Here is a 72,089-nt window from a genome sequence, read left to right as displayed (position 1 = left end):
TTCATGAAGGTGCTTACGAATAAGGAAAGATGAAGGAAGACTAGAACTGGAGCCACCAGTCGAAAAAGGGGAACACAGTTCGGTGGCGACTGACACAGGATCCGCCTCAATAGAATCATGGAAGTGAAGGACTGGTGAGACATCTGGAACAAACTTACCCGCAATCTTACGGGTTTTCTTCCAGATCTGGGGCAGAGGAATATCAGACGTAATGGTGGAGACAAAAGATTTCCAACTCTCAAGTTTAACCGTACGGCAGTCACCTTATAAAACAAAAGAAAACAGCCGTCTGTCTGCATCTGTCTTTCTTCCAGGCTGCACTCTTACAGAGGACAGTCGAAACACCCAGCATTCCACCTGGGAACGCACTTCCGCATGCCCCTGGAGGTAGAGCAAGGAATAGAGTGGACGGCAGCGTCTAATATGGTGTGATGAAAAAGGAGTAGGGCTCGACGGTGAGGCAGATAGGAGAGGTCAGAAAGAGTAGCATGTAGAGTGAATAGATTCCAGTCAGCCTTGGCAAACTGCCACCTAGGGAAGGAGAGAGAAGGGTGAAAAGAGAAAAAGGTGATAAGGATGGGGAAATGGTCACTGTTATGGAGTCACGAAGAATCCACCATGTGAAATCTAAATAAAGACAAGACGAAAAAGAGGGAGGTGGTGATGAAGAACAGGAACTACAGGAGGGGTAAAAGTCAAAGCATGACAAGAGGCGAGAGGAAGGATGTTGCAAGGACCGTGCAAGATATCAAAGACAGTGGCGATCACGGTGATCCTGGAAAGATAGGAAGGCAGTATCAACATACAAGCTGAGGGTGGGAATCGAACGAAAGGCACCAGAGCTGAGGCGCAACCCAGTACGGTGCAAAGCATCACAACGACGAAGAGTAGAAGGAGACGAGTAAGCAGGGCAACCATAATCGAGTTTAGACAGGACGAGAGACGAATGTAAAGAGAGGAGTGTGCGGCTATCAGCTCCCCAAGAAGTATGGGACAAAACCTTAAGGATGGTAAGGGTCTTGGAGCATTCAACTCGGAGGTAAGAGATATGAGGCGACCAAGACAAACGAGTGTCAAAGATTAACCCCAAAAGCTTAGCGGACTCCCTGAACACAAGGAGATGACCATAAAGTGAAAGAGGGACAAAAAACGACATGCTTCTGAGTAAAAGTCATAGCACAAGTCTTAGACATAGAGAACTTGAAGCCATGTTAAGTGGCCCAAGATGACATGGCATCAATCGCAAGTTGAAGCCACCGTTGAAGGAAAGGTGAATCATCATCCCGACAGCAAAGGGTAAGATCGTCGACATAGAGAGCGAAGAAAACGCCTGAAGGGAGGAAATAAGACCATTGAGTGCAACTAGAAAAAGAGTAGTACTCAGAACACTACCTTGGGGTACACCCTCATATTACCTAAAAGGGGCAGAGAGAGTGGCACTAAGCCTAACTCGAAAGAAACGAGAGATAAAGCTTTGGAGGAAGAGAGGGAGATTACCACGAAGGCAAGATGAATGAAGTTGTGACAGAATATGATATCTCCAGGTGGTGTCGTAAGCCTTTTCCAGGTCAAAGAAGACGGCAACAACAGAGGTCTTCGCAGTAAAAGCAGTACAAATATAGACCTCTAAGTTTGCCAGGACATCTGTTGTGCTGCGGCACTTGCGAAAACCAAATTAAGAAGGGGAGAGGTGGTGAGTGTTCTAAAAACCACATCAGACAAACGTTAACCATACGTTCAAAAGAGTTTGCAGACAACTCATGAGGGCAATAGGGTGGAAGTCCTTAGGGAATGTCCCGAGAGACCCTGGAAACATAACAGGGAGGACGGGGAGGACAACGGCATCAAGCCAGTCCTCAGGTACTGAAGACAACTCTTAGACCCGATTATACAGACTCAGTAAATACCGAGACATGCACAGATGGAGATGGTGAAGCATCTCATAATGAATGCCATCGGAACCCACTGCCATAGAACCACAGAGGGACCGGGCAGACTTAAGTTCAGAGAAGGGATCGTTATAGGGAAGGCTGAGATGAGTGCAGAAATCTAAAGGACGAGATTTAAGAACAGGCTTACGAAGAAGGAAAGATTAAGGAAGATGAGAACCAGAGCTAACAGACGAAAAGTGGGAACCCAGTTCGGTCGCAACGTGCAACGGGTCCACCACAAGAGTACAAGGAGGTGGAGGACCGGCGAGACATCAGAAGCAAACTTACCCACTATCTTGCGGATACCCCTCCAGATCTGCGGCAGAGTATTTTCGGACGTAATGGTGGAAACATAAAACCTCCAACACTCACGTTTACCTGTACAGATGGTCCTACGGACCACTGAACTCGCCTTCCGAAACAAAAGACAAAAATCAGCCATCTGCCGGCGGCGGTGTCTCTTCCAGGCTGCACACTTATAGCAGACAGCCCAAGCACAGTCCACATTCCACCAGGGAACGCACTTCCATGTTTCCTGAGAGGTAGAGCGAGGAAAAGAGTGGAGGGCAGCATTGAAGACGGTGTCATGAAAAAGGACGAGGGAGCGAGGGAGAAGCAAAATGGAGAGGTCGGAGAGAGTAGCACAGAGGGTAAATTGATGCCAGTCAGCCTCGGCAAACTGCCACCTAGAGAAGGAGAGGGCAGGGTGAAAAGAAAAAAGGTAACAAGGATGGGGAAATGGTCACTGCCATGGAAGTCATCAAGAACCTGCCATGTGAAATTCATGTAAAGAGACAACAAGCAAAGAAAAAATCAAGACAGGAAAGGGTGCAGTCCAAGAGTCCAAATGAGTGGGCTCATCAGAATTCCTTAGACACAGGGAAGAAGAGAGGATGAGCGGTTCAAGAAGGCGACCCCGGGTGCTTGTCAGAAAATCACCCCAGAGGGTATGTCGACAACTGAAATCACCCAGCAGGAGCACAGACTCTGGCAAGGAGTCCACGAGGTGTTTAAGATTGGGAAGAGAAAGGGGCACATTTGGGGGGAGATAAATGGAACAAACTGTGTACCATTTACGCACAAAGACACGGGCAACAGAACATTGGAGAGGTGATGGAAAAAGTAAGGGGATGAAGGGAACATCAGAACGAATCAAAAGTAGAAAAGTTATTGGCCCCAGCAAAATCTGAAGGGGGGGGGGGCCAGGGGGAGAGAAAGGAATAATCACGGAAACGACCAGGATGAGCACCAAGCATCGGCTCCTGGAGACGGACACAAAGGAGCGAAAACTGTGAAATCAAAAGTTGGAATTCATGGAAATTGGCGTAATATCCATGAATATTCCATTGAAGAATAAACATCGACAAAAAGAGAAAGGACAGGAACAGAGAACAATGAAGAAACAAAGGTTAAAAAGGAACACAGCATGTCAAAGAAGTGCAGGAACAGGATCAGGGTCAGCGAAGTCAGGGATAGTGGGCATGGGTAAACTGAGTAAAGATGGAGGGAAGGGAGTGGGAGGACAGACCACAGGCAGATGAGCAGGGTCCAGAGGAGGAGGCAACCGAGAGGGACTGTCAAGGATAGCAGGAGGGGCAGAAACCGGGGAGCACACCTCAGCAAGGGCTGGAACTGAGAGGGTAGCGGGGGCCAAAGAAACCTCCAAAGCAGGAACAGGGGGCTCGACCACCGAAATGGGAGGGGTGGAGCGATAGAGTCAGAGGTAGGGGGCGAGGATGAAAGTGAAGCTTTCTTACCAGCCGGGGAGGAGGAAGGAGATAAGCCAGGCTTTTGCTTCTGACTCAGAGAGACAGGTGTTCCAGCAGCAACGTACTGGGCAACAGACTCAAATGTCTAAACAGAAGAAGAACGAAAACGAACAACACGATGATCGCTAGAAAGATGGATATCAGCTCGCACAGACAGGCAGCGTGGAGAGCTAAGAGACAGAGGAGAAGGATGGGAAGGAGGATCAAAGGGAGATGAGAAAGAAGACACAGGAGAAATGGCAAACTGGGTAGAAAGAAGGGGAACCCCAGACAGAGAACCAGGAGGGAGGACCTTCGGGTCAGAATGTAAAGGAACGGGGGAGCAGGCGGTGGGCGTATCTGGGTCTAAGGCCTGGAAACTGTTGAGACTGAGGAAGGTGGGAAGGACGAGGAGAGGAAGAGCGCAACATGTGAGCGTAAGAAACCCCAGCGAAAGGGGGAGGAGGGGGATGGTGAACTTGGCGCCTCGCCTCAGGAATGACAAACGTTCCCAGTGCTTCATGTTGAGGACGGCTGCCTCAAGTTTGTAATGGATACACGCGCGAGAGAAGGTAGGGTGGGCATCACCGCAATTGAGAAGTGAAGTGCCTGGGGAGAAGTGCACTCCGACTTAGAGTGACCTTCGTTCCCACACATAGGGCAGAGAGAGAGAGAGAATACTGGAGCATTTGAGGCCATCATGTGCGAACTTCCAGCACTTATTACAAAGCCGAGAAGAGGGTATGTACTCCTGAATGGAGCATCTGGCACCAGCAAGAATAACAGAGGGCGGAAGTGTCCAACCATCAAAGGTAATTTTCACAAGCCGAAGGGACAGATGGCGACAGACACGAGGGGGTCGGGTACGTGTAAACCTGGAGAACAGAATGGCCTTGGGCCTCGAGGACATGTTTAATATCCTCGTGGCAGTCCTTGAGGTTCCTAATACCGGTTGCAACATGGTGTGGGAGGAGAACAGTGCCAACACTGGCACTTAAGTGAGCATTCTTGGAGACCCCAACAGGGGGGGTCACCTCAATGCACGACAAAGTCGCCAAGTGGACAGCTGCATCTCGAGAAGAAGCAGCAACAACATGCATACCGAGAAGGGTGGGGTTAAAAGTAACAGAGGCATCTACTGAAGCAACAAGGTCCCTATGGAGGGAGAAATTGTCAGCAGTAGAATCTAAATGATGGAGGTCAAAGTACTTCAAGGAAGTAAGTCAAAGTATCAAGGGACCTAGAATGTGGAATGACCTTCCCAACCATGTTAAAGACTACCTCTCTCAACCAGTTTAAGATAAAAACGAAGCTATACCTAATAAATTCCCTGTAACCTACCTTACCCCTCTATTGTCAACCAATGTTTTTTTTTTTAAATGACGCTGTTTGTCGACCGAATTGTATTTGTGCTGCTTTTTCAGCCATGTTCCCCCTTTTTATCTCTTTTTTTTTTATTTGTTCTCAACTCATTTTATTCTTTATGCTCAATTAGTATTAAGCTTTAATCATTTAAGTTTTTCATGCCCGAAACGCTTTGCGTAATAGTTGCTTTAGGCATTCTATGTACTAGCCCTATCTATAAATCCATCACTCTTTGTAAAATCTCTTGTATGTGTGTATCTTACCTAAATAAACATTTGATTTGATTTAATTTTGACTTTGTCCAAGTAGCAAGATCAAACAAGGCATGGTACGAATTGGTATGGGAAGGAAGCATGCGAGAGCAGCCATGGCGGGAACGGTGGTGAGAACCCCCTAGAGAGAGAGAGAGAGGGGGGTCATAAGGTGCAGTAGTCACAATGAGAGATGGAGTCGTACTAGGGGACGAGGTAGTCACCACAGGGGGCTTGGGGCTCGACCCAACCACAGAAGAGGAAAGGGAGCGGGGGAGTAGTCCAGTCTGGGCTCAATGTAGCGGGGGCTACAGAGCCCGGCTTTCCATCACAGTCCGACTCAGGGGCCAGGTCTCCCACCCCACATTTGAGAAGTTAAAAGTAAGTGTCAGATATCAGCATGTAAATGAACAGGTAATCATTTCATCAACAAACAAGCCCCTATACCCACCATGGCGCCACAATTAGAGGATAGGACACCCGATAAGACGTGCCCCCCCCCCCCAGGGGTGCATCGTTGATATATGCCCTGCAATCACCACTTTAAGAACCATCAGTCCATCAAGATTGGGCTCAGCAACGAAGAAAATGAGTGACAATAAAAGTGTCCCTTTGCTCAACAATTTCGGGTACCACAGTTTTACTTGCGAGAGACTGTGCCTCACCTAACACCCAGTGTCAAAACAGAAGATGACATCTAAAAGAATGATCAAGAATAGCAAAAAGTCGCTTGGAAATAGCAATTAAAAAGGAGAATTGGGAAGGAAAAATTAAACTTAGTAGGAAAAAGCATTCAGCACAATTAGTGAAGAAGGCAGCAGGAGCATAAGGCTTCAAAAGGACAGAGGACACTGTCCCATGGAGCATCACACTCTAGCATCCGCCAACCAAGCCCCCTCACGATGGCAACGAACTGGAAAGGGAGGGAGAGATGAAAAAGACGAGAGGGTGAAGAATACTGCCCGGTGAGACACCAGTGTTAATGGGTAGAGTGGGAAAATTGGAATCATTCACAGAGACATACTGGAGCCTGTCACTGCATGAGGTAAGATTGTAGGTATTGGAGGGAGTGACCTCTTACTCCGTAATGTTGCAATTTAAGAAAGTTAATGTGTTTACAGTGTCAAAAGTCTTATGTAGGTCAACAAATAAATGAACAAGTTTTCCAAGGGCTGCATAAATGAAATTAATCATACTAACTGGGCATGATTGGTCCTTTTTTGGGCCTGAAGCCATTACGGGAAGAATTAAGTATAAATAGGAGTAAGGCTGCGTGTAAATTAACTTTAAAATAATTTAGACAAAATCGGCAGAATTGATATTGGTCTATAATTGTTGACTTCAGTGAGATTGCTGCTTTTATGGACTAAGGTTACTCTTGCTTTTTTTCTCAAATTATCAGGAAAGGTTTAGAGTTCAAATAATTTGTTGTAGAGCAATGCAATGGTTGGAGCTAAAAATCTAGGGGCTTTTTTTGTAAATTAGGGGTGGTATCTCAACATACAGTATCTATGCATGAGGTTCATTCATCCACTACAAACTACCTCAAGCCCATCATCACCCAACGAAAATCTGCTATCATAACAATGAAACTGTCTTCAAACAACACCCAACCTCTCTGTTTAAAATCCCTGAACATGCTACATATACACTCGCTCTACACATTCTCTTGTGCTATTTACAAGTACAAAACCTTGTTCCTAAATGCTAACCCTGATCTGAAACTCTCCATTGATAGACGTAATAGAACCCACAAGCAACACAACATAAATATCTCTGATATAATTTTTTTTATATAAATTGACAGTCAGAATAATATAATTGCCAATCAGACTAATATAACTTTGAATCAGGCTTTTTTACCCACAGGGTTATTGATCAATGGAACTGCCGACCCACCAAAGCCATAACTGCCAAAACTGTGCTGAATTTCAAAATATACCTGGAAAAAATCATGAAGGCAAACTGGGATGGGGAAGGGAACCTTCAACAAGCCGACGACTTCCAGTTCTCATTGAGGCCACTCGGGTTAGTGGCCCTCTGGTAAATCAGGTAAAATATTATTCCCAGACAATTACAGCATAACTGATAAAGTTAGGCTAGAGTAATAAATTTCTGGTAAATTTAGAGTGATAAATTTCTAGAGTAATATAAATTTAAATTTCATATTAACTTGACTGACAGCTATAAATGCCAATCAGGCTTCAATATACTCTTCAATGAAATATTTAAATCAAGAGTAGAACTCATAAATAGGCCTAAACAAAAAATAAAAAATGGACATCAGTTTGCATATGAATCTATTGAGAAAATTCCTTGATTAATATTCATTTCCTTACCAATCAAATGGTCTCACCTTAAGTACGTCTCAGATTGTCTTCTTCACCAACTCTAATGCTAAATAATATTACAACAAAAATGTTTATAACTTAGCTACAGAGTATATTACATTTTAAATAAATTTCCACAGAAAGCTAAAAAAGGAAGCACATTATTTACATAAATATGAAGAAAAACATAAAGCTTTGTTTTACCTTTGCTAAATTAGAGATATTTCTATACTTATAAGCAATTTTGAGTTTTCCTAGTGACAGCTTCTCTAGTTCTTGCTTGATCATCTAACTTTCATATAAGAACAATATAATAAAATATCTTCAGATCTTTACCTTTTCATTGTGAAGTGTATTTCTCAAAGAAAATATAATTACCTCTGAAGAAGATCCAACTGACATTGTGATAGCACACTGTTAGATTAAAGGTAAGTTAATATACTATTATGTGCCTCATTATCCTTCAACATTCTCTTAATTATCTTTCACGCTCAAAGTGTTTAGCATATTATCTGCATGTATCATCTTGTGCTTCTTCATTTGTCCAAGACGACTGAATCTCTTCCTACACTCTGGACACTCATGTGCTTTGTCCCTTGAATGCACTAACATATGAGTCTTCATAGTTCCACGCTCTCTGAATCTCTTCCCACACTCTGGACACTCGTGAGGTTTATCACCTGAATGCACTAACATGTGCTTTATTATAGCTCCACGTTCTCTAAATTTTTTGCCACACTCGTCACATCGAAAAGGTCTCTCATTTGCATGCACCATCCTGTGAGTATTCATATGTCCACGCTGAGTGAATCTCTTCCCACATTCTGGACACTCATGAGGTTTATCACCTGAATGTACTAACATGTGAGTTTTCATACCTCCATGCTGACTGAATCTCTTCCCACACTCTGGACACTCGTGACGTTTGTCACCTGTATGCACTAACATGTGAGCCTTCATACTTCCATGCTGACTGAATCTCTTCCCACACTCTAGACATTCATGCGGTTTGTCACCTGAATGCAAAAACATGTGCTTTATTATAGTTCCACGTTCTCTAAATTTTTTGCCACACTCTGCACATTGAAAAGGTCTCTCATCCGCATGCACCATCCTGTGAGTCTTCAAATGTACAAGCTGATTGAATCTCTTCCCACACTCTGGACATTCATGAGGTCTGTCACCTGAATGCACTAACATGTGACGCTTCACATGTCCAGGACGGGTGAATACCTTCGGACACTGTGGACACTGGTGAGTCTTCATCTTCTTTATGACAGGTGCAGTTTAAATAAATAAATAAATAAATAAATTTTTATTTAGGTAAGGTACATACATACAAAAGATTTTACAAAGAATGATGGGTTTATAGATAGGGCTAGTACATACAATGCCTAAAGCCACTATTACGCAAAGCGTTTCGGGCATGAAAAACTTAAATGACTAAAGCTTAATACTAATTGAGCAAAAAGAATAATAAGTGTTGAGAACAAATAAAAAAAGTTGATAAAAAAGGTGGGGAGGAACATAGCTGAAAAAGCAGCACAAATACAATTAGGTCGACAAACAGCATTGTTATAAAAAAAAGCAGACATGGGTTGACAATAGAGGGATAAGGTAGGTTACAGGGAATTTATTAGGTATAGCTTCATTTTTATCCTAAACTGGTTGAGAGAGGTACAGTCTTTAACATGGTTGGGAAGGTCATTCCACATTCTGGGTCCCTTGATTTGTAGAGCATTTCTAGATTGATTCAATCGTACTCTTGGAATATCAAAACTGTATTTATTTCTGGTGTGGTGCTCATGGGTTCTGCTACAACCTTCTATGAAGCTTTTGAGGTCAGGATTGGCATTACAGTTCAGCATTTTATATATGTATAATACACACGAGAGAATGTGCAGTGACTTCATATCTAACATATTCAGAGATTTGAGTAGGGGTACCGAGTGATGTCTGGGGCCAGAGTTGGATATTGTCCTAATAGCAGCTTTGTGTTGAGTAATTGGAGGACGTAAATGATTTTGGGTAGTAGAACCCCAAGCACAAATACCATAGTTGAGATATGGATAGATGAGGGAGTAATAGTCACCAGAGCAGGGCGGGGTACATAATATCTGATCTTAGAAAGAATGCCAACAGTTTTTGAAACTATTTTGATATATTTAGAATGTGTCCCTGGAAATTCAGCTTGTGGTCAATGAGAACGCCAAGGAATATTCCATCTAATTTGTTACAAATTTGGGTATTGTTTATTTTGAGATTTATTTGATTAGAGGATTTATTGCCAAACAGAATATAGAAGGTTTTGTCAATGTTAAGGGTGAGTTTGTTGGCAGTTAGCCAAAGATGGACTTTATTTAGCTCAGTATTTACTGTGGCATTTAGAGCAAGGGGGTCAGGACTGGAGTAAATGAAGGATGTATCGTCAGCAAATAGAATTGGTTTGAAGTGTTGGGAGGCATTTGGAAAGTCATTAATGTAGATGAGAAAGAGGAGGGGGCCAAGTATGCTGCCCAGAGGAACACCAATGTTGACGAGTAGGGTGGGAGAAATTGAATTATTCACAGAAACATACTGGAGCCTGTCAGTAAGGTAAGATTTGAGGTATTGCAGGGAGTGTCCTCTGACTCCATAATGATGCAATTTAAGAAGAAGGTTTTGGTGGTTGACAGTGTCAAAAGCCTTACGCAGGTCCACAAATAACCCAACAGGGAACTCATTTTTATCAAGAGCTGCATGAATCAAGTTAATCATACTAATAAGTGTATCGTTAGTGCTTTTTTGGGTCTGAAGCCACATTGGCAAGAGCTAAGTATATTGTGTTTGGCTAGATAAGAGTAAAGCTGCTTGTAGATTAGTTTTTCAAAAATTTTTGACAAGTTAGGCAGGATTGATATAGGTCTGTAGTTGTTAACATCTGAGAGATCACCACATTCGTGTACAGGGGTTACTCTCGCTTTTTTTAGAATATCTGGAAAGGTTTGGAGTTCAAGTGACTTGTTGAAGAGCAATGCAATAGCAGGGGCTAAAGATCTGGAGGCTTTTTTGTAAATTAAAGTTGGTATCTCCTCAAGGGCACCAGACTTGATTTTAAGGGAAAGGATTATCTCATTAACGTCAGTGGAATTAATAGGCTTTAGGTACAGAGACTGTGGATAGTTACCTGTAAGAAAGTCCTTAAAATCAGTACTGGAAGATGGAATATCATTTGCAAGGGATGACCCAATGGAAGGGAAGAACCTATTGAACTCAATAGCAGAATCAGAGGCTGAAAGCTGACCATCGTTATTGGACAGGAGTGTTGGTTTGTTATTTAAAATCTTCTTTGATCCCAATATTGAGAAATTGTGCTCCAAGTTTGTTTAATGTTGCTCTTTATTTAGGTAAATTTATCTTCGTAGTATTTAGTTTTGGCTCGTCTAATTATCTTGGAAAGCAATAACGAGTAATTCTTTGAGAATTCTTTGGAGACAATTCCTAACCTATACTTCTTCTCAAGGTCATGTTTTTTATTAATGGATTTAAGTATTCCCTTTGTAAGCCAGGGATTGTTAAGTCTTTTGCTTGTGACTTGTTTTGTAAGCATAGGACAGTGGGTGTTATACAGGCTAAGAGTTTTTTGAAGAAAAGATTGCACTGCTAGGTTGATGTCCCCTATGTTACCTAACTCGGACTCCCAGTTGACATTGTCAGCAGCAGTTATAAAATTGTCTATAGCAGTTTCATTGTGCAGCCTAAAACTTAACTCCCTTGACTCTAGAGGAGGTTTGCTAATATTAGTTAAGAGAAATGTGGGATAATGGTCTGTTGTGCTATCGGTGATTATACCTGAAGTAAGCGGAGAGGTTATGTTGGTCCAGATGTGATCTAGAGTCGTGGCAGTACTGTCAGTGATTCTAGTAGGTCTAGTGATTATGGGTATGAGGAAGCAGGAATTCATACAGTTGAGGAAGCTAACAGCAGTAGGGTGTTCAGGCTCGCAGAGGTCAATATTAAAGTCACCTGCGATAATTAGATGGTTTTTGTTCAGTCTGTATTAGATTTCTAAGGTTTGAGTTGAATTCGGACACATCAGTGTTGGGAATTCTATAGACTGTACCCACAGACAGGACAGACTCGGCATCCTTGACTCTGAAGCTGGCGAAGATATACTCCCCACAGCAGTCTCTAGTTCTAATTACTTTTAAGCATATTAGTTCTTGGTGGTAGTAAAGAGCAGTACCACCACCTCTCTGAATTTGACGACAGTTGTGAATTGCCGAGTAGTTAGGCATGTTAAAGAATTGAGTAGTATCCTCTTTCAACCACGTTTCAGTAAGTATAATAAAAGTGAATTTGTTAATAGTTTCAATCAAGGCACTAACATCATCGAAGTGTTTACCTAGGGATCTAACGTTCAAGTTGATTACAGAGATATTGTGATTATGTGTTAATACATTGTTTACATCATGTGCTGTAAAATATCTGCAATTTAGATCATTAAAGTGATGATTGTCATAGATAGTGGATAAGAGGTTTAGTTCTGGGTCTATACTTGTCTGCATAAAAAGGCTGTTTGCAGGAAAACAAGGCAAGAATGGCAAATTACAAAATAGAAAACAAAGAAAAAAGTAGAATAAAAATTCTAAAGTAATATAAACTTAATGGTAATTTAAATAAAAAAAACTTAATGGGAACTAGGAATGTAAAAAATGAACTAGAGTAATTAGTAACAATAGATGACCAAAAAAGTCAAAAAGCAATTATAACTATAAAATGAAAAGCTTGCTTACTAAACTAAGTACACTATAGTTGAATACTAAAGTTACACTAAAAACAAACTGAGGTAGTTTAAATAGTGATACACTCAGGAACACTGGATAATGAAGTTACTGTAATACTAGAGGACATAGGCAAAGCCAGTGTACTATGGAACATGGGAGTAAAATGAAAAAAGAAAATAATAAAGATGACTTTTTTTTTTTAACTAAAGTTAAAACCTTTTGAAAGGAAAGGCAGAGCTAAAGTACACAATGGTAGTTAAATGTGATTATAATTTGAATTCAGGCTATACAGCAGCTATCCCACAGTCACTGAGGAAAGAATTAAGGTGAGCTTCAGTGGTTATTGAATAGGTTTTTCCAGTGTCAGTCCTCCTAGCTATAATTTTACCATCTCGCACAAAACAGTGTTTAATTGCAGGGGAATTTTTGCAGAAACCATGCAGTTTAAAAAAGAGATTTTGCCTGAACCTGGTCAGACATTCATTCACATAAACAGTGGATTTACTAGCGACTGCAGATGAGATAAGATCAGACTTGCGGAAGGTTATCTTGTTATCTTGAGTTAATTTCGGGGCATTTTTTTGTGTCCCTGCGGCCCGGTCCTCGACCAGGCCTCCACCCCCAGGAAGCAGCCTGTGACAGCTGACTAACACCCAGGTACCTATTTACTGCTAGGTAACAGGGGCATAGGGTGAAAGAAACTCTGCCCATTGTTTCTCGCCGGCGCCCGGGATCGAACCCGAGACCACAGGATCACAAGTCCAGTGTGCTGTCCGCTCGGCCGACCGGCACCTATCTATTAATTAGTAAAATGTACGGTTTGTGAAACTTACAGAACTTGGAGAAAATTTAGACAAAACCTCTGGAATGTTCATCAAATAATTAAAATAACATTGAATGGTGTCACATTTTTCTTACTTTTTCAATATCTACCTCCCTTTCATTTGCATTAAAGGCTGTGGAATACATTGGAAATCTGCTGTAATTATACTACATTAACTACTCTAATTACCTAATAAAAATATACTGTACTTACCTCCTGAAATTTATACTGTACTTGCCTCCTGAAATTATACTGTGTTGGTGCATATACAAATGATCACTGATGCTAATGGAGCACAAGTAAATTTTTTGTAAATATATGCTCATTAAGTCCCTCTTTCCCACTATGCTATCCTCACACAAATTGGCAGGGAAAATAGTCCAGGATATGGAATGGACATAGGGTAGTCGGAGTTGGCTTAAGTTAAATGATTTAAAAACTATTAGCAATTAGCGACATCCCCCCAGGCAATTTCTATGGAGTCAGGTGTGAAATATAATAACTTTCACTTGAAAGTTAACGTCAAGGATCTGTCAAGGTATAACGTCAAGGATCAAGGAACGTCAAGGAGAGAAAGTTAAAGTCAAGTTATTAACTTGAAAGTTAATAACTTTCATTCTACTCATTATGCTCAATTAGTATTAAGCTTGTCATTTAAGTTTATCATGCCCGAAACGCTTTGCGTAATAGTGGCTTTAGGCATTGTATGTACTAGCTATACCTATAAGTTAAACAATCCTTGTAATTACTTATTGTATGTATGTACTTTACCTAAATAAAATTGTATTGTATTGTATATATGGTGTGATTCCATGGAGCCCTAAGTGACAGTACTAATACTCTTATCTAAGAGATCTACACAGTTGTTTCGGTGCTTCTTAATAATAAATTTTCCGAGAAAAGGGAAAAGCCAAGGGTGGGGGGGACGATGAGGGTAGGTAGGAAGAAGAGGGAAAGAGGGTGGGGAAGGGTTAGAGACTCGAGTGCAGTCAGGTACCCTTCAATATAAAGGGAAATATCTATCTGTTTGAGGTTGGGTGAGATGGGGAGAACAAGGAAAATGAGGAGCAGGAAACAAGGAAAATGGAGCAGCTATCTAGTTTTATACGTATCCTGTTATTAGTACCAGATGATTTGGTACCCACTCTATAAGCTGATTTGATGTCATTTTTTTGGATTGAATACCTTAACTTATCCTGCAATACCTTGATCACGATGGCAGCACAGTCTTCTCCAGCAGTTTCTTGGGGAAAATCACGTGAAGAGATAATTACGGACTCAAGTAGTTTATGTTGGTCTGTCTTGTCTTGAGTAACAGTGTGTTGCTGTTGTGGGTTGTTCAGATGGTTCTCAAACTGTTGCAATATTTCTTCCTGTTTTTTAGTGGTTTCATCTGGATTAAAGTTAGTAACCGAGTTCTTGAGAAGGTTTAATTCTTGTTCGAGGTGGACGACTTTGGTAGATAGATCTTGATTGTTCTTGAGTAAGGCTCCAGCTTTATTCTGCAAAGATAATAATGAGCCTTGCAGGTTCATTATTAAGGCCGACTGCTCTTTGAATACTTTCATTTGATCTTCATGTACTTGAGTTAATAACTTGAGCCAAGGGTTATCAGCAAGACGCTTGAAGTCAGAACAAGGGGCAGCAGCTCGTTTAAGTTGGTCCATATGGCTACATAATACTTGCATGGCCCGAGTCGGAGACGGCGCTGCGCCCAGCTGGGATTGTTTGTTATTGTTGACGGGGGGAGAGTCGGTACCCCCCACGGCGGCCACCGAGGGGGAGATAGCTGAACTAATCATGTTGTTAGCCTGGCTAGTAGGGTTATTCTTGTTAGGTGTGCTATCTTTCTTAAGGGTCTTACTGGTCTTACTTTGCATGATAGCAGGATAAATGTAGGCAGGAACAAATAGGGAAGACTCGTTGATAGGCAGCAGTGAACGTCGGGTACAGCTTCCTAGCTCCAGGGAGCAACACTAGCGAGGTTGAAAAGAGAGAATTACGGGTTGGTCTTGTTGGTTTTTCAATCACATTTGGGTCACTGTGTACTTAGCTGCCTTCGGGTGATGCTACATCATTTGTTTGTAGCCGAGAGCTCCAGAATCAGCTGATAAAAGAGGAGGGAGGGCAGGGCCGACAGGTGTTGTTGACGTTCGTTCGTGAAGTTTGTGTGAAGGTTTTCTCTCTCGGATGTTGGGAGAAGCGTCAAGGCTTGAGTGTTGTTTCTTAGAGTTAGACTTGATGTGAGCACTTGGCGGTCAGTGGTGGTGCTTCTTCTTTATGATAGGTGCAGTTTGTGTCAAGGTTTTCCCTTAATGCTCGTGCTGGACATCCCCGGCTGTGGCACTGCTAAAATGGCGGCGGTTGTTTACCCTCTCATCACCTGAGCGTTCCAATGTTTTGGTCTGGTTCACCATATCATTTTTCCAACCTCTCATTTTTGTTTATATCTAGTCATTTAAAATTAACACTTGTATTTATATCATGTTTTTGAATCAAAGAATGTACTTGGAATTGTTTCTTTAAACATAATGCCACACTATTATACTTTTTGAAGGAAACAGCTCTCCCATAGTGGATGTGTTCTGAACTGCCTTTATCTACAAATCATTCTCTCGCCTTGGTTATCCTTTGCATTTCATCAACTGTGCCCACTCTCAAGCTAAACGAAATTTCTTTCATCCTAAACCTGCTTCCAACACTAGTAGCACTGTACTATGCCTTCCCTTCATATCTGAACTCAAAACTTTTACCAATACCTTTCGTCCTCTTGACATTAAACTCGCCTTTCGACAAACTAACACACTTCGTAGCAATCTAGTTCACACTGCTCCTCCTGCTTCTAATGCTGCTGGTGTCTACTCTATTTCCTGTTCATCTTGTCCTCTCCAATACTTTGGCGAAACTGGCCGTACACTGAATGACAGACTTAAGGAACACAAGAGAAGTGTTAAGTCTGCTGACACTAACAATGCTCTCTTCTGCCATGTGAGGGATTCTAATCATCCCATTGATTGGTCTTCCTCCAAAATAATCTTTCCTGCCTCTACTCTACACAGACGCCGTCTTGTAGAATCGGCTCTTATTAACAATGTACCCAACATGAACTTGAGTCCTGGCTTTGTTGCTGTGGACTCTTCCCTTTCACAGTATATACTCAAATGCTCTAATCTTTCTAACAAACGTGACTTAACATAAGCTTTCCCCCTTCCATTTCTTTCTTTCTCTCTTCTCCCTTTTTCTGTTCATTGTCTTCTACGCTCCCTTGCTATCCTCTTCTTATTCCTATTACTTTCTCCTTCGGTGGTTATAATAGGAGCTGCCTCGTATGGGCCAATAGGCCTGCTGCAGTTCTCATTACTACTATCCCCTACACCTGACTTTCCTCCTCAGCTCTCTCTTGCCTATTTAATGCCTGTCCCTACCTGTCCTCATCAGACCATCTGGTCACCATTTGGTCCGGGAGACATCTCCCGTCACGCAGGGTGCAGTCGCACCTCCACAGATCTCCAGTATCATCTATTGATACTGGTGATGGCTCAAAAGGGCCACCACTTACGAGCTATTCATGCCTGTGCCACCTTTTGGGTGGCTTCATCTTCATCTTAAACACATTCACAAGGGAGACATCTCCCGTCATGCAGGGTGCATTCGCACCTCCACAGATCTCCAGTATCAGCTCTTGATACTGGTAATGGCTTAAAATGGCCACCACTTACGGGCTATTTATGCCCGTGCCACCTTTTGGGTTGCTTCTTCTTCATCTTAACACATTCATAAGGGAGACATCTCCCGTCATGCAGGGTGCATTCGCACCTCCACAGATCTCCAGTATCAGCTCTTGATTCTGGTAATGGCTTGAAAGGGCCACCACTTACGGGCTATTCATGCCCGTGCCACCTTTTGGGTGGCTTAATCTTCATCAATCAATCAATCTTGATCAGTCACCACCACACACTTGGTCCGGGAGACATCTCCCGTCACGCAGGGTGCAGTTGCACCTCCACAGATCTCCAGTATCAGCTCTTGATACTGGTGATGGCTCGAAAGGGCCACCACTTACGAGCTATTCATGCCCGTGCCATCTTTTGGGTGGCTTCATCTTCATCTGTTTAAAACACGGGAAACATTTCCCGTCACGCTGGGTGCAGACGCACCTCCACAGATCTCCAGTATCATCTATTGATACTGGTGATGGCTCAAAAGGGCCACCACTTACCAATTCATGCCCGTGCCACCTATTGGGTGGCTTCATCTTAACACATTCACAAGGGAAACATCTCCCATCATGCACGGTGCATTCGCACCTCCACAGATCTCCAGTATCAGCTCTTGATACTGGTAATGGCTTAAAATGGCCACCACTTACGGGCTATTCATGCCCGTGCCACCTTTTGGTGGCTTAATCTTCATCATCATCATCATGTCCTCATCACAATCGACTTGAGAATGGTCCAGGACGGACCGAAACGTCGTCGTCCCTTCAATTTCTAGTGTGTGGTCTGGTCAAAATACTTCAGCCACGTTATTGTGACTCATCGCCTGCATGTGTTCTGGACCTTAATGGAATCTGACCCATGTATCAATCGGGTCAACCCTTGTGTGGCGTTTCCAAAATGGTTGCCCATGTTGAAAACAGGATCTGTATGTCAAAACATTTCCAGGACAATATTTAAAGTAAACCCGAAGTTATTTGTCAAAAGGGTCGCCCATGTTAGAATCGGTGAACGCCCTAGTAATATTGTTGAAAACATCTTAATAACTTATTAAACCAAAGGTCTTTTTATGTCAGAAGAACGGCAGAAACTGGATCTATATATGAAAACTCTTTCAGGACAAAATGTAAAGTAAAACTAAAGATATTTGTAGTTGTATAAAAGTTGCATTTTTCATCGGTCGTAGAGAACATAAGAACAAAGGCAACTGCAGAAGGTCTATTGGCCCATACGAGGTTTTTAGTTTAGTTCATTTATTATGCACCCCATACCCATCTTGTGGGCGGTAGTGGAAAGGGTTACAGAGGCACATAATGGGCTCAGGGACTGAACCCCACAATTCATTTAGCTAAGCAAGTTACAATCTTGATGAGCTAGTTACAAAACTCAATATAAGTCATCACATCAACAATGGGTTCGAGATCGACCTCAAGTACAGGTTCTAAATTAAGCAACTGACATATGTGGAGAGCTAGTGTCACAAGTTATATGTTTGTCCTGCACATCGCCCCCCATCCAGTGGGAAGCGGTGGATAGGTTACAATCACTTAGTTACTACCTACAGTTAGCAAACTGGGGATATTTGGCTAAAATTTCTGGTAGCAGATCATTTTGAATGAAATATTGACACATCGCTGGAACATTGGTTATAGAATTGTCTCTAAATTCACGTATCTTTTCGCACTCCATCACATAGTGACGGAGGGTGTGCGAATAATTTTGTTGACACAGTTTACATTTGGTCAGCAGCTCCTATTTATAACCACCCAATCCCACTCCAATATACATGTCCAACCCATGCTTGAAACAATCGAGGGACCCCACCTCCACAATGTTACGCGGCAATTGGTTCCACAAATCAACAACCCTGTTACTGAACCAGTATTTACCCAAGTCTTTCCTAAATCTAAACTTATCCAATTTATACCCATTGTGTCGTGTTCTGTCTTGTGTTGATACTTTTAATACCCTATTAATGGATGAATGTAGATAATGGAGAACTATTAGCTGAATATCAAATAAATGGATTTAAACTATTTCACACAGATAGATATATTAGACGAGGAGGTGGAGTAGCCATATATGTTAGGGACAATTTGAAATGTAGTCTCAAAGAGGGAATCAAAACTGAGCGACACACAGAAACTATTTGGATAGAATTAAACGAAAAAGCTAATAATATTATAATAGGAGTTATATATAGGCCACCAAATTTAGTCAGAATGGAAGCAAAGCACCTATGGGATGAATTATCTAGAGCATCTAGATCTAACAGTATTTATGTCATGGGTGACTTTAATTTTAGCGGAATAAACTGGTTGAACAAAACAGAGAATAGTGAAGCAGAAGATTTTCTAGAATTAATTGACGATTGCTTTCTTACGCAACACATTAAGGAACCAACACGGGAAAATAATATTTTAGATTTAGTGTTAACTAACAGGGAAACACAAATTAATGACATCGAAATAGGGAGTGAGCTAGGGAACAGTGATCACAAAGAAATCAGATTTAGCCTAGAATGGAATAGACCAGTAGGAGAAAATTCTGTTAAAGTGCCAGATTTTCGAAAAGCTGATTTTAATAGCCTAAGAAACTTTTGGGTCAAATTGATTAGAAAGTCTTGGGTATGGGGTGTGGGATGGTCTCGGAGGGAGACATGAACCAAGCGATAGGTGACTTAAATGGGGATTTCGATGTGGATTCAATATATAACTTATTTAAGAATATTCTAAACAAAGCACAGGAACGTAGTATACCATACAAATTGAATAGATCGAATACTAATGACCCAAAGTGGATAACAAAGAATTTGAAGAACCTTATAGGTAAAAAGAGAGCTTGGTACAAAAGGATTAAAAATGGGGAGGTCACTTTAGAACAGGAATTCGTACAACTGGTTAGAAATGTTAAAAAAGAGATAAGGAAAGCAAAAAGAAACTATGAAGTTCGCATAGCAGGGCAAGCAGAGACAAATCCTATAGGGTTTTTTCAGTTATATCGTACTAAGACTAGGGAAAGGATAGGTCCATTAAAAACTGAGACAGGTCAAATAACAGATAGTGATGAAGAGATGAGTAGTATTTTTAATAAATACTTTGTATCTGTATTTACTAAAGAGGAACTTAACAATATGCCTTCAGCCGAACAAGTCTATGTGGGTGGGGACGAGGACAGGTTGACGAGTTTAGCAGTTACCAGGGAGGATGTTCTTAAACAAATAGTAAAACTCAAACCAAACAAATCCCCAGGGCCGGATGAAGTGTTTGCTAGGGTGCTTAAAGAATGCAAAGAGGAGCTTTGTGACCCACTGTCAACCATATTTAATAAATCAATAGAGTCAGGCAGAGTGCCAGAGTTTTGGAAAGTTGCTAATGTGATACTAGTTTTTAAGAAAGGAGATAGATCACTTGCGTCTAACTATCGACCAATTAGCCTAACGTCTATTGTGGGAAAGTTACATAAGAACATAAGAACAAAGGTAACTGCAGAAGGCCTATTGGCCCATACGAGGCAGCTCCTATTCTATAACCACCCAATCCCACTCATATACTTGTCCAACCCGTGCTTGAAACAATCGAGGGACCCCACCTCCACAATGTTACGCGGCAATTGGTTCCACAAATCAACAACCCTGTTACTGAACCAGTATTTACCCAAGTCTTTCCTAAATCTAAACTTATCCAATTTATATCCATTGTTTCGTGTTCTGTCCTGTGTTGATACTTTTAATACCCTATTAATATCCCCCCGGTTATGTCCATTCATCCACTTGTAAACCTCTATCATGTCACCCCTAACTCTTCGCCTTTCCAGTGAATGCAACTTAAGCTTTGTTAATCTTTCTTCATATGAAAGATTTCTAATTTGGGGAATTAACTTAGTCATCCTACGCTGGACACGTTCAAGTGAATTTATATCCATTCTATAATATGGCGACCAAAACTGAACTGCATAATCTAAATGGGGCCTAACTAGAGCAAGATATAGCTTGAGAACCACACCAGGTGTCTTGTTACTAACGCTGCGATTAATAAATCCAAGTGTCCGATTTGCCTTATTACGAACATTTATGCATTGATCCTTTTGTTTTAAATTCTTACTAATCATAACTCCCAGATCCCTTTCGCAATCCGACTTCGCAATCACAACACCATCTAGCTCGTATCTTGTAACTCTATCATCATTACCTAACCTCAGAACTTTACATTTATCAGCATTAAACTGCATCTGCCATTCCTTTGACCATTTCAAAACCCTATCTAGATCAACTTGAAGTGATAGTGAGTCCTCCTCCGAATTAATTTCCCTACCGATTTTCGTATCATCGGCAAATTTGCAAATGTTGCTACTCAAACCTGAATCTAAATCATTTATATATATTATAAACAACAGAGGTCCCAGGACAGAGCCTTGAGGCACTCCACTTACAACATTTTCCCACTCTGACTTGATTCCATTTATACTAACTCTCTGTTTCCTTTGGTATAGCCATGCCCTAATCCAGCTTAATATAGCACCCCCAATACCATGAGACTCTATTTTTTTAACCAGCCTTTCATGTGGCACTGTATCAAAAGCTTTGCTAAAGTCAAGGTATACAACATCGCAATCCTTACCACTATCAACTGCCTCAACAATGCTAGAATAAAAAGATAACAAATTTGTTAAACATGAACGGCCATTTATAAAACCATGTTGCGACTCAATTATTAATTTATGTTTTTCAAGATGAAGACGAATTTTATTTGCTATTATAGATTCGAGTAACTTTCCCACAATAGACGTTAGGCTAATTGGTCGATAGTTAGACGCAAGTGATCTATCTCCTTTCTTAAAAACTGGTATCACATTAGCAACTTTCCAAAACTCTGGCACTCTGCCTGACTCTATTGATTTATTAAATATGGTTGACAGTGGGTCACAAAGCTCCTCTTTGCATTCTTTAAGCACCCTAGCAAACACTTCATCCGGCCCTGGGGATTTGTTTGGTTTGAGTTTTACTATTTGTTTAAGAACATCCTCCCTGGTAACTGCTAAACTCGTCAACCTGTCCTCGTTCCCACCCACATAGACTTGTTCGGCTGAAGGCATATTGTTAAGTTCCTCTTTAGTAAATACAGATACAAAATATTTATTAAAAATACTACTCATCTCTTCATCACTATCTGTTATTTGACCTGTCTCAGTTTTTAATGGACCTATCCTTTCCCTAGTCTTAGTACGATATAACTGAAAAAACCCTTTAGGATTTGTCTTTGCTTGCCCTGCTATGCGAACTTCATAGTTCCTTTTTGCTTTCCTTATCTCTTTTTTAACATTTCTAACCAGTTGTACGAATTCCTGTTCTAAAGTGACCTCCCCATTTTTAATCCTTTTGTACCAAGCTCTCTTTTTACCTATAAGGTTCTTCAAATTCTTTGTTATCCACTTTGGGTCATTAGTATACGATCTATTCAATTTGTATGGTATACTACGTTCCTGTGCTCTGTTTAGAATATTCTTAAATAAGTTATATATTGAATCCACACGCGAAATCCCCATTTAAGTCACCTATCGCTGGGTTCATGTCTCGCTCCAAGACCGGCCCACACCCCATACCCAAGCCTTTCCAATCAATTTGACCCAAAAAATTTCTTAGGCTATTAAAATCAGCTTTTCGAAAATCTGGCACTTTAACAGAATTTTCTCCTACTGGTCTATTCCATTCTATGCTAAATCTGATTTCTTTGTGATCACTGCTCCCTAGCTCACTCCCTATTTCGATGTCATTAATTTGCGTTTCCCTGTTAGTTAACACTAAATCTAAAATATTATTTTCCCGTGTTGGTTCCTTAATGTGTTGCGTAAGAAAGCAATCGTCAATTAATTCTAGAAAATCTTCTGCTTCACTATTCTCTGTTTTGTTCAACCAGTTTATTCCGCTAAAATTAAAGTCACCTATGACATAAATACTGTTAGATCTAGATGCTCTAGATATTTCATCCCATAGATGCTTTGCTTCCATTCTGTCTAAATTTGGTGGCCTATATATTACTCCTATTATAATATTATTAGCTTTTTCGTTTAATTCAATCCAAATAGTTTCTGTGTGTGGCTCTGTTTTGATTCCCTCTTTGAGACTACATTTCAAATTGTCCCTAACATATATGGCTACTCCACCTCCTCGTCTAATATATCTATCTGTGTGAAATAGTTTAAATCCATATATTTGATATTCAGCTAATAGTTCTCTATTTTCTACATTCATCCACGTTTCTGTAAGTGCAATAATATCTATTTTTTCTGTGCAGACAAGAGCATTTAATTCGTTAATTTTATTTCTTAGACTTCTACTGTTAGTGTAATATACCCTAAGTGAATTGTTATTTTGCGGACCTTCTCTTTCCCTGATCGTTTTGCCATTTCCTTTCTCCCACAAACACATACTTTTATTACCTCCTTCCTCCAAATCAATTCCCATACCTCTATCTACTAACAGTTTAAACCCAAACAAACACCTCTAACCACTTCTTCTAGCGAGTTCGCAACAGCAACAACCCCAGCTCTCGATAGATGCACCCCATCACGAGCATACATTTCATTTCTTCCATAGAAGTGTTCCCAGTTGTCTATGAAAGATATTGCATTTGATTTGCAATATCTTTCCAGCCGGCAATTGACACCAAGTGCCCTCGATATCCATTCATTTCCCACTCCCTTTCTTGGAAGAATGCCACATATGATCGGGATTCCTCCCTTGCTCCTAACTAACTCTATGGCTGTTTTTTACCTCTGAATCAGTTCCTCACTCCTGACTCGACCAACATCATTTCCTCCCACGCTAATGCAAATAATGGGATTGTTCCCATTACCAGCCATAATATCATTCATGTTGTTTATAATATCACCAATGCCAGCTCCGGGATAGCAAACCCTTAACCTGTTCCCCCTATCTCTAGCACAAAACGTTCTATCCAAATACCTTATCTGGGAATCTCCCACAACTAATGTTTGCTTAGGTACTTCCTTTACTTTCTGAGGGGCCTGCGCTTCCTTTCTCTTCGTTGCTTTCCCTTTTGCGCGATCCACAGTCTCTCCACAGCACTCGTCCTCCAAAACGTCAAATGAATTTGAAGTTGCTATGGCGTTTGAAGGCGGTTTTATCAAAGTCTTCTTAAGGCCCCTGTCTTTCGCAACTCTCCAAGACGAGGTCCCTTTACTGCTGGTCTCCTCCTTCGTTACTTCTCGTTGTTTTTTAAGCTGACGCACCTCCTCCCGCAGAGAGTCCAACTCCGTCCTCAGGGCTCCCACTAGAGTCACCAGGTCCTTCACTACAACTTCCATATTGCTATGATAATGAACTTAAGTTACTCGAATCTATAATAGCAAATAAAATTCGTCTTCATCTTGAAAAACATAAATTACTAATTGAGTCGCAACATGGTTTTATAAATGGCCGTTCATGTTTAACAAATTTGTTATCATTTTATTCTAGCATAGTTGAGGCAGTTGATAGTGGTAAGGATTGTGATGTTGTGTACCTTGACTTTAGCAAAGCTTTTGATACAGTGCCACATGAAAGACTGATTAAAAAGATAGGGTCTCATGGTATTGGGGGTGCTATATTAAGCTGGATTAGGGCATGGCTATACCAAAGGAAACAGAGAGTTAGTATAAATGGAATCAAGTCAGAGTGGGAAAATGTTGTAAGTGGAGTGCCTCAAGGCTCTGTCCTGGGACCTCTGTTGTTTATAATATATATAAATGATTTAGATTCAGGTTTGAGTAGCAACATTTGCAAATTTGCCGATGATACGAAAATCGGTAGGGAAATTAATTCGGAGGAGGATTCACTATCACTTCAAGTTGATCTAGATAGGGTTTTGAAATGGTCAAAGGATTGGCAGATGCAGTTTAATGCTGATAAATGTAAAGTTCTGAGGTTAGGTAATGATGATAGAGTTACAAGATACGAGCTAGATGGTGTTGAGATTGCGAAAGGGATCTGGGAGTTATGATTAGTAAGAATTTAAAACAAAAGGATCAATGCATAAATGTTCGTAATAAGGCAAATCGGACACTTGGATTTATTAATCGCAGCGTTAGTGACAAGACACCTGGTGTGGTTCTCAAGCTATATCTTGCTCTAGTTAGGCCCCATTTAGATTATGCAGTTCAGTTTTGGTCGCCATATTATAGAATGGATATAAATTCACTTGAACGTGTCCAGCGTAGGATGACTAAGTTAATTCCCCAAATTAGAAATCTTTCATATGAAGAAAGATTAACAAAGCTTAAGTTGCATTCACTGGAAAGGCGAAGAGTTAGGGGTGACATGATAGAGGTTTACAAGTGGGTGAATGGACATAACAAAGGGGATATTAATAGGGTATTAAAAGTTTCAACACAAGACAGAACACGAAACAATGGGTATGAATTGGATAAGTTTAGATTTAGGAAAGACTTGGGTAAATACTGGTTCAGTAACAGGGTTGTTGATTTGTGGAACCAATTACCGCGTAACGTGGTGGAGGTGGGGTCCCTCGATTGTTTCAAGCGCGGGTTGGATAAGTATATGAGTGGGATTGGGTGGTTATAAATAGGAGCTGCCTCGTATGGGCCAATACAATACAATACAATACAATTTTATTTAGGTAAGGTACATACATACAATAAATTTTTACAAGGATTTGTTGACTTATAGGTAGAGCTAGTACATACAATGCCTAAAGCCACTATTACGCAAAGCGTTTCGGGCATGATAAACTTAAATGACAAGCTTAATACTAATTGAGCATAATGAGTAGAATGAAAACAAGAAATGAAAACATAGATGAAAAAGCAGCACAAATACAATTATGTCGACAAACAGCGCTCTTTAAAGAAAAAAACAGTTTATTTTTGTCAAATAGGCCTTCTGCAGTAGCCTTTGTTCTTATGTTCTTAATATCCCCTTTGTTATGTCCATTGCCAATTTCCCTTTCTTTCCTTGTTTTTCCTGCAATCAGCTTTTTTTATGCAGACAAGTATAGACCCAGAACTTAACCTCTTATTCACTATATATGACAATAATCACTTTAATGATCTAAATTGCAGATATTTTGCAGCACATGATGTAAACAATGTATTAATTCATAATCACAATATCTCTGTAATCAATTTGAATGTTAGATCCCTAGGTAAACACTTCGATGATGTTAGTGCCTTGATTGAAGCTATTGACAACAAATTCTCTTTTATTATACTTACTGAAACATGGTTGAAAGAGGATACTACTCAACTCTTTAACATGCCTAACTACTCAGCAATTCACAACTGTCGTCAACTTCAGAGAGGTGGTGGCACTGCTCTTTACTACCACCAAGAACTAACATGCTTAAAAGGAATTAGAACTAGAGACTGCTATGGGGAGTATATCTTCATACTGTTCTGTGCCAAGTCTGTCCTGTCTGTGGGTGCAGTTTATAGAATTCCTAACACTGATGTGTCCGAATTCAACTCAAACCTTAGAAATCTAATACTTGATAACAGACTGAACAAAAACCACCTAATTATCGCAGGAGACTTTAATATTGACCTCTGCGAGCCAGAACACCCTACTGCTGTTAGCTTCCTCAACTGTATGAATTCCTGCTTCCTCATACCCTTAATCACTAGACCTACTAGAATCACTGATAGCACTGCCACGACTCTACATCACATCTGGACAAACATAACCTCTCCGCTTACTTCAGGTATAATCACCGATAGCACTACAGACCATTACCCCACATTTCTCTTAACTAACGTTAGCAAACCACCTCTTGAGTCAAGAGAGATACGTTTTAGACTACACAATGAAACTGCTATAGACAATTTTATAACTGCTGCTGATAATGTCAACTGGGAGTCCGATATAGGTAACATAGAGGACATGAACCTAGCAGTGCAATCTTTTCTTCAAAAAACTCTTAGCCTTTATAATACCCACTGTCCTATGCTTACAAAACAAGTCACAACCAAAAGGCTTAACAATCCCTAGCTTACAAAGGGAATACTTAAATCTGTTAATAAAAAACATGACCTTGAGAAGAAGTATAGGTTAGGAATTGTCTCCAAAGAATTACTCATTATTGCTATCTAAGATAATTAGACGAGCCAAAACTAAATACTACGAAGATAAATTTACCCAAATAAAGAGCAACATTAAACAAACTTGGAGAACAATTTCACAAATATTGGGATCAAAGAAGTCTTTAAATAACAAACCAACTCTCCTGTCTAATAACGATGGTCAGCTTTCAGCCTCTGATTCTGCTATTGAGTTCAATAGGTTCTTCTCTTCCATTGGTTCATCCCTTGCTAATGATATTCCATCTTCCAGTACTGACATTAAGGACTATCTTACAGGTAACTATCCACAGTCTCTGTACCTAAAGCCTATTAATTCCACTGACGTCAATGAGATAATCCTTTCCCTTAAAACCAAGTCTGGTGCCTTTGAGGAGATACCAACTTTAATCTACAAAAAAGCCTCCAGATCTTTAGCCCCTGCTATTGCTTTGCTCTTCAACAAGTCACTTGAACTCCAAACCTTTCCAGATATTCTAAAAAAAGCGAGAGTAACGCCTGTCCACAAATGTGGTGATCTCACAGATGTTAACAACTACAGACCTATATCAATCCTGCCAAATTTGTCCAAAATTTTTGAAAAACTAATCTATAAGCAGCTTTACTCATATCTAGCCAAACTCAATATACTTAGCCCTTGCCAATATGGCTTCAGACCCAAAAAAAGCACTAACGATGCACTTATTAGTAAGCTTAACTCGATTCATACAGCTCTTGATAAAAATGAGTTCCCTGTTGGGTTATTTGTGGACCTGCGTAAAGCTTTCGATATTGTCAACCACCAAAACCTTCTTCTTAAATTACATCATTATGGACACTCCCTACAATACCTCAAATCCTACCTTACTGACAGGCTCCAATGTGTTTCTGTGAATAATACAATTTCTCCCACCCTACCCATCAACATTGGTGTTCCCCAGGGCAGCATACTTGGCCCTCTCCTCTTTCTCATCTACATTAATGACCTTCCAAATGCCTCCCAACACCTCAAACCAATTCTATTTGCTGACGACACAACCTTCATTTACTCCAGTCCTGATCCCCTTGCTCTAAATGCCACAGTAAATACTGAGCTAAATAAAGTCCATCTGTGGCTAACTGCCAACAAACTCACCCTTAACATTGACAAAACTTTCTATATTCTATTTGGCAATAAATCCTCTAATCAAATAAATCTCAATATAAACAATACCCAAATTTGTAACAAATTAGATGGCAAATTCCTTGGCATTCTCATTGACCACAAGCTGAATTTCCAGGGACACATTCTAAACATATCAAAAAAAGTTTCAAAAACTGTGGGCATTCTTTCTAAGATCAGATATTATGTACCATGCCCTGCCCTGGTGACTCTCTATTACTCCCTAATCTATCCATATCTCAACTATGGTAATTGTGCTTGGGGCTCTACTACCCAAAATCACTTACGTCCGCTAATTACTCAACACAAAGCTGCTATTAGGACAATATCCAATTCTGGCCCCAGACATCACTCGGTACCCCTACTCAAATCTCTGAATATGTTAGACATTAAGTCACTGCACATTCTCTCATGTGTATTATACATATATAAAACGCTAAACTATAATGCCAATCCTGATCTCAAAAGCTTCATAGAAGGTTGTAACAGAACCCATGAGCACCACACCAGAAATAAATACAGTTTTGATATTCCTAGAGTACGACTTAATCAAACCAGAAATGCTCTACAAATCAAGGGGCCCAGAATGTGGAATGACCTTCCCAACCATGTTAAAGACTGTACCTCTCTCAACCAGTTTAAGTTAAAAACGAAGCTATACCTAATAAATTCCCTGTAACCTACCTTACCCCTCTGTTGTCAACCCATGTATGTTTTTTTTTTCAAATCAACGCTGTTTGAATGTAATTTTCTGTAATAATTTGTAATTGTATTTGTGCGGCTTTTTCAACAATGTTCCCCCCTCTTTTACCTCTATTTTTATTTGTTCTCAACACATTTTATTCTTTTTACTCAATAGTTTTAAGCTTTAGTCATTAATGTTTTTCCTGCCCGAAACGCTTTGCGTAATAGTGGCTTTAGGCATTGTATGTACTAGCTCTATCTATAAAGCCAACAAACTTTGTAAAATCTCTTTATGTATGTACCTTACCTAATTAAAAATTATTAATTATTATTATTATTATTATTATTATTATCATAAACAACAGAGGTCCCAGGACAGAGCCTTGAGGCACTCCACTTACAACATTTTCCCACTCTGACTTGATTCCATTTATACTAACTCTCTGCTTCCTTTGGTATAGCCATGCCCTAATCCAGCTTAATATAGCACCCCCAATACCATGAGACTATCTTTTTAATCAGTCTTTCATGTGGCACTGTATCAAAAGCTTTGCTAAAGTCAAGGTACACAACATCACAATCCTTACCACTATCAACTGCCTCAACTATGCTAGAATAAAAAGATAACAAATTTGTTAAACATGAACGGCCATTTATAAAACCATGTTGCGACTCAATTATTAATTTATGTTTTTCAAGATGAAGACGAATTTTATTTGCTATTATAGATTCGAGTAAAAAGACCCCTGTCTTTCACAACTTCTCAAGACGAGGTCTTCTTAATACTGGTCCCGTCAGTCCTTCTTAATGAGGTCCCGTCAACACTGGCCTCCTCCTTCGTTTCCTCCCGAAGACTCAGCCGTCGTACCTCCTCCCGCAGGGAATCCATCTCTGCTCTCAGAGCTCCAACCAGATTCACCAAATCCTTCACTAATATAGAACCTGGGAGCCAACAAGGGAGTGGGGAGTATCTTCGGCCGCTGCCGAAGATACAAAATTAGCGGCAATGGGCAAAGGGGGAAACTTCAGCAGTAAGGGAAGTGCGACTGCAAAACAAATTATGCTCAAAATAATGCTGGAATATAACTCTTTAGAGAAAACGGGATTAATGTATGAAGCTGAAATAAATTACAATCAAATACAATAAACTGAAAGGAGTGCTAATAGGCACAACGTCAGCTGGAACGCTTCTGCTGGAACTTCGGGAACTGGCGCGTCGGCAGCTGGACCCTTGGGAGCGGGAACGTAGTAGGATGGGCATTATCAGTTGGGACCGCGGAACATCAGGAACAACTTCAGCCGTAGCATGGGCGCTGGTCCAACAACCGCTGGAACGTCAGCAGCTGGACCATGTTCCACCTGAACAGCAGCAAGCTGGGACAGCAACAGCTGCACCCACAGCAGCTAGAACACCGACTGCCGGGAATGTCAGCAGCCAGAACACCAACAGCTGCAGCAGCTGGACACCAAAATTGAGCAACAACATAGGAAGAGAGCGGCGGCTCGAGCACTAGGGCAGACGGCTGGACCTGCTGCAAAAGACCCAACCGAGCATCAGCCGTTAGAACACAGCGACACATCGCGGGCCCATAGTAGGGCCCGCGATGTAAAGAACATGTAAAGGATTTGGGAATAATAATGTCTGACGACCTAACGTTTAAGGAGCATAACCAAGCAAATATTGCGACAGCCAGAAAAATGATAAGATGGATTACGAGAACTTTCAAATCCAGGGATCCTATCACAATGGTTGTACTCTTCAAGTCACGTGTGTTGTCCCGTCTTGAGTACTGCTCAGTACTCACTCACCCCTTCAGAGCAGGAGAGATTGCTGAAATAGAGGGAATACAGAGAACATATACGGCACGCATAGACGCAATAAAGCACCTAAATTATTGGGATCGTCTCAAAGCCCTCCAAATGTACTCACTAGAAAGAAGACGAGAGAGATATCAAATAATATACACCTGGAAGATACTGAAGGGCCAAGTACCAAATCTACACAGTAAAATAACAACGTACTGGAGTGAACGATATGGAAGAAAATGCAGAATAGAACCAATGAAGAGTAGAGGTGCCATAGGTACAATCAGAGAACACTGTATAAATAAAAATAAATAAATGTTTATTTAGGTAAGGTATATACATACAAGAAATCAAACAAGTATAAACATCAGAGGTCCGCGGTTGTTCAACGCCCTCCCAGCAAGCATAAGAAATATTGCCGGAACAACCGTGGACATCTTCAAGAGGAAACTAGATTTATTCCTCCAAGGAGTGCCGGACCAACCGGGCTGTGGTGGGTATGTGGGCCTGCGGGCCGCTCCAAGCAACAGCCTAGTTGACCAAGCTCTCACAAGTCAAGCCTGGCCTCGGGCCGGGCTTGGGGAGTAGAAGAACTCCCAGAACCCCATCAACCAGGGAAGAACGTCGGCTGGACATCGACCCCTGAACGAAGGCAGCTAAGACATCAGTGGCTGTGAAAACCTTCCGGGCTACACCGGGCAGACAACACATCTGGATAAACCAGCGGCCTGGGAGGCCGCAGTATCTTCCGGGCTACACCGGGCAGACAAAACGTCTGGATAAACCAGCGGCCTGGGAGGCCGCATATTTATAAGACCAATATAAATATAATATCTGAATAACATCGCCGGCTTAACTCATCACAGGAAGAACGTCGGCTGGACATCGACCCCTGAACGCAGGCAGCGAAGACGGCAGCGGCTATGACAACCTTCCTGGCTACATTGGGCAGACAAAACGTCTGGATAAACCAGCGGCCTTTGAGGCCACAGCTAGTGACATCCGTGCTACACCGGGCAGACAACATGTCTGGATAACCAGCAGCCTGGGAGGCCACAGTGACATTCGTGCTACACCGGGCAGACAACATGTCTGGATAACCAGCAGCCTGGGAGGCCACAGTGACATCCGTGCTACACCGGGCAGACAACATGTCTGGATAACCAGCAGCCTGGGAGGCCACAGTGACATCCGTGCTACACCGGGCAGACAACATGTCTGGATAACCAGCAGCCTGGGAGGCCACAGTGACATCCGTGCTACACCGGGCAGACAACATGTCTGGATAACCAGCAGCCTGGGAGGCCACAGCTAGTGACATCCGTGCTACACCGGGCAGACAACATGTCTGGATAACTAGCAGCCTGGGAGGCCACAGCTAGTGACATCCGTGCTACACCGGGCAGACAACATGTCTGGATAACCAGCAGCCAGGGAGGCCACAGCTAGTGACATCCGTGCTACACCGGGCAGACAACATGTCTGGATAACCAGCGGCCTGGGAGGCCACAGTGACATCCGTGCTACACCGGGCAGACAATATGTCTGGATAAACCAGCAGCCGGGAGGCTGCAGATTCTTTTGGGCTACACCGGGCAGACAAAACGACTGGAAACGCTTACTGGTACTGGTAAACAAAACTGGTACTGTCTAGCTGTCAGTACTTAATAACTTAATGACAAAGTCAAGAAAACAAGTATAAAGGTAAAACGGTAAGCAAAATAACATGCACTTAGGCAATGCATAATTAGCAATAAATTGCTGAAGGAACTAATCATAATACGAGTCCAAGATAACTTAAAGGGAGAGGCATGAGGCCCGAAGACAGCGTCTAGGACATCCTAGCTGACTTTACTTAACTTAAAGGTGAAGCATAAGTTAAACAAACATAATTGTAAACCAGTAAAGTAAAAACATGCAGCAAGGGCGATGTAAAATGCAGGAAATTTGCTGAGGAAACTAAACGTAAATGCAGGGCCAGAATAAACTTAAAGCAAGAGGCAAGGGCCCGATCCCTACAACTATCACATCCTAGCTGACTTTACATAATAACTTAAAGGCAATAAGCAAAAGTTAAACATACATAAATGTAAAACCAGCAAAAGAAAACATGCAGCTTGACACTGCATAAAATTCATTAATAAATTAAGGAAACTTATGGAAAATACAAGTCCATGAAAACTTAAAGCTAGAGTTTAGGTGCAGGTGCAGTCACAGTGAGAGGTTGTGTTAGCTGAAGCTCCGATTGTAGTAACATTATTATTGCAATAATGGAAGGATTAGTGAAGGATTTGGTGAGTCTGGTTGGAGCTCTGAGAGCAGAGATGGATTCCCTGCGGGAGGAAATACGACGGCTGAGACTTCGGGAGGAAACGAAGGAGGAGACCAGTGTTGACGGGACCTCATCGTGGAGAGTCGTGAAGGACAGGGGTCATAAGAAGACCTTGACAAGGCCGCCTACAGACGCCCTAAGGACAGCAAATTCATTTGCGTGTTGGAGGACGAGTGCTGTGGTGAGCCTGCAGTTCACTCGGAACAGAAATCAGCAAGGAGCGGCGGAGCGCAGGCCCCTCAGGCTGCTCAGAAAGTTAAGGAGGTACCGAAGCGAATTTTGGTTGTGGGAGATTCCCAGGTGAGGTATTTAAGAACATAAGAACAAAGGCAACTGCAGAAGGCCTATTGGCCCATACGAGGCAGCTCCTATTTATAACCACCCAATCCCACTCATATACTTGTCCAACCCGCGCTTGAAACAATCGAGGGACCCCACCTCCAGCACGTTACGCGGTAATTGGTTCCACAAATCAACAACCCTGTTACTGAACCAGTATTTACCCAAGTCTTTCCTAAATCTAAACTTATCCAATTTATACCCATTGTTTTGTGTTCTGTCTTGTGTTGATACTTTTAATACCCTATTAATATACCTTTTGTTATGTCCATACACCCACTTGTAAACCTCTATCATGTCACCCCTAACTCTTCGCCTTTCCAGTGAATGCAACTTAAGCTTTGTTAATCTTTCTTCATATGAAAGATTTCTAATTTGGGGAATTAACTTAGTCATCCTATGCTGGACACGTTCAAGTGAATTTATATCCATTCTATAATATGGCGACCAAAACTGAACTGCATAATCTAAATGGGGCCTAACTAGAGCAAGATATAGCTTGAGAACCACACCAGGTGTCTTGTTACTAACGCTGCGATTAATAAATCCAAGTGTCCGATATGCCTTATTACGAACATTTATGCATTGATCCTTTTGTTTTAAATTCTTACTAATCATAACTCCCAGATCCCTTTCGCAATCCGACTTCGCAATCTCAACACCATCCAGCTCGTATCTTGTAACTCTATCATCATTACCTAACCTCAGAACTTTACATTTATCAGCATTAAACTGCATCTGCCAATCCTTTGACCATTTCAAAACCCTATCTAGATCAACTTGAAGTGATAGTGAGTCCTCCTCCGAATTAATTTCCCTACCGATTTTCGTATCATCGGCAAATTTGCAAATGTTGCTACTCAAACCTGAATCCAAATCATTTATATATATTATAAACAACAAAGGTTCCTGGACAGAGCCTTGAGGTATTTAGACAGAACGTTTTGTGCCAGAGATAGGGGGAACAGATTAAGAGTTTGCTATCCGAGAGCTGGAATTGGTGATATTGTTGGAAACATGAATGATATTATGACGGGAAATGGGAACAAACCCATTATTTGTATTAGTGCAGGGGGTAATGATGTTGGGCGAATTAGGAGTGAGGAACTAATACAGAGATTCAGGACAGCCATTGAATTAGTTAGGAGCAAGGGAGGAATCCCGATCATATGTGGCATTCTTCCAAGAAAGGGAGTGGGAAATGAATGGATGTCGAGGGCACTTGGTGTCAATTGGCGGCTAGAAAGATATTGCAAATCAAATGCAATATCTTTCATAGACAACTGGGAACACTTCTATGGAAGAAATGAAATGTATGCTCGTGATGGGGTGCATCTATCGAGGGCTGGGGTTGTTGCTGTTGCAAACTCGTTGGAACCAGTGGTTAGAGGTGTTTGTTTGGGTTTAAACTGTTAGTAGATAGTGGTATGGGAATTGATTTGGAGGAAGGAGGTAATAAAAGTATGTGTTCGTAGGAGAAAAGAATTGGCAAAATGATCAGGGAAAGAAAAGGGCCTCAAAATAACAGTTCACTTAGGGTATATTACACTAACAGTAGAAGTCTAAGAAATAAAATTAACGAATTAAATGCTCTTGTCTGCACAGAAAAAATAGATATTATTGCACTTACCGAAACGTGGATGAATGTAGAAAATAGAGAACTATTAGCTGAATATCAAATAAATAAATTTAAACTATTTCACACAGATAGATATATTAGACGAGGAGGGGGAGTAGCCATATATGGTAGGGACAATTTGAAATGTAGTCTCAAAGAGGGAATCAAAACTGAGCCACACACAGAAACTATTTGGATAGAATTAAACGAAAAAACAAATAATATTATAATAGGCGTTATATATAGGCCACAAAATTTAGACAGAATGGAAGCAAAGCATCTATGGGATGAAATATCTAGAGCATCTAGATCTAACAGTATTTATGTCATGGATGACTTTAATTTTAGTGGAATAAACTGGTTGAACAAAACAAGGAACAGTGAAGCAGAAGATTTTCTAGAATTAATTGACGATTGCTTTCTTACGCAACACATTAAGGAACCAACGCGGGGAAAATAATATTTTAGATTTAGTGTTAACTAACAGGGAAACACAAATTAATGACATCGAAATAGGGTGTGAGCTAGGGAACAGTGATCACAAAGTAATCAGATTTAGCATAAAATGGAATAGACCTGTAGGAGAAAATTCTGTTAAAGTGCCAGATTTTCGAAAAGCTGATTTTAATAGCCTAAGAAACTTTTTGGTCAAATAGATTGGAAAGTCTTGAGTATGGGGTGTGGGCCGGTCTTAGAGCGAGACATGAACCCATGAACGACATTCCTGCTGTCGTCATCTTCAGAGAGGTGGTGGCACTGCTCTTTACTACCACCAAGAACTAACATGCTTAAAAGAAATTAGAACTAGAGACTGCTATGGGGAGTATATCTTCGCCAGCTTCAGAGTCAAGGGTGCCGAGTCTGTCCTGTCTGTGGGTGCAGTTTATAGAATTCCTAACACTGATGTGTCCGAATTCAACTCAAACCTTAGAAATCTAATACTTGATAACAGACTGAACAAAAACCACCTAATTATCGCAGGGGACTTTAATATTGACCTCTGCGAGCCAGAACACCCCACTGCTGTTAGCTTCCTCAACTGTATGAATTCCTGCTTCCTCATATCCTTAATCACTAGACCAACTAGAATCACTGATAGTACTGCTACGACTCTAGATCACATCTGGACCAACATAACCTCTCCGCTTACTTCAGGTATAATCACCGATAGCACTACAGACCATTACCCCACATTTCTCTTAACTAACATTAGCAAACCACCTCTAGAGACAAGGGAGTTAAGCTTTAGGCTGCACAATGAAACTGCTATAAACAATTTTATAACTGCTGCTGATAATGTCAACTGGGAGTCCGAGTTAGGTAACATAGGGGACATCAACCTAGCAGTGAAATCTTTTCTACAAACAACTCTTAGCCTTTATAACACCCACTGTCCTATGCTTACAAAACAAGTCACAAGCAAAAGACTTAACAATCCTTGGCTTACAAAGGGAATACTTAAATCCATTAACAAAAAACACGACCTTGAGAAGAAGTATAGGCTAGGAACAGTCTCCAAAGAATTCTCAAAGAATTACTCATTATTGCTATCTAAGATAATTAGACGAGCCAAAACTAAATACTACGAAGATAAATATACCCAAATAAAGAGCAACATTAAACAAACTTGGAGAACAATTTCACAAATATTGGGATCAAAGAAGTCTTTAAATAACAAACCGACTCTCCTGTCTAATAACGATGGTCAGCTTTCAGCCTCTGATTCTGCTATTGAGTTCAATAGGTTCTTCTCTTCCATTGGTTCATCCCTTGCAAATGACATTCCATCTTCCAGTACTGACATTAAGGACTATCTTACAGGTAACTATCCACAGTCTCTGTACCTAAAGCCTATTAATTCCACTGACGTCAATGAAATAATCCTTTCCCTTAAAACCAAGTCTGGTGCCTTTGAGGAGATACCAACTTTAATTTACAAAAAAGCCTCCAGATCTTTAGCCCCTGCTATTGCTTTGCTCTTCAACAAGTCACTTGAACTCCAAACCTTTCCAGATATTCTAAAAAAATCGAGAGTAACGCCTGTCCACAAATGTGGTGATCTCACAGATGTTAACAACTACAGACCTATATCAATCCTGCCTAACTTGTCAACAATTTTTGAAAAACTAATCTATAAGCAGCTTTACTCATATCTAGCCAAACTCAATATACTTAGCCCTTGCCAATATGGCTTCAGACCCAAAAAAAGCACTAACGATGCACTTATTAGTATGCTTAACTCGATTCATACAGCTCTTGATAAAAATGAGTTCCCTGTTGGGTTATTTGTGGACCTGCGTAAAGCTTTTGATACTGTCAACCACCAAAACCTTCTTCTTAAATTACATCATTATGGAGTCAGAGGACACTCCCTACAATACCTCAAATCCTACCTTACTGACAGGCTCCAATATGTTTCTGTGAATAATACAATTTCTCCCACCCTACCCATCAACATTGGTGTTCCCCAGGGCAGCATACTTGGCCCTCTCCTCTTTCTCATCTACATTAATGACCTTCCAAATGCCTCCCAACACCTCAAACCAATTCTATTTGCTGACGACACAACCTTCATTTACTCCAGTCCTGATCCCCTTGCTCTAAATGCCACAGTAAATACTGAGCTAAATAAAGTCCATCTGTGGCTAACTGCCAACAAACTCACCCTTAACATTGACAAAACTTTCTATATTCTGTTTGGCAATAAGTCCTCTAATCAAATAAATCTCAAAACAAACAATACCCAAATTTGTAACAAATTAGATAGCAAATTCCTTGGCATTCTCATTGACCATAAGCTGAATTTCCAGGGACACATTCTAAACATATCAAAAAAAGTTTCAAAAACTGTGGGCATTCTTTCTAAGATCAGATATTATGTACCACGCCCTGCCCTGGTGACTCTCTATTACTCCCTTATCTATCCATATCTCAACTATGGTATTTGTGCTTGGGGCTCTACTACCCAAAATCACTTACGTCCTCTAATTACTCAACACAAAGCTGCTATTAGGACAATATCCAATTCTGGCCCCAGACATCACTCGGTACCCCTACTCAAATCTCTGAATATGTTAGACATTAAGTCACTGCACATTCTCTCATGTGTATTATACATATATAAAACGCTAAACTATAATGCCAATCCTGATCTCAAAAGCTTCATAGAAGGTTGTAACAGAACCCATGAGCACCACACCAGAAATAAATAGTTTTGATATTCCTAGAGTACGACTTAATCAAACTAGAAATGCTCTACAAATCAAGGGGCCCAGAATGTGGAATGACCTTCCCAACCATGTTAAAGACTGTACCTCTCTCAACCAGTTTAAGTTAATAACGAAGCTATACCTAATAAATTCCCTGTAACCTACCTTACCCTTCTATTGTCAACCAATGTCTGTTTTTCTTTAAAGAGCGCTGTTTGTCGACATAATTGTATTTGTGCTGCTTTTTCATCTATGTTTTCATTTCTTGTTTTCATTTTACTCATTATGCTCAATTAGTATTTTTTTTTTTTTTTTTTTTTTTTTTTTTTTTTTTTTTTTTTTTTTTTTTTTGAGATATATACAAGAGTTGTTACATTCTTGTACAGCCACTAGTACGCGTAGCGTTTCGGGCAAGTCCTTAATCCTATGGTCCCTGGAATACGATCCCCTGCCGCGAAGAATCGTTTTTTCATCCAAGTACACATTTTACTGTTGCGTTAAACAGAGGCTACAGTTAAGGAATTGCGCCCAGTAAATCCTCCCCGGCCAGGATACGAACCCATGACATAGCGCTCGCGGAACGCCAGGCGAGTGTCTTACCACTACACCACGGAGACTGCTAAGCTTGTCATATAAGTTTATCATGCCCGAAACGCTTTGCGTAATAGTGGCTTTAGGCATTGTATGTACTAGCTCTACCTATAAGTCAACCAATCTTTGTAAAAATTCATTGTATGTATGTACCTTACCTAAATAAACATTTTATTTTATTTTATTTTATTTTATTTTTATTTTTACATAAACACACAACTGAGTATTCCAAGAGTGAAGTTTTCTAAGACAGTGTGAAGGCTACACTGATCTGCTTCATCTTTTTTATAAAGTCAGTTTATCCTTTCAAATCCAATCATTCAGTTCATCCAATCATTTAGGATTGGTTTGAGACATGTGAAATATAGCTTATTGGAGGGATCAGCGTACATTGAAAATAGTTGCCTTGCAACATATTTATCACAAGAGGAAAAAGCTATTTGGAAATAAGTTGTTAAAGAATCCCTCTAATCTAACAGCCGCTTTACACTACCGCTCCTTGCCAACCATCGTCTTCCTGACAAAGGTATTAACGGGTCCGTCTAATTACCACAAGCTACACAAGCTTCACAAAGCTTCAGAAAGCTTCCTGGCAATACGTTAGTAATGAATAAATATGATATGTTAGGTTACGCTGACCTAACCTAAACTAACCTAACCTAACTTAAACAAACATAATAAACAAACATAATCTGCCCGAAACGCTTTGCGTAATAGTGGCTTTAGGCATTGTATGTACTAGCTCTATCTATAAAGCCAACAAACTTTGTAAAATCTCTTTATGTATGTACCTTTACCTAAATAAAAATTATTATAAATAAAAAAAAAAACCTAACCAAACCTAACCGACGCTTGGATCGTCGACTTTATTTGGCGTCACCAGCTCTTTATTTTCGTCTAATTTCTTAATAAAAATATACTTTTTCAGATTAAAATTATGTTTTCTCATGTTGTACATTCAGCACCAACATTATAATGAGTAAATATATCATATTTATTCATTACTAACATAAGCTTTCTGAAGCTTTGTGAAGCTTGTGTAGCTTGTGGTAATTAGACGGACTGGTATTAACTGTAAGGGATCTTTCCCATCATTTATCAATCTGTAAATTTCTAGATAACCTTCTCCCCTTAATGAAGATCTGTGGAACCAGGTGTAGCTTTTGGGATGAAGTATTAATAACAATTAAGGTTGGGAAATCTATGGCCCGTGGGGAGGATTACCTTGCCTTGCAGTTACTTTTTCTTTCGAAGGTTCCTAGGATCAATATCCCCAGGGGGCCGGACTGGGACCAGTCGGGTAAGTCAATCAGGCTGTTGGACGCGGCTGTGATTTGTACACATTATATTATTAAAGCATAAATAATCATCATTGAGAGTCTTAATATTAATAGTCCAAAGTAGCCCAACTTGCTTTTATACTAGCCCAAAAACTCTCAAGTAGCGAAATGAAAATTATGGAAGCGCGGGGCTCTCAAAAGTAGCCCAATTCGCTACTTGTAGCCCAATCTGGCAACCCTGCGGCCAATACACTTGCCATATACTCTCACTAAACCATTACTAATCTTCTTTTAATGTTTAATCTTCATCTCATCCTCCGCAAAACTTAAGACCTACACAGTGGTATTCTAACCATAATTAATAATAATAATATACTTATCAAGGGGATTAAAGCTTAAATGAGTTTGTCCAAATACAATTGGGCACTCGACGCCAGTGGGATCGTGACGTCATTACCCTCATGGCCAATTCTTGGCCCTAGTAACCCACTAAATGGGTTTATAGACTAAAATGTTAATCTAAACACAGTACCCCTCGTGTATGCTAATTTGACCCTCAAGTATGGTGATTTGACCCCCACGCGTAGGTTGAATTAGGTTTCTCGACTTATACCTATAGTTTTTTTTAAGTTTAGTTCATTTATTATGCACCCCATACCCTTCTTGTGGGCGGTAGTGGAAAGGGTTACAGAGGCACATAATGGGATAAAGACTGATGAAGATTAAGCCACCCAAGAGGTGGCACGGGCATGAATAGCCCGTAACTATGGAAAAGTGATTGATTGATGAAGATTAAGCCACCTAAAAGGTGGCACGAGCATGAATAACCCGTAAGTGGTGGCCCTTTTGAGCCATTACCAGTATCAACTCTTGATACTGGAGATCTGTGGAGGATAGAGAAGTGTGGTCTAGTTCTTTATATCCCCGTCTACTAGCATTGTTGAGTTGCTGTACTCGTTGCGTGTAATGATGTCGCACAACGTGACCCTTGTTGTGACCCAAATTTTAGATGTGAATAATTTCTCAGAGTACGATTGATTGATTGATTGATAAAGATTAAGCCACCCAAGAGGTGGCACGGGCATGAATAGCCCGTAAGTGGTACAATTTTTTTTTTTCCCAGTGTTCTGAGGTTGCATTTAACCATCAAGCTGTTATCGTGGGGGAGGATACTGCTTCACAGTCTTTATGAGGGTGTCCAGCTGCTGGACACCTTTGTTGACCAGGAGAGTGGCTGTGTTGATGGCTTCAGGGTGGCCACTGCATGATTCAGGAACTCTTAAAGCTCTTCTAAGGTCATTGGTTGCTTCACATTCCAGAAGATAGTGAAGTAATGGCTTTTCTGTGACAGTTTGGCAGAAGATGCACTCTCTCTGTCGGGGTTCACCAATCTCCCAGTTGCATCTGTAACCTAGACGTAGTCTATATAGCCTAACTGCTATTTCCCTGTGGATTCCTTTTGGGATATTTAACCTTTCTAATTTGGTTGCCTAAAGATACCATATTGCAGATGGCGAACCTTCAGCTATTCTCTGGTGTAGGTAGGCTTTGTTGAGATGTGAGAGTTTTTTGGTGATGATGTTTTTTATGTTCTCTAGGCTGGGTTGAATTGTTTTATGTATCACTGGATGACGAGTTGCCAATTTAGCAATTTCATCAGCTTTTTCATTTAATGGGATTCCAATATGGGATGGGATCCAGTTTAAAGTTATGTTGAGGCCTTTGCCTTTAGCGACTGCTCCTTGATACAAAATGGTGGTAATTATTTCCACATTATCTTTCCACTGTTTTTGTCCTAGTATTTGAAGTGCAGCTTTTGAGTCTGTGTGTATGATTGCATTTTGAGTGTTTTGTGCAATCACATATGCGAATGCCTGTTGTATGGCAAACAGCTCAGTTTGGGTTGATGATACTAGTCCTCCCAGTCTCCAATATGCCTGAACGCTGGTCGTGCAAAGAGCAGCGCCAGCACTCTCATTTTCTGTGTCCACCGATCCGTCTGTGAAGATGTGGGTGGCTCCTGCTACTGCTATGCTATACATTTGCTCTTCTATTATGCGCCTTAGGATTGTCGGATCATAGGCAGCCTTTTTCATTGGGAGACTTTCTATTACTATTTTGAAAGTAGGCTCTTCCCACGGCGCGGAAGGAGTGTAATTTGGGTGTGGATGATCACCCTCTCTATCAAGAATCATGTTTTTTAAATGTAGTCTGTTTAGGACTTTTCCTGCTCTTGCAACCCAAGAGTTTCCATTGTTTTGGCCTAGTCCAACCACCAAAGCCTGCCGTACTGGGATTGGATCAGAAGAAATAATTATCTTACTGATAATTGTAGCTGTCCTTTGTGATATTCTTTCTTGTAGAGAGGGCAAACCCGTCTCCAGTCTAAGAGTTTCAAGCCTGGTCCACATGGGGGCTCCCAGTGCAGCTCTCATAGCATTGTTTTGGGCAACTTCAAGCTTTTTCCACTGTTGGTGTGATAGATTTGTGAGTGCAGGTGCGGCATAATCGATCACTGATCTGACTGCCTGTACATAGTATGTGCGAAGGACTTGCAGATTGGCTCCTCCAGAAAGGGAGGTTAGCGACCTGAGGATTGCCGTCCGGGCCGCAGTTCGCTCTCTCAAGTATGTGACCTCAACATTAAAATTCATGTGTGTGTCCAGGATGATTCCTAGATACTGATAGGTGTCGACCCATTCTATTGGTTGACCCTGTACTGTGAGTTGGATGTTGGGCTTCGCTATTTTTATGGGCATGGCCTTTGACTTTGAGGGGTTGAGTTTGATCCCAATCTGTTTTGCCTCTTTACTGATGCAGTCTAAGCATTTGGGTGCAAGGCGCGCCGCATCCCTTCCTTTTATGATGATGACAAAGTCGTCCGCGTAGTTTAGCAGCCTGCAGTGATGTGGGAGTTTCAACCTCATTATTCTTTCCATTAAACAGTTGAAGAGAAGAGGGCTAAGAATACCTCCTTGCGGTGTACCATTTTCATGTCTTTTGTACTCAGAGACTGTGCCATGAAGTTTTACTCTTGCTTCTCTGTTTATGAGACAGTTTTTGGTCCAGGAGAGCAGGTTGCCTCTGACCTCTTTGTCAATGAGGCAGCAGAGAATAGCTGGGGCGCTAGCCAGTTCAAAGGCTTTTTCGAGGTCCAGGAATATCAGCATTCCTGGTCTATCATTCAAGTGGGCTAACAGAGTTGTAATACATTCCACTGTGCCAACCCCTCTTCTATAGGCATACATATCATGGTGCAGTTTAGGCATTTTCCACTCCAGTCTGTTGAGTGCCATTCTGTCAGCCGTCTTGGCTGCACAGCTTTGGAGAGAGATGGGCCTGGGATTAGCTGGATCTTTGGGTTTTGGGATCGGCACTATGTCTGCTCTATTCCAAGCAGAAGGTCTAGTTTGAGAAGTCCAGGCTAAATTAATTAACCTTAGGTATGCAGCGTCTCCCTCTGGGCCGAGGTTTCTAATCATTTTATAGGTTATTTTGTCGGCTCCAGGGGATGTATCCTTGGAGTTTTTCTTAGCCCGATTGAGCTCATCCAGTGTGAAGGGGGCATTAGTGTCAGAGACTTCTTCACATGCTGTAAGGACTCTGTGCCACCTTTCTTCCTCTAGTCCGGTCTGTACTGCTAATACATCTGGTGGAAGTTGATTGCTGGCTGCTCTCTCTGCAAACCTGGTTGCCAGTACTTCGGCTTCCTGTTGAGGATCTTTGGGGTGTGGAGCTTTAGGTGTTTTATTCCCTTTGGCCCGGTGAATTTGCTGCCACATCTCCCCGAGAGAGGTGTGTTCATTCAGGTGTGAACACCATTCTAGCCACTTTTGTTCTTTTATTTGTCTGGTCTCTCGATGTACATGTTCCTTGACCTCACAAAGTAAGATCCGGTTGCGGTCACTTGGCTGCTTTTTGTATAGCTTTCTTGTTCTATTGAGTCTATGGTTGAGTTCTTTGACACGTTCGCAATAGTACCAATGATCTTTATGGTGTCCGGTGGACTGTTTTTTCAATGGGATTGAGTGGTTGGCTGCACTTTGAATCGCTTTGACAAATTCTTGTTCTGCCTGATTAATGTCTTCGGGAAGATCATAGTTTCTTTGCCACTCTGAAATGAGGTTTTGAAATCGGTCCCAGTTTGCTAAAGCAAAGTTCCAGGCTTCAGATGGAGGCGGAGGTGGGGTGGGTAGGTCTAACTGAAGATCAATTTGGACCCCATAGTGGTCGCTTGTGAGTGTGGGCTCAACTGACCATGTTGCTGCATCTCTTAGGGAGGCTGAAACGAAGGTTAGGTCTAATCTGCCTCCTTGGATGTGGGTAGGTTCATTCTTGTTTAGGATTTGTATTTCTGGAAGCTGGTCCAGTAGATGTGTAATGTGTATGCCGGCTTCATTTGTTTTGTTCGAGCCCAGTGCCAATCGATGATGGGCATTAAAATCTCCACAAATGATTGTGTTTGTTGTTGTCGCGTGTCCAAATAACACAGAGAGATCCATTTCGGCTTGTGGAGACCTGTACACATTGAACACTTCAAGTTTGTCGTGTCTTAGCTCAATGGTGACTCCCATTACCTCTGTCCCTGCTCCACAATTGGGTGGGCTGGTTATGGATTTGGAGATCAGGTCACATTTTACATAGATTGCACATCCCCTGGATTGCCCATTGATCCATGGAAGGAAGAAGCCTCGATAGCCTGAGATTTTAGGTTCTAATCCGGCTCGAAGCAAGCTCTCCTGTAGTATCAGGATGTCTATGCCTTTGGTTGCTGCTATGCATTGCAAGTGTTGCAATTTAGTGCGCAGTCCTTGCGCATTCCATTGCAGGATCTTTAGAATTCTAGGTTCTTGGAATGTGCTGATAATTCTGTGGTATCCATGGAGTCTGATGAACACGCCATGGAAGTTGCAATTGGGGTATAGGTTCTTAGTGGTCCTGAAATTGCCTCATCAATGTCGCTTTCCGACGACCTGGACTCTATCTGCTTTTTATGGGGGTGTCTCCTGCCCTGCTGTCTTGACGGTGTGGATATTACATCTTCGAATTTTTTGAGCTTGTGCTCAATTGTCTTCCGAGTCTCTGTGGTTTGCTTGATTCCATGTGAAGACAGCAGACTTTCGATTAACTCAGTGACCAAAGTTTTGAGCATTGGCCAGAGAGCGTTCAGTTCAGTGGGAGCACTATTTAATGTTGTGCAGGTTAAGGGCCTAGTGGCTTTTAGACCCTTCTCGGTGGTAACTTTGGCACTGGAATTGCTACTCCTATTGGCCCCTATTTTGTTGCGAGTACACAGCAACAAAATGTGTACATACTTCCAGCTAAGAGTATAAAGTTAATGTTGTCAACCCCTCTTGCACCAATGAATGCGGAGCAAGAAAATGACAATTATCATTTTCCAGAGCCTACGTCCTAGACACATTGCAATAACTCTCATACTAGAGAGCTCTATCTCGAGAACGGGTCCATGTGAAAAAATTGTACATTTCCACTTTAATAGAATTTCACTACTATATTTCTAGTTTTCAACATTTAGGTTTTCCAAAATTACATTCCTAGGTATTCAGAGATCTTAATTTTTTCAGAAATTGAATACAATAACAAAATAGAGCAAACATAACATTTTAACATTATTACACAACAAATGTTAAAAAAAAAAAAATCTGTTAGACCAGTGACGTGTAGTTGATTGTAGTTTCGACGACCACCAATTTTAGAATGTGGAGAATCCTCGTCCTCTTGTACACCATTCCGGTTTCTGCTGAAGAATGATAGAACTATCCGACCAGATAGCACGACCGACAGGTGACAGTCTGTGGCTGGCTGCAGCCTGCTGGGTGAACCTTGCTAAAGAGACACGGCTCAATTTTCAACTCGAGGTCACAAAACAGTAATGATGGATGAGACTGAAACAACAGGTGACCACAGTAGAACAGGACGTAGATGTACAACGGTCTCTCCCTCTCTCTCGGGACGGGAGCGGCTTCAGTGTCGTTGAGTTTATTGGAATAAGTGCACCTTAATCAAGCACCACAATTAGATGGTGAGGAATTATTACTTGACATCTTCCAGGCACCTGTAGGGTATTTCCTGGTAGGATGTGACATCCCACGGACACTTTAATGAATTTTACAAAATGTGGTGGGCAACTTTTGCTTGGTCAGTGCATACATCCCACATGACCTCTTATTAGTGTCTGGAAGAGACATGAAAAGCAATTTTGGGTAATTTACGCTATACTTCTGCTTCCTTTTAATTAAAGCCACTAATGGAGGATGGTCGACCATTTCAACATAAAAAATCTTTCCCAGCTACAATCTGCAGTTCCTCGCAACTTTTGTGCAGACTAGGAGTAATCAAATCTTTTCAAGAAATCCATACCGATTAAAATGTCTCTAGAAAACTTACTTATGTCAAAGTTATCTTGTCCCAAGATGTCTATCTTTTGCCCATTAAATTTTTGCCCAGTCAAATTATTTCCACAACTCCTAAGGTAAAATGTCTCAACTTGTTGAAGGCTGAATTTTTCGTGAAATTTCCTTTACTGCCAGTGTTCACAAATGCCGTCCATTTCGCACCTTCCCCCTTCGCTTCAAAAGTAGATCTACTGTTATGGGGGGTCTCATGGCTGCTCTTTGAGGGGTAATTAATAATAAAGGGGAATATATTAATCGAACCTACATCCAAGAGTATCCCAGACGTAGGGATCTGAGTGTCTATCACTCTAGCAGTTCCCACCTACCACTCTTGTGGTGTCTACCACCCTTCTCTAAGGAACAGAGAAGTATGCCTCCGCAGACAGAGACATGCACAAACACACATAATGGGAAAATAAAACTAAGTAAGAAGTATTTGAAGGTCGGTTTCTTGGACAAATCAAGACAACATGAGATATATATTTTTGTACAAATTATAAAAGATAATTTTCATCCAAAGCAATCAAACTTGTTTATTAATATAAAATTTGATTGAGAAACATTTAACTGGTTTGGCTCACATTCTCTACTGATTCACGACAACTAGATTAAAGTTTAAATTGGATTTGTCCTTACACTCATAATTTTTAGGATTTTTTTTGGGAGGATATGAGGCTTTTTGTGAGGTGCCTCTCACATGTGTGTAACTTTTACTGGTTTGCCAGTTTGACCTCTCTCAAACTGCACTGCCATATCCGCTGCATTTTTGGTCTTATATTCTATTAATGCTGTTCCTTTTCTATTTTTCTGCACCATAACCAGAGCATTGATGTCTCCCCACTTATAGAAGAGTTGGTTAATTTCCTGCTGGGAATACCCTGGCCAATCGTCTGTTGACATCCACTTAACTTTAACTTTGTGACCCCGTGTGTCCATAGCTGGAGGTTCACTGCTTTTGGAGACTTTAGATGAACCCCGAAAAAGCTCTGCCCCTACCTCCCTATTTACTCGATCCAGTTCCTCCAAAATAAGTTGCTCGCCCTCCTTGTCCAATCTTTTCAATTCACGTCGAAACTGTTCTTCTTCTGACATATCTTGCTGTTCCCTACTGCGTTGAACACGTCGTTCCCGTTCCTCCAAATCTGACCTTAGTTTCTGTGATCTGGTAACATGTTCACGGGCTCTGGCAGCTGCTGCTTTACGACTCTTGAGGGTCTTGTCATATGCTTTACGTGTTCCTGGATCTAACAAAATCTCAAGAATTTTCTTAAGTTTGTCAAATTCATCAGCAGCGAATGGGTTATCTGGATTCTTATCCGGATGACATTTAAGAGCTCTTTGTCTGTACGATTTCTTAATCTCCTTTTCCTCGGCATCAATAGTTATCCCCAGAATTTGATAGAAGTCCAGTTTCGATAGTTTCGTATTATGTTCCTGCGACATAATGTCCTCAATGCGTCACTACCACTTTCACAAGAGCTAATATTTTCGACAGCTGCTTCTTATGTTTTATTACGCGTTTCTGGAGCGAATGATCTCTGTCCTCAGCTTGCTGTCAACAGTCATATGTAAAGACGTCAAATGTTAGTTAATTTATATCCTACGTACATCTCACTGGGAGGAGACATGTAGCATCTCTCTCAATGTAAAAACATAGTCCTGGAACCTCTGTTAATCATAATATATATAAATTATTTAGATTCAGGTTTGAACATAGGATCATAAGAATAAAGCTCTGGTTAGCCTCATTTAGATTATGCAGTTCAGTTTTGGTCGCCGTACTATAGAATGGTTATAATTTCACTTGAACGTGTCCAACGTAGGATGACTAACTTAATTAAGAACATAAGAACAAAGGTAACTGCAGAAGGCCTATTGGCCCATACGAGGCAGCTCCTATTCTATAACCACCTAATCCAACTCATATACTTGTCCAACCCGCGCTTGAAACAATCGAGGGACACCACCTCCTCCACGTTACGCGACAATTGGTTCCACGAATCAACAACCCTGTTTGTTGTATTTACCCAAGTCTTTCCTAAATCTAAACTTATCCAATTTATACCCATTGTTCCGTGTTCTGTCTTGTGTTGATATTTTTAATACCCTATTAATATCCCCCCTGTTATGTCCATTCATCCACTTGTAAACCTCTATCATGTCACCCCTAACTCTTCGCCTTTCCAGTGAATGCAACTTAAGCTTTGTTAATCTTTCTTCATATGAAAAATTTCTAATTTGGGGAATTAACTTAGTCATCCTACGCTGGACACGTTCAAGTGAATTTATATCCATTCTATAATATGGCGACCAAAACTGAACTGCATAATCTAAATGGGGCCTAACTAGAGCAAAATATAGCTTGAGAACCACACCAGGTGTCTTGTTACTAACGCTGCGATTAATAAATCCAAGTGTCCGATTTGCCTTATTACGAACATTTATGCATTGATCCTTTTGTTTTAAATTCTTACTAATCATAACTCCCAGATCCCTTTCGCAATCCGACTTCGCAATCACAACACCATCTAGCTCGTATCTTGTAACTCTATCATCATTACCTAACCTCAGAACTTTACATTTATCAGCATTAAACTGCATCTGCCAATCCTTTGACCATTTCAAAACCCTATCTAGATCAGCTTGAAGTGATAGTGAGTCCTCCTCCGAATTAATTTCCCTACCGATTTTCGTATCATCGGCAAATTTGCAAATGTTGCTACTCAAACCTGAATCTAAATCATTTATATATATTATAAACAACAGAGGTCCCAGGACAGAGCCTTGAGGCACTCCACTTACAACATTTTCCCACTCTGACTTGATTCCATTTATACTAACTCTCTGTTTCCTTTGGTATAGCCATGCCCTAATCCAGCTTAATATAGCACCCCCAATACCATGAGACTCTATTTTTTTAATCAGTCTTTCATGTGGCACTGTATCAAAAGCTTTGCTAAAGTCAAGGTACACAACATCACAATCCTTACCACTATCAACTGCCTCAACTATGCTGGAATAAAAAGTTAGCAAATTTGTTAAACATGAACGGCCATTTGTAAAACCATGTTGCGGCTCATAAGAACATAAGAACATAAGAACAAAGGTAACTGCAGAAGGCCTATTGGCCCATGCGAGGCAGCTCCTATTCTATAACCACCCAATCCCACTCATATACTTGTCCAACCCGTGCTTGAAACAATCGAGGGACCCCACCTCCACAATGTTACGCGGCAATTGGTTCCACAAATCAACAACCCTGTTACTGAACCAGTATTTACCCAAGTCTTTCCTAAATCTAAACTTATCCAATTTATACCCATTGTTTCGTGTTCTGTCCTGTGTTGATACTTTTAATACCCTATTAATATCCCCCCGGTTATGTCCATTCATCCACTTGTAAACCTCTATCATGTCACCCCTAACTCTTCGCCTTTCCAGTGAATGCAACTTAAGCTTTGTTAATCTTTCTTCATATGAAAGATTTCTAATTTGGGGAATTAACTTAGTCATCCTACGCTGGACACGTTCAAGTGAATTTATATCCATTCTATAATATGGCGACCAAAACTGAACTGCATAATCTAAATGGGGCCTAACTAGAGCAAGATATAGCTTGAGAACCACACCAGGTGTCTTGTTACTAACGCTGCGATTAATAAATCCAAGTGTCCGATTTGCCTTATTACGAACATTTATGCATTGATCCTTTTGTTTTAAATTCTTACTAATCATAACTCCCAGATCCCTTTCGCAATCCGACTTCGCAATCACAACACCATCTAGCTCGTATCTTGTAACTCTATCATCATTACCTAACCTCAGAACTTTACATTTATCAGCATTAAACTGCATCTGCCAATCCTTTGACCATTTCAAAACCCTATCTAGATCAACTTGAAGTGATAGTGAGTCCTCCTCCGAATTAATTTCCCTACCGATTTTCGTATCATCGGCAAATTTGCAAATGTTGCTACTCAAACCTGAATCTAAATCATTTATATATATTATAAACAACAACAGGCTCATTTATTAATTTGTTTTTCAAGATGGAGACGAATTGTATTTGCAATTATTGATTCAAGTAACTTTCCCACAATAGACGTTAGGCTAATTGGCCGATAGTTTGACGCAAGTGATCTATCTCCTTTCTTAACTAACTAAGGGAAACGCAAATTAATGACATCGAAATAGGGAGTGAGCTAGGGAGCAGTGATCACAAAGAAATCAGATTTAGCATAGAATGGAATAGACCAGTAGGAGAAAATTCTGTTAAAGTGCCAGATTTTCGAAAAGCTGATTTTAATAGCCTAAGAAATTTTTTGGGTCAAATTGATTGGAAAGTCTTGGGTATGGGGTGTGGGCCGGTCTTGGAGCGAGACATGAACCCAGCGATAGGTGACTTAAATGGGGATTTCGATGTGGATTCAATATATAACTTATTTAAGAATATTCTAAACAAAGCACAGGAACGTAGTATACCATACAAATTGAATAGATCGTATACTAATGACCCAAAGTGGATAACAAAGAATTTGAAGAACCTTATAGGTAAAAAGAGAGCTTGGTACAAAAGGATTAAAAATGGGGAGGTCACTTTAGAACAGGAATTCGTACAACTGGTTAGAAATGTTAAAAAAGAGATAAGGAAAGCAAAAAGAAACTATGAAGTTCGCATAGCAGGGCAAGCAAAGACAAATCCTAAAGGTTTTTTTCAGTTATATCGTACTAAGACTAGGGAAAGGATAGGTCCATTAAAAACTGAGACAGGTCAAATAACAGATAGTGATGAAGAGATGAGTAGTATTTTTAATAAATATTTTGTATCTGTATTTACTAAAGAGGAACTTAACAATATGCCTTCAGCCGAACAAGTCTATGTGGGTGGGGACGAGGACAGGTTGACGAGTTTAGCAGTTACCAGGGAGGATGTTCTTAAACAAATAGTAAAACTCAAACCAAACAAATCCCCAGGGCCGGATGAAGTGTTTGCTAGGGTGCTTAAAGAATGCAAAGAGGAGCTTTGTGACCCACTGTCAACCATATTTAATAAATCAATAGAGTCAGGCAGAGTGCCAGAGTTTTGGAAAGTTGCTAATGTGATACCAGTTTTTAAGAAAGGAGATAGATCACTTGCGTCTAACTATCGACCAATTAGCCTAACGTCTATTGTGGGAAAGTTACTCGAATCTATAATAGCAAATAAAATTCGTCTTCATCTTGAAAAACATAAATTAATAATTGAGTCGCAACATGGTTTTATAAATGGCCGTTCATGTTTAACAAATTTGTTATCTTTTTATTCTAGCATTGTTGAGGCAGTTGATAGTGGTAAGGATTGCGATGTTGTATACCTTGACTTTAGCAAAGCTTTTGATACAGTGCCACATGAAAGACTGATTAAAAAAATAGTCTCATGGTATTGGGGGTGCTATATTAAGCTGGATTAGGGCATGGCTATACCAAAGGAAACAGAGAGTTAGTATAAATGGAATCAAGTCAGAGTGGGAAAATGTTGTAAGTGGAGTGCCTCAAGGCTCTGTCCTGGGACCTCTGTTGTTTATAATATATATAAATGATTTAGATTCAGGTTTGAGTAGCAACATTTGCAAATTTGCCGATGATACGAAAATCGGTAGGGAAATTAATTCGGAGGAGGACTCACTATCACTTCAAGTTGATCTAGATAGGGTTTTGAAATGGTCAAAGGATTGGCAGATGCAGTTTAATGCTGATAAATGTAAAGTTCTGAGGTTAGGTAATGATGATAGAGTTACAAGATACGAGCTAGATGGTGTTGTGATTGCGAAGTCGGATTGCGAAAGGGATCTGGGAGTTATGATTAGTAAGAATTTAAAACAAAAGGATCAATGCATAAATGTTCGTAATAAGGCAAATCGGACACTTGGATTTATTAATCGCAGCGTTAGTAACAAGACACCTGGTGTGGTTCTCAAGCTATATCTTGCTCTAGTTAGGCCCCATTTAGATTATGCAGTTCAGTTTTGGTCGCCATATTATAGAATGGATATAAATTCACTTGAACGTGTCCAGCGTAGGATGACTAAGTTAATTCCCCAAATTAGAAATCTTTCATATGAAGAAAGATTAACAAAGCTTAAGTTGCATTCACTGGAAAGGCGAAGAGTTAGGGGCGACATGATAGAGGTTTACAAGTGGGTGAATGGACATAACAAGGGGGATATTAATAGGGTATTAAAAGTATCAACACAGGACAGAACACGAAACAATGGGTATAAATTGGATAAGTTTAGATTTAGGAAAGACTTGGGTAAATACTGGTTCAGTAACAGGGTTGTAGATTTGTGGAACCAATTGCCGCGTAACGTGGTGGAGGTGGGGTCCCTCGATTGTTTCAAGCGCGGGTTGGACAAGTATATGAGTGGGATTGGGTGGTTATAGAATAGGAGCTGCCTCGTATGGGCCAATAGGCCTTCTGCAGTTACCTTTGTTCTTATGTTCTTATGTTCTTATAACAAATTTGTTAAACATGAACGGCCATTTATAAAACCATGTTGCGACTCAATTATTAATTTATGTTTTTCAAGATGAAGACGAATTTTATTTGCTATTATAGATTCGAGTAACTTTCCCGCAATAGACGTTAGGCTAATTGGTCGATAGTTAGACGCAAGTGATCTATCTCCTTTCTTAAAAACTGGTATCACATTAGCAACTTTCCAAAACTCTGGCACTCTGCCTGACTCTATTGATTTATTAAATATGGTTGACAGTGGGTCACAAAGCTCCTCTTTGCATTCTTTAAGCACCCTAGCAAACACTTCATCCGGCCCTGGGGATTTGTTTGGTTTGAGTTTTACTATTTGTTTAAGAACATCCTCCCTGGTAACTGCTAAACTCGTCAACCTGTCCTCGTCCCCACCCACATAGATTTGTTCGGCTGAAGGCATATTGTTAAGTTCCTCTTTAGTAAATACAGATACAAAATATTTATTAAAAATACTACTCATCTCTTCATCACTATCTGTTATTTGACCTGTCTCAGTTTTTAATGGACCTATCCTTTCCCTAGTCTTAGTACGATATAACTGAAAAAACCCTTTAGGATTTGTCTTTGCTTGCCCTGCTATGCGAACTTCATAGTTTCTTTTTGCTTTCCTTATCTCTTTTTTAACATTTCTAACCAGTTGTACGAATTCCTGTTCTAAAGTGACCTCCCCATTTTTAATCCTTTTGTACCAAGCTCTCTTTTTACCTATAAGGTTCTTCAAATTCTTTGTTATCCACTTTGGGTCATTAGTATACGATCTATTCAATTTGTATGGTATACTACGTTCCTGTGCTTTGTTTAGAATATTCTTAAATAAGTTATATATTGAATCCACATCGAAATCCCCATTTAAGTCACCTATCGCTGGGTTCATGTCTCGCTCCAAGACCGGCCCACACCCCATACCCAAGCCTTTCCAATCAATTTGACCCAAAAAATTTCTTAGGCTATTAAAATCAGCTTTTCGAAAATTTTGTACCAATTTCTCTCTTTACCTATAAGGTTCTTTAAATTATGTTATCCACTTTGGGTCATTAGTATTCGATCTATTCAATTTGTATGGTATATTACGTTCCTGTGCTTTGTTTAGAATATTCTTAAATAAGTTATATATTAAATCCACATCGAAATCCCCTTTTACGTCACCTGTCGCTGGGTTCATGTCTGGCTCCAAGACCGGCCCACACTCCATACCCAAGAGTTTCCAATCTATTTGACCCAAAAAAATTCTTAGGCTATTAAAATCAGCTTTTCGTAAATCTGATTTTCGAAAATTTCGATTGAAAAGATTTCTAATTCCCCAAATTAGAAATCTTTCATATGAAGAAAGATTAACAAAGTTTAAATTGCATTCACTGGAAAGGCGAAGAGTTAGGGGTGACATGATAGTGGTTTACAAGTGGATGAATGGACATAACAAAGGAGATATTAATAGGGTATTAAAAGTATCAACACAAGACAGAACACGAAACAATTGGTATAAATTGGATAAGTTTAGATTTAGGAAAGACTTGGGTAAATACTGGTTCAGTAACAGGGTTGTTGATTTGTGGAACCAATTACCGCGTAACGTGCTGGAGGTGGGGTCCCTCGATTGTTTCAAGCGCGGGTTGGACAAGTATATGAGTGAGATTGGGTGGTTATAAATAGGAGCTGCCTCGTATGAGCCAATAGGCCTTCTGCAGTTGCCTTTGTTCTTATGTTCTTATGAACGGCCATTTATAAAACCATGTTGCGACTGGTTAGCTTTCCAAAACTCTGGCACTCTGCCTGACTCTATTGATTTATTAAATATGGTTGACATTGGGTCACACAGCTCCTCTTTGCATTCTCTAAGCACCCTGGCAAACACTTCATCCGGCCCTGGGGATTTGTTTGGTTTGAGTTTTACTATTTGTTTAAGAATCAAAGAAAACTGGGAATGCTTCTATGGAAGAAATGAAATGTATGCTCGTGATGGGGTGCATCTATCGAGGGCTGGGGTTGTTGCTGTTGCGAACTCGTTGGAACCAGTGGTTAGAGGTGTTTGGGTTTAAACTGTTAGTAGATAGTGGTATGGGAATTGATTTGGGGGAAGGAGGTAATAAAAGTATGTGTTCGTGGGAGAAAAGAATTGGCAAAATGATCAGGGAAAGAAAAGGGCCTCAAAAAAACAATTCACTTCACTTAGGATATATTACACTAACAGTAGAAGTCTAAGAAATAAAATTAATGAATTAAATGCTCTTGTCTGCACAGAAAAATAGATATTATTGCACTTACCGAAACGTGGATGAACGTAGAAAATAGAGTACTATTAGCTGAATATCAGATAAATGGATTTAAACTATTTCACACAGATATATTAGACGAGGAGGGGGAGTAGCCATATATGTTAGGGACAATTTGAAATGTAGTCTCAAAGAGGGAATCAAAACTGAGCCCCACACAGAAACTATTTGGATAGAATTAAACGAAAAAGCAAATAATATTATAATAGGAGTTATATATAGGCCACCAAATTTAGACAGAATGGAAGCAAAGCATCTATGGAATGAAATATCTAGATCTAACAGTATTTATGTCATGGGTGACTTTAATTTTAGTGGAATAAACTGGGTGAACAAAACCGGGAATAGTGAAGCAGAAGATTTTCTAGAATTAATTGACGATTGCTTTCTTACACAACACATTAAGGAACCAACGCGGGAAAATAATATTTTAGATTTAGTGTTAACTAACAGGGAAACACAAATTAATGACATCGAAATAGGGAGTGAGCTAGGGAACAGTGATCACAAAGTAATCAGATTTAGCATAGAATGGAATAGACCTGTAGGAGAAAATTCTGTTAAAGTGCCAGATTTTCGAAAAGTTGATTTTAATAGCCTAAGAAATTTTTTGGGTCAAATAGATTGGAAACTCTTGGGTATGGGGTGTGGGCCGGTCTTAGAGCGAGACATGAACCCAGCGATAGTTGACGTAAAAGGGGATTTGGATGTGGATTTAATAAGAACATAAGAACAAAGGCAACTGCAGAAGGCCTATTGGCCCATACGCGAGGCAGCTCCTATTTATAACCACCCAATCCCACTCATATACATGTCCATCCCATGCTTGAAACAATCGTGGGACCCCACCTCCACCACGTTACGCGGCAATTGGTTCCACAAATCTACAACCCTGTTACTGAACCAGTATTTACCCAAGTCTTTCCTAAATCTAAACTTATCCAATTTATACCCATTGTTTCGTGTTCTGTCTTGTGTTGATACTTTTAATACCCTATTAATATCCCCTTTGTTATGTCCATTCATCCACTTGTAAACCTCTATCATGTCACCCCTAACTCTTCGCCTTTCCAGTGAATGCAACTTAAGGTTTGTTAATCTTTCTTCATATGAAAGATTTCTAATTTGGGGAATTAACTTAGTCATCCTACGCTGGACACGTTCAAGTGAATTTATATCCATTCTATAATATGGCGACCAAAACTGAACTGCAAAATCTAAATGGGGCCTAACTAGAGCAAGATATAGCTTGAGAACCACACCAGGTGTCTTGTTACTAACGCTGCGATTAATAAATCCAAGTGTCCGATTTGCCTTATTACGAACATTTATGCATTGATCCTTTTGTTTTAAATTCTTACTTATCATAACTCCCAGATCCCTTTCACAATCCGACTTCGCAATCTCAGCACCATCTAGCTCGTATCTTGTAACTCTATCATCATTACCTAACCTCAGAACTTTACATTTATCAGCATTAAACTGCATCTGCCAATCCTTTGACCATTTCAAAACCCTATCTAGATCAACTTGAAGTGATAGCGAGTCCTCCTCCGAATTAATTTCCTTACCGATTTTCGTATCATCGGCAAATTTGCAAATGTTGCTACTCAAACCTGAATCTAAATCATTTATATATATTATAAACAACAGAGGTCCCAGGACAGAGCCTTGAGGCACTCCACTTACAACATTTTCCCACTCTGACTTGACTCCATTTATACTAACTCTGTTTCCTTTGGTATAGCCATGCCCTAATCCAGTTTAATATAGCACCCCCAATACCATGAGCCTCTATCTTTTTAATCAGTCTTTCATGTGGCACTGTATCAAAAGCTTTGCTAAAGTCAAGGTACACAACATCAGAATCCTTACCACTATCAACTGCCTCAACTATGCTAGAATAAAAAGATAACAAATTTGTTAAACATGAACAGCCATTTATAAAACCATGTTGCGACTCAATTATTAATTTGTTTTTTTCAAGATGAAGACGAATTTTATTTGCTATTATAGATTAAGAGCACGAAGAGTGGCAAGACCCACAATATGTTGAAGATGGTGTGAGGATGGGCAGCACCAACTACCACACTGGCCCCGCTTCCTCATCCAGGAAGAGCCCCAGCACCTGCTTCAGTCCCGGCCGCAGCATGTAGTGGAAGAATGCTACACTGAGGTCGAAAACAGCACCGTTGAGGATGCAACACTGCAATGTAAATACATTGCATTGTAAGCATGTAAATGCAATGCATTGGACTGTTCAGCCCATTCTAATCGCACAATGTTGATGAGTGTGAACTCAAAGATTTACTAGATTGTCAAAGCTTCACACACCCAATCGTTACAAGGGATCGAAAACACACACACACACACACACACACACACACACACACACACACACACACACACACACACACACACACACACACACACACACACACAATTTTATCCTGCTTCCCAAAAGATCAGATCAGATTTATCCAGATCTCCCCCCCCCCAAAAAAAAAAGAACTAGGAAACAAAAGGCTGGCATATTAAAGGGAGAATTAGGAGATGAGTTTTCCTAAGGGAAATATCTTGGGACACAGACCTCAGAGCTAAGTCTGTACAAGATATGATGGACTGTGACCCAAAAGTGTCAGGAGGCAGTAAGCAGATACATCCCGGCCCAAAAGGAAAAATCCGAGAAGCAAAAGAAGAATCCATGGTATAATAGGGCATGTATGGAAGCTAAGGAACTGAACAAAAGGGTGTGAAGGAACTTTCGGAATAACAGAACACCAGAAAGCAGAGAGAGATACCAGAGAACCAGAAATGAGTATGTCAGGGTGAGAAGAGAAGCAGAGAAAAATTATGAAAATGATATAGCAAACAAAGCCAAGACCGAACCAAAGCTATTCTAGTCTCATCAGGAGGAAGACAAGAGTGAGAGAACAGAGAATGAAACTTAGAACAGGCGAGGACAGGTATAAAGAGAATGACAGAGGTGTGTGAAGAACTCAACAAGTGGTTCCAGGAGGTCTTCACAATAGAACAAGGTGAGGTCACTGTGCTAGGAGAAAGGGAGGTAAACCAGGGGCCTTGGAAGAGTTCGAAATTACGAGAGATGAAGTCAAGAGACACCTGCTGGGTCTGGATGTTAGAAAGGCTCTTGGTCCAGATGGTATCTTGCCATGGGTACTGAAAAAGTGTGCAGAGGCACTTTGCTTGCCACTCTCCATAGTGTATAGTAGGTCACTGGAGACCTACCAGAAATATGGGAGATGGCGAATGTGGTCCCAATATACAAAAAAAGAGGCGACAGGGAAGAGGCACTGAGCTACAGGCCAGTATCCTTGACTTGTATACCATGCAAGGAGATGAAGATCCTGAGAAAACCTAGTAACACATCTGGAGGGAAGGGACTTCGTGACAAATCGCCAACATGAGTTCAGGGAAGGTAAATCTTGCCTGACAGCTTAATAGAATTCTACGATCAAGTGACAAAGATTAAGCAAGAGAAGGCTGGGCGGATTGCATTTTCTTTGATTGTCGGAAAGCCTTTGACACAGTATAACATAAGAGGCTGGTACATAAGCTGGAGAGACAGGCAGGAGTAGCTGGTAAAGTGCTCCAGTGGATAAGGGAGTACCTAAGCAATAGGAAGCAGAGTTACGGTGAGGGGTGAGACCTTAGATTGGCGTGAAATCACCAGTGGAGTCCCACAGGGCTCTGTACTCGGTCCTATCTTGTTTCTGATTTATGTAAATGATCTCCCGGAGGGTATAGACTCATTTCTCTCAATGTTTGGTGACGATGCCAAAATTATGAGGAGGATTAAGACAGGAGGAGGACTGCTTGAGGATTCAAGAAGACCTAGACAAGCTGAAGGAATGGTCGAACAAATGGTTGTAAGTTAAACCCAAACAAATGTAATGTATTGATGATAGGTGTAGGGAACAGGAGGCCAGATACAAGGTATCATCTGGGAGATGAAATTCTTCGAGTCAGAGAAAAAAACTTGGTGGTTGATATCACGCCAGACTCGTTCCCTGCAGCCCATATCAAGAGGATAACATCAGCGGCATATGCCAGGCTGGCCAACATAACAACGGCATTTAGAAACTTGTGTAAGGAATCATTCGGAACTTTGCATACCACACACGTCAGACCAATCCTGGAGTATGCAGCCTCATCATGGAGTCCATATCTAATGAAGGATAAGACTAAACTGGAAAAGGTTCAAAGGTTTGTCACCAGACAAACCCGAGCTGAGGGGTATGAGCTACGAGGAGAGACTGCGGGAATTAAACCTCACGTCGCTAGAAGACAGAAGAGTTAGGGGAGACATGATCAACACATTCAAGATTCTCAAGGGAATTGATTGGGTAGACAAAGACAGGCTATTTAACACAAGGGGCACACGCACTAGGGGGGACGGGGGGAAAATGAGTGCCCAAGTGAGCCACAGAGATATTTGACACTAAACAAGTTTTCTGATTATTTGACAAATGTAATGCATTAGGAAGTGATGTGGTGGAGACTGACTCCATACAGTTTCAAGTGTAAATATGATAGAGGCCAATAGGCTCAGGAACCTGTACACCTGTTGATTGACGGTTGACAGGCTGGACCAAAGAGCCAGAACTCAACCCCCACAAGCACAAATAGGCGAGCGTGCGCGCACGCGCCCACCCACCCACCCACCCACCCATCCATCCACCCACCCATCCACCCACCCACCCACCCACCCACACACACACACACACACACACACACACACACAAAGAGCCTGACCAAAGAGCCAAAGCTCAACCCCCGCAAGCACAATTAGGTGAGTACACACACACTCTCCTCTCTCTCTCTGTTTCTCTCTTTATCTCTTTCTCTATCTCTTTATCTCTCTCTTTATCTCTCTCTTTTTAACTCTTTATCGCTCTCTCTCTTTATGTACTTGTATGATTTATATATACATTTTAAATGTTATGCACTAATTAATTTGCTCGAAATATACTTAAAAGGGCTTTTCTATTGCAGGTGTGTTGGAGCTGCAGGTGTGTGCAAGGGTGCTTCAGGTGTGTATGAGGGAACTACAGGTAATGTCCACCGTGCCCTCCACATGGTCACTGCTGTTAAAACCACTTCTCGCAACACGTGGGGAAGCTCAGGTTACAATATAGGAACACATTGTAGGTATATGTATATCATACCTGCATATACCTGTATGTGCGAGTATGATATGTATATCACTACAGGTATGTGCGAGGACGCTAGAGGTGTGAGAGGTAGCTCGGGTTACAATGCAGGAACACATTGCAGGTATGATAAGTATACAAGTGATGTAGGTTTTAAATCATTGAGGACAACATTGGTTGTATTAACATCAATTCAGATGTTTCGTATCATTGTGCATTAGACATCAGTAAAAGAACTCGAGGAGATTTTACTAGTCTTATATTAATGATGAAGATGCTGTTGATAATGTTCAAAGACTGACAACAAAAGAAATATCTACTGAAAATGTTTCAAATATTAAACTAAATATTTTCACAAGCATAGTGAAGGTCAAGCGGACATAATATTCAATTATTAATATTCTTTGAAGTGACTTATGGTGTTATAAGATACGTTTTTAAAGCCGTGTGTATATTATTCCAGTATGTTTGAATCTCGTAATCATGGAATTATTTTGATAGAACCTGAACAAATCGGCAACAAGAATTAAAACATAAGAACATAGGAATGAAGGAAACTGCAGAAGGTCTATTGACCCATACGAAGCAGCTCCTATTATTATCCTCCCAAACTCCAGAGATCCTATGCTGTTATATTACCCAGTAATTTGTTCTACAAGTCAACAACGCTGTTACCAAACTAGTATTTACTCAGGTCTTTCCTAAATCTAAACTTGTTCAATATATATATTTTTTCACGTTCTCTTCAGTGAAATATATAATACCTTATTAATATCTCCCTTATTATGCCTATTCATCCACTACAATCAATGCCTCACACGGAAGGTGTTATGGCCTCACTCGACCAGTGACCGGGTTCTTTATCTCAGTCGCTGCTAATGGGCTTGATGTGTCTTCTTCATTCACCCCACCTCAAGTGAATAGTAAGTTATAGAGAATTGGCAGCAGCAAATAATCGTGAAAGGAAAAGGGGGGGGGGGGGTAGACAATACTAATCGGCACTTTCCCAGATATAATATATACTGTATAATCACTATATATTTACATATGAATATTGCGAGTGTCACTTTTGCACAGGACACTAATACGACAAATTCTGCAGTCTTCTTCTGCTGGGAGTCCACTGTCTTAAGTTATACGTCACCCACGCTCAGTGGTCCTCACACAGGTGAGTTCACCCTACTCAACACAACATGGGCTAGTCCTACATCGTAACGTCACTGTGTCAGACACCCTACTTCGTCTCTACAAGTCGAAGTGCTTTTTCACCCGGGCAGAAGTGCACCCTGGCAGAAGTATCCAGCAACACACTAAGACAAACTTCTCAACAAACGGCCAGTCCTGCCGTCTCGTAATTGAACTTCGCCTATCCTGGGAACGTCAGGCCAACCAATAACAATTCCAAGACAAAGCACTGTCTCTACACACAGCCACCACTTGTCCTTGGTGGAACAAGCCAGGAGTTTTCGACTGCTCAGATGAACTGATTTCTAGAGCAGAAGACACCTTCCTCATCACTTATTGTCTTGCTAATGACTTATGTCCACATAAGTGCATAAGGATAACATATGATGGCGGCCTTTCACCGGGGACCCCCTCCCCGCCCAGCTCGTTGTCGCCGTGTGGGGGCTTCGTGGGCGGCTGCTGGAGTGTGATGCTCCTTAGGACACTCCTCTGTCCTTTTCTAGCCTTGTGCTCCTGCTGCCGTCCTCTCCAATTCTGCTGGGCACCTTTTCCTTTTCCTTCTGTTTCGTTTTTCTCCCCCCTCTTCTCCTATCTGCTTGCCGTTTCCTGCCGACCTTTTGCTCGTTCTGGTTCTTCCATGGACTTCTTCTATTTTGACGCCCGGGTGCTTGAGGAGGCATACTCATGCACCCGTAGAACTGCAGTACCCGACGTCGAAAGCGAGGGGAACCTTTTATTGTCAATCCCCACTTCGTCACTGAACCCGATCTCGACGGACTGTCGGTTTCTTAAGGTGGCGTTTGTGGGGCGTATACTCACGACGCACCCCTAGGAGGTCCCGACAAGATCGGCGATAGCTTCTTGTTGGGTGTCCTGCCTCTAATTGTGGCTCCATGGTGGGTGTGGGGGCACATTCGTGAGTGAATTCTTAATTTCGTCAAGATGATAACCCGTTTCGGCTGCTTCTGGCTTACCTTTTCAGGCTCGTGGGGTGGGCGACCAAGCCCCCGAGTCGGTCCGTATTGGAAGACCGGGCTCTGTAGCCTCCGCTGCATTGGGCCCCGACCTTGCTCCTCCTTTGGCCTCTCTGACTCCTTCCCCTGGCTCCCCTCCCTCCTCTGTGGTTGGGTCGAGCCCCAAGCCCCCAGTGGTTACTACCTCGTCCCCCTGGCGCGGCTCCTTCTCTAGTTGTAACTACTGCGCCTTTTAACCCCTCTCTCTCTGGGGGTTCTCACCGCCGTCCTCGTCACGGCCGCCCTCGCTCGATTCCTTCCAGTTCTGCTACCTATCAAGCCTTGTTTGGTCCCGCTTCGTGGGCCAAATATTTTGATCTCCTCCCTCTTGATTCTGCGCCTCCTGACGATTTCTCCCTTCATCGACATCTCATTGATTCCGTGGATGCCTCCATTACTTTCAACCCCACTCGTCTCGGTACACGTGTCGTTGCTGCTCCTTCTCAGGATGCTGCTTCCCGCTTGGCTGCCTTATCCTGCCTTGGCGAGACCCCCGTTCGGGTCTCGAAGAACGCTCAATTGAATGCCAGTGTTGGCACTATTTTGCTCCCGCCCCATGTTGCAACCGGTGTTCGGCACCTGCGCGACTGCCACGACGATATTAGACATATCCTTGATGCCCAGGGCCATTCTATTCTCCAGGTGGACACGTTTACTCGTCCCCCTCGTGGTAGTCGCCGTCAACCCCTCCGGGTTGTGAAGATTACCTTTGATGGTAGGACCCTTCCATCCTCTGTCATTCTTGCTGGTGCCAGGTGCTCTGTCCAGGAGTACATTCCTTCTCCTCGGCTCTGCAACAAGTGCTGGAGGTTTGGGCATGGTGCCCTCCGCTGCTCCGGGACTGTCTCTCTCTGTCCTTTGTGTGGTGGCGAGGGTCACTCTAAGTCGGAGTGCACTTCTCCCCAGGCTCGTTGCCTCAACTGCGGTGAGGCCCATCCTACCTTCTCCCGTGCGTGTGTCCATTACAAGCTTGAGGCAGCCGTCCTCAACCTGAAGCACCGGGAACGTTTATCTTTTCCTGAGGCGAGGCGCCAGGTTCGCCGGCTCCCGCCTTATGCTAATATCTCTTATGCTCGCGTGTTGCGCTCTTCCTCTCCTCGTCCTTCCCGCCTTCCTCAGACTCACAAACCGTTTCCGGGCCTTGGACCCTGATGCGCCCACTGCCCCCTCCTCTGTTCCTTTGAGTTCTCTCCCGAAGGATCCTCCTCCTGGTCCTCTGTCTGGGGTTCCCCTTCCTTCTACCCGGTCTGTCGTGTCTTCTGTGTCTTCTTCCTCGTCCCCCTCCGATCCTCCTTCCCATCCTCTTCCTCCATCTATTGGCTCTCCCCACCGCCTGTCGGTGCGGGCGGATGTCCATCGCTCTCCTAACGGCCGTCGTGTGTGCTCTCGTTCGGCTTCTCCTGTGAGACACTGGATTCCGTTGCCCGGTACGTAGTTGCTGGGACACCGGTCTCTTTAAGTCAGAAGCGTAAGCCTGGCTCCTCTCCTTCCTCTTCCCCGGCGGGTAAGAAGGCTTCGCTTTCTTCCTCAGCTCCTCCTTCTGGCTCTGTTGCTCCTTCCCCTCCCGTTTCAGTGCTTGCGCCCCCTGTTCCTGCTATGGAGGTTTCTTTGGCCCCTGCTTCCCTTTCGGTTGCTGCTCTTGCTGGGGTGCGCTCCCCTCTTTCTACTCCCCCTCCTCCTGCTGCTGTCCTTGACGGCTCCTCTCCGTCGTCTCCTCCTCTTCCTCCTCCTCCTCCAGACCCTGCCCGCCCACCTCTGCTCTGTTCTCCCGTTTCCTTCCCTCCGTCTTTGCTCAGTTTACCCATGCCCCCTAACCCTGACTTTGCTGACCCTGATCCCGACCCTGATATTCTTTAACGTGCTCTGTTGGTCTTTCGCCTTTGTTTCTTCCTTGTTCTCTGTTTTTGTCCTTTCTCTTCTCGTCGTTGTCCATTCTTCAATGGAAACGTTCGAGGTTATTACGCCAATTTCCTCGAACTCCAACTTCTGATTTCGCGGTTTTCGCCCCTTTGTGTCTGTCTCCAGGAGCCAATGCATGGTGCTCGTCCTGGTCGTTTTCGTGGCTATTCCTTTCTCTCCCCCCCCCCCCCAGCCATTGCTGGGGCTTCTAATTCTTCTGCTCTTTTGATTCGGGCTGATGTTCCCTTTGTTCCTTTACTTTTTCCTTCGCCTCTCCATTGTTCTGCTGCTCGTATCTTTGTGGGGAAATGGTACACAGTTTGTTCCATTTATCTCCCCCCGAGTGTCCCGCTCTCTCTTCCTGATTTGAAACACCTCCTGGACTCCTTGCCGGAGCCTGTGCTCCTGCTGGGTGACTTCAATTGTCGTCATTCTCTTTGGGGTGACGTTCTGACGAATACCCGGGGTCGCCTCCTTGAGCCGTTTCTCCTCTCTTCTTCCCTGTCTCTTCTGAATTCTGGTGAGCCCACTCATTTGGACTCTCGGACTCGCACCCTTTCTTGTCTTGATCTTTCTCTCTGCTCTTCTTCTCTTTACTTAGATTTCACGTGGCAGGTTCTTGATGACCTCCATGGAAGTGATCATTTCCCCATCCTTGTTTCCTTTTTCTCTTTTCGCCCTTCCCTCTCTTTCCCTAGGTGGCAGTTTGCTAAGGCAGACTGGACCCTATTTACCCTCAGTGCTGCTCTCCCTGACCTCTCCCTTCTGCCTCTCTCTCGCGCTCTCCTCCTTTTTCATGACACTGTCTTCAACGCTGCCCTCCGCTCTATTCCTCGCTCTTCCTCTCGGGGTCCACGGAAGTGCGTTCCCTGGTGGAATGCGGACTGTGCTCGGGCTGTCCGCTGTAAGCGTGCTGCCTGGAAGAGGCACCGCCGTAGGCAGACGACCGATTCTTTTCTTTTCTTTCGGAAAGCGAGTGCGGTGGCCCGTAGGGCCATCCGTACGGCTAAACGTGAATGTTGGGCATCTTATGTCTCAACAATTACGTCCGAGACCCCTCTGGCCCAGATCTGGAAGCGTATCCGCAAGATAGCGGGTAAGTTCGTTCCCGATGTTTCACCGGTCCTTCACCTCCATGATACTCTTGTGGCGGACCCGTTGCAGGTCGCTTCCGAACTGGGTTCCCATTTTTCTTCTGTTAGCTCTGGTCTTCATCTTCCCCAATCTTTCCTTCTTCGTAAACCTGTCCTTGAGTCTCGTCCTTTAGATTTCTGCACTCATCTTCAGCTTCCCTATAATGATCCCTTCTCTCTCTCTGAACTTCGTTCTGCCCTGGCCCTCTGCGGTTCTACGGCGGCGGGCTCCGATGGTATTCATTATGAGATGCTTCGCCATCTCCCTCCGAGCACGTCTCAGTATTTACTGAGTCTGTATAATCGGATCTGGGAGTCGTCGTCAGTCCCTGAGGACTGGCTCGATGCCGTTGTCCTCCCTGTTCGCAAACCGGGGTCCTCTGGGTACTTCCCCTAAGGACTTTCGCCCTATTGCTCTCACAAGTTGTGTCTGCAAACTCTTTGAACGTATGGTTAACGTTCGTCTGATGTGGTTCCTGGAACACCATCACCTCCTCTCCCCTTCTCAATTTGGTTTCCGCAAGTGCCGCAGCACGACAGATGTCCTGGTGAACTTGGAGGTCTATATTCGTACTGCTTTTGCTGCGAAGACCTCCGTTGTTGCCGTCCTTTTTGACCTAGAAAAGGTTTACGACGCCACTTGGCGTTATCATATCCTATCTCAACTTCATTCTTTTGGCCTTCGTGGTCATCTCCCTCTCTTTCTCCGCAGCTTCCTCTCTCGTCGTTCCTTTCAGGTGCGCCTTGGTACCGCTCTCTCTCCCTCTTTTCAGCAATACGAAGGTGTGCCCCAGGGTAGTGTTCTGAGCACTACTCTTTTTCTTGTTGCCCTCAATGGTCTTCTTTCCTCTCTTCCTTCTGGTGTCTTCTCCGCTCTCTATGTCGATGATCTTACCCTTTGTTGTCAGGGTGATGATTCGCCTCTCCTTCAACGCCGGCTTCAACTTGCAATTGATGCCGTGTCGTCTTGGGCCACAGGTCATGGCTTCAAGTTCTCTACTTCTAAGACTTGTGCCATGACTTTTACGCGGAAACGGGTTGTTCTTCGTCCCTCTGTCACTTTATGGTCATCCCCTTGAATACAAAGATTCCGCGAAGCTTTTGGGGTTATTCCTTGACACTCGTTTGTCTTGGTCTCCCCATATCTCTTACCTCCGTGTTGAGTGCTCTAAGGCCCTTACCCTCCTTCGGGTCTTGTCCCATACTTCTTGGGGGGCAGATAGGCGCACTCTCCTTGCTTTACATTCCTCTCTCGTCCTGTCTAAGCTCGATTATGGTTGCCCTGCTTACTCGTCTGCTTCTCCTTCTACTCTTCGCCGTCTTGATGCTTTGCACCATACTGGGTTGCGCCTCAGTTCTGGTGCCTTTCGTTCGACTCCCATCCTTAGCTTGTATGTTGACACTGGCTTCCTGTCTCTCCAGGACCGCCGTGATCGCTTCTGTCTTCGCTATCTTGCGCGGTCCTTGCAACATCCTTCCTCTCGCCTCTGTCGTGCTTTAACTTTTACCCCTCCTGCGGTTCCTGTTCCTCTTCACCACCTCCCTCTTTCTGTCCGGTTATCTCGCCTACAGGATTCTCTCTCCGTTCGTATTTCTGATGTTTCTCCTCGTGTTGTTCCTTCTTTGCCCCCGTGGAGGGTCCCTCTTCCGCGGTTTTGTACTTCCTTGACCCGTATCACTAAAGCTTTTACCCCTCCTACGGTTCTAAAACGCCTTTTTCCTCGAGCACTTTTCTTCTCACTCCCGCTCCGTTTCTGTCTTCACCGATGGGTCTAAGTCAGCGGACGGTGTTGGCTACTCTTGTTGTTTTTCCTGATCGCACTTATATGTGTCGCTTGCCTCCGGAGACTAGCATCTTTACAGCAGAACTTTATGCTATTCTCTATGCTCTTCGTCTCCTGCTTTCTCGTTGTCAGTCTTCCTTTGTGGTTGTTGTTGACTCTCGTAGTGCCCTCATGGCTCTCGGGTCCTTTAATCCGGTTCATCCAGTAGTTGTTCGAGATCCAGCATTGGCTGTTTCTCGTTCACAGTAAATTTAAGTCGGTTGAGTTTTGTTGGGTTCCCAGCCATATTGGTGTGTCTTTAAATGAGCGTGCGGATGCTGCCTGCTAAGGAAGCTGTCCGCTCTTGTCCCATCTCTCGTAAAGGCATTCCGTATTCCGACTTTTACCCAGTTATCCATTCCTCAGTTCTTATCCGTTGGCAGGCTTCTTGGTTGTCTGTTACTGGTAACAAGCTACGTACTCTTAAATGTTGTGTTTCCTCGTGGCCGTCCTCCTTCCACCGTAACCGGCGGTGGGAAACAGCTCTGGCGAGGTTGCGTATTGGCCATACTCGCTTAACCCATGGTCACTTGATGGAGCGCCGCCCTGCTCCTTATTGTCCTAGTTGCATTGTCCCTCTTACGGTCGTGCATGTCCTTCTTGAATGTCCTGACTTCCAGGACGAGCGTGTGTCTTGCTTTCCGACCGCCCCTCGCGGTCTCCTGTCCCTCGATAGAATTCTTGGTGACTCGGATACTTTTGATATCGTTCGCCTTATGCGTTTTTGTTCTCGTATTGGCATCCTTGGTGATATTTAGCGCCCTCTGATTATTTTGCGTATTTGATGGTGCTACATAGCCTTCCCGGTTTGGTGCCCTTCTTTGATAATTACTTACTTACTTGTATGTGCTTATATATTATATCATTACTTGTATGTGCTTATGATATAAGCACATACAAGTAATCATATAATATATAAGCACATACAAGTAATGATATAATATATAAGCACATACAAGTAATGATATAATATATAAGCACATACAAGTAATGATATATATAAGCACATACAAGTAATGATATAATATATATCATTACTTGTATGTGCTTATATCATATCATTACTTGTATGTGTCCTGTATGTTATATTTTTTGTAATGATCATCTAGTAGGCTTTACCGTGAGAAAGTTATATTTTGTAATGATGTTCTAGTTGGCAACACCGTGAGAAACATTTACTTCCTGCTATGTTGGGCAGTTACCAGCAATTTCCTCTTTATTTTTATAAATATATAACTATTATATTAAACTACATTACCTCTGTTTATGCATGTGATCTGATCATTCTTTAATTTAGTTAATTAATGATAACCTTACTCCCATTATATGGCTCCATTTAAGTAAAATTAATATTAATAAAAAATTGTCAGTCGATATGTTGTGATGACGTGAGAAGCGACTCTCCGCCTGGGAATTTAGTCGGTATCTGGTAGACTCACGGAGGATAAACATCTAGGAGGTTAAGTGGCTGTTATATATATTTGTTTTGCTGTAGTATATTAGTCTGTGGAGAGACAAGTTTATTCTGATTTACATGTGATAGTGCCCATCTGTTGATTGATATATATATATATATATTATATATATATATATATATATATATATATATATATATATATATATTATATATATATATATATATATATATATATATATATATATATATATATATATATATATATATATATAGACATATGTCGTACCTAGTAGTCAGAACGCACTTCTCTGCCTACTTTGCAAGGCCCGATTTGCCTAATAAGCCAAGTTTTCATGAATTAATTGTTTTTCGACTACCTAACCTACCTAACCTAACCTAACTTTTTCAGCTACCTAACCTAACCTATAAAGATAGGTTAGGTTAGGTTAGGTAGGGTTGGTTAGGTTCGGTCATGTATCTATGTTAATTTTAACTCTAATAAAAAAAATGACCTCATAATGAAATGGCTAGCTTTATCATTTCATAAGAAAAAAATTAGAGAAAATATATTAATTCAAGAAAACTTGGCTTATTAGGCAAATCGGGCCTTGCATAGTAGGCTGAGAAGTGCGTTCTGGCTATTAGGTACGACATTATATATATATATATATATATAATATATATATATATATATATATATATATATATATATATATATATATATATATAATATATATATATATATAATATATATATATAAATACTGACAATTAACTGAAATATTTTTTAATATACAAATTATAGTTTGTGTGTAATTGATTATTCCTGGGGTGATTAATTCTAATTCTTGCATGTACGAACCATGGGTTTATACTGGTGACACACCTTGAGATTACAGCGTTGTTCAATATCCCTAGACTAAAATATATTTGTCGCTGTTACGTGTCACGAACAATAAAGTACGGTCAGTAACATGCCACACATTGGCAATACACAATTTAACAATACTGTAATAGACTGTCAAAGAAGATTTACTAATAAATACAATATTCGTGATACTAGGCTAATCAGCCAAGAAATCACTATATAGTTTGAGCACATCACACACCAGCCACAGTATGATCATACTGGTGTATGCGTGGGCATAACAACCACGAGACCACAAGTCTGGCTGGCCTACTCACGTAGTCTACACCGGTTCCATTATGATTGTCGAGGTCTCGTCAGGTAAGCCTATAATTCATTCATACTAACAATATACACTAACTAATTGATTATGGTTAAGTGAAAATAATAATGTTAACCTGTTTAATTGTGGCATAACCAAATTTATTAATTATAACCCCCCTATATTTGTGTGAAAGGAATTTTACTGGTGATATTAAATTAAACACAGTTCACTCCGAAGTAATAAATAAGCAATAAGCAAGTTATAAACAAAATTACAACAGTCCACATTAAATTAATATAATTCACCGGTAGATTTCCCACAGGGGGGATGGGGGACCACATTTGTGTCTTCTCTCGGTAGTGTAGGTAGATATTGGTGTGTTCCCCGTAATATTGGCATAACATGGGGGTAGACGGACCTCTAGTGCTCTAATTGTGGTACCAAGGAGTTCATGAGGCATTTTAATGGGTGGCAAGTAGTTGGCTATTAGTAATTGGGGGAAGGCGTGTCCCCGAATGTAAAGATGTTACCACTGGACATGTGGATGGCCGACATTACGTATGCTTCGGCCGGCAAGGGCCATCATCTCGTCCACCTTCGGACTGTACATGTGGTGTGGCATTAGTTGTTGGTGTTGACAGGTAGATGGCAATTGCGGGTGTGAACTGCAGTGAGGCACTGAGTTGAGGGCTTTGAAGTATAGTCTGCATGTGAGGTTGGGGGTGGAGTGGTTTGTGTGTGGGGTGGAGGAGAAGTGCTTGAGCTTCTTGTGCTTTGCTTCGCACATTGCTCAGAATAGCCTTCTGTGATGACATCAAAATCTGTGGAGATATGTGGCAATATCGACGCAATCTGTGGGAATGCACTCCAACTCCAAATCTTGTAGGTGTGACGAGGACATCATCTATTGGTAAAGGTGTAGCAAGGTCTGCCCCATCTTTGGAATGCTCCTGACCATATTCATTTTAAAGGTGGATCAATGACAATGCTCACTGAGGGAGGTGGTGATATCAACGTCATTTTTATTTATATACAGAAAGGTACATTGGGGGGTTAAGAGGGTACATAGCAATGATGACTTTATATTCTCGTAAAGTCACAAGCACACAGTGTTTCGGGCACTATCTATTTCGGGCAGAAATGGCAGAATCTATTGCATGCACCCGATCATATTTTCGGTTCCCCGGTGAAAGTAAGTAAGTAATTATCAAAAGAAGGCACCAAACCGGGAAGGCTATGTAGCACCATCAAATACGCAAAATAATCAGAGGGCGCTAAATATCACCAAGGATGCCAATACGAGAACAAAAACGCATAAGGCGAATGATATCAAAAGTATCCGAGTCACCAAGAATTCTATCGAGGGACAGGAGACCGCGAGGGGCGGTCGGAAAGCAAGACACACGCTCGTCCTGGAAGTCAGGACATTCAAGAAGGACATGCACGACCGTAAGAGGGACAATGCAACTAGGACAATAAGGAGCAGGGCGGCGCTCCATCAAGTGACCATGGGTTAAGCGAGTATGGCCAATACGCAACCTCGCCAGAGCTGTTTCCCACCGCCGGTTACGGTGGAAGGAGGACGGCCACGAGGAAACACAACATTTAAGAGTACGTAGCTTGTTACCAGTAACAGACAACCAAGAAGCCTGCCAACGGATAAGAACTGAGGAATGGATAACTGGGTAAAAGTCGGAATACGGAATGCCTTTACGAGAGATGGGACAAGAGCGGACAGCTTCCTTAGCGGCAGCATCCGCACGCTCATTTAAAGACACACCAATATGGCTGGGAACCCAACAAAACTCAACCGACTTAAATTTACTGTGAACGAGAAACAGCCAATGCTGGATCTCGACAACTACTGGATGAACCGGATTAAAGGACCCGAGAGCCATGAGGGCACTACGAGAGTCAACAACAACCACAAAGGAAGACTGACAACGAGAAAGCAGGAGACGAAGAGCATAGAGAATAGCATAAAGTTCTGCTGTAAAGATGCTAGTCTCCGGAGGCAAGCGACACATATAAGTG

At 41.7% G+C, this 72,089-nt stretch overlaps 1 protein-coding gene and 1 pseudogene across 1 annotated transcript in view; both read right to left on the bottom strand.

The window, feature by feature from the left end:
• Positions 1 to 47,131: 47,131 nt before the first annotated feature.
• On the bottom strand, positions 47,132 to 47,881 carry LOC123749391 (dnaJ homolog subfamily C member 17 pseudogene; annotated as a pseudogene).
• Positions 47,882 to 57,323: 9,442 nt separating this feature from the next.
• LOC138365559 (uncharacterized) overlaps positions 57,324 to 72,089 on the bottom strand; it is a 47,541-nt gene continuing 32,775 nt past the window's right edge. Inside the window, exons 7-8 of the mRNA XM_069326032.1 lie at positions 70,664 to 71,005; positions 57,324 to 57,446 (exon numbers count right to left, since the gene is read on the bottom strand). Coding sequence (XP_069182133.1) covers positions 57,324 to 57,446; positions 70,664 to 71,005 — 465 coding nt within the window. The remainder of the gene's footprint in view (positions 57,447 to 70,663; positions 71,006 to 72,089) is intronic.

This window comes from Procambarus clarkii, chromosome 17 (genome assembly GCF_040958095.1).
Source record: "Procambarus clarkii isolate CNS0578487 chromosome 17, FALCON_Pclarkii_2.0, whole genome shotgun sequence".
Lineage (NCBI taxonomy): Eukaryota > Metazoa > Arthropoda > Malacostraca > Decapoda > Cambaridae > Procambarus > Procambarus clarkii.
This window is presented reverse-complemented; position numbering and strand designations above follow the sequence as displayed.